At 48.6% G+C, this 70,777-nt stretch overlaps 1 protein-coding gene and 1 non-coding gene across 5 annotated transcripts; one reads left to right on the top strand and one right to left on the bottom strand.

Moving 5' to 3' along the window:
* Nucleotides 1–5,209: 5,209 nt before the first annotated feature.
* Nucleotides 5,210–5,272, bottom strand: LOC127697932 (U7 small nuclear RNA). The gene has a single exon (XR_007980601.1). It is a non-coding gene; the product is annotated as a U7 small nuclear RNA (small nuclear RNA).
* Nucleotides 5,273–15,356: 10,084 nt separating this feature from the next.
* Nucleotides 15,357–52,626, top strand: Tmcc2 (transmembrane and coiled-coil domain family 2). Of its 4 annotated transcripts, none has more exons than XM_052201195.1 (5): nucleotides 15,357–15,588; nucleotides 25,209–25,733; nucleotides 47,842–48,782; nucleotides 50,157–50,292; nucleotides 51,161–52,626. In XM_052201195.1, the coding sequence occupies exons 1-5, from the start codon at nucleotides 15,382–15,384 to the stop codon at nucleotides 51,470–51,472; spliced, it is 2,121 nt and encodes a 706-aa protein (XP_052057155.1). In that variant the 5' UTR covers nucleotides 15,357–15,381; the 3' UTR covers nucleotides 51,473–52,626. The 4 variants fall into 4 exon arrangements, with proteins under 4 accessions (XP_052057155.1, XP_052057156.1, XP_052057158.1 ...); XM_052201196.1 differs by lacking the exon at nucleotides 15,357–15,588 and adding an exon at nucleotides 16,207–16,642; XM_052201198.1 differs by lacking the exons at nucleotides 15,357–15,588; nucleotides 25,209–25,733 and adding an exon at nucleotides 38,629–38,835.
* The last annotated feature ends 18,151 nt before the right edge of the window (nucleotides 52,627–70,777 follow it).

Below are 70,777 nucleotides of genomic sequence, written 5' to 3'. Positions count from 1 at the left end.
TTAGAAGAATGTCTGCCTCACATTCATGAAGCCCTGACTGAGACCCCTGAGAGTGTCAATCAAAGTACATCCTAGCTTCCTTTTACAAAATGGAAGGCAGGGGCTGGAGAGATGGCTCCGTGATTAAAAGCACTGGCTTCCCTTTCAGAGGTCCTGAGTTCAATTCCCAGCAACCACATGGTGGCTTACAGCCATCTGTAAAGGGATCTGATGCCCTCTTCTGATGTGTCTGAAGATAGCTACAGTGCACTCACATACATAAAATAAATAAATAAAACTTAAAAAACAGAAGGGAGGTTGCTTTAATGGTATTCAATTTCACAGGCTTTGGGGAGGATGAAGTGAGCCACAGTATATTTTATTGTTTAAAAATAAAATCCTGTAAAATATTTAGGGAGAAACAATGGAATCCGAGAGACTGACCTGCCTTGGCTGGGGCACTTGCTTATTTCATGGTCTTGAGCAAATCACTTGGCTTCACAGAGCTTTAGGATTTATTGTTTAGAAGGGCCAGGGATATAATGGCGGAATCAAGTCTACCCAGAAAGAAATCAGTCCAAGCACTTCATAGATTAATAAGGAGGGCTCTTTAATAAAGGCACACATCCTGATCCTGGCTGATGCCCGTGGGATTCCGGCCACGAAGAGTCATCTTCCACAGCTTATATACGTTGAGCTGCAATACATGCTTTCATCTGTAGTAGGCTTTTTAGGTTCAGGCCCCAAGTTACATTTTCTGAGCAATTGGGTGGGTTTTTACAGAATCAGAAAGAAACTGTAGTTTCGGTTATCTTTCGATTACACTTGCTGGCCCGAGAAGCACTTTGCTGCAGCTTTCTATTAAACAAACTAGGCTTATTCTCTGGGCAGCTGGCAGCCAAGGTCATCCTCCATCTGTTTATCATTCTGAGGAGAAGGGATCCTCAAGAGCAGGCAGCCCAAGGGACTGGAGAGATGGCTCAGCGGTTAAGAGCACTGACTACTCTTCTAGAGGTCCTGAGTTCAATTCCCACCAACCACATGGTGGCTCACAGCAATTGTAACAGGATCCAAGGCCCTCTTCTGGTGTGTCTGAAGACAGCTACAGTGTATAGATCATACACATAAAATGGGGGGGGGGAATATGTGGGAGTGGGTTGGGTATACAGTATATAGATCATACACATAAAATAAAATCGGGGGGGGGGGGATAGGTGGAAGTGGGAGTGGGTTGGGTGAGGGGTATCTTCATGGAGGCAGGAGTTAAAATGTAAATGAAGAATATATTCAATTAAAAAATAAGTAAAATCTTAAAAAAAAAGTGCAAGCAGCTCTAAACGAGCAAGCTCTAACAAAACATATACTCAGTAAAGCTAAATTCTTTTTTTATTCGATATATTTTTATTTACATTTCAAATGATTTCCCCTTTTCTAACCCCCCACTCCCCGAAAGTCCTGCAAGCCCCCTGCTCTCCCCCTGTCCTCCCACCCACCCCTTCCCACTTCCCCGTTCTGGTTTTGCCAAATACTGCTTCACTGAGTCTTTGCAGAACAAGGGGCCACTCTTCCTTTCTTCTTGTACCTCATTTGATGTGTGGATTATGTTTTGGGTATTCCCGTTTTCTAGGTTAATATCCACTTATTAGTGAGTGCATACCATGATTCACCTTTTGAGTCAGGGTTACCTCACTTAGTATGATGTTCTCTAGCTAAATTCTAATTATCCCAAGAATGCTGCTTCTTCTTAGAGCTTCTGTGAGACTTAATATTTTTTTTTAAATTATTTTTAAAGATTTATTTATTTTATGTATGCAAGTAGACGATGAAGGCATCGGATCCCATTACGGTGGTTGTGAGCCGTGTGGTTGCTGGGAATTGAACTCAGGACCTCTGGAGCAGCAGTCAGTGATCTTAACCTCTGAGCCATCTTTCCAGCCTGAACTTAATATTTTCTAAGTGAATTTATTAGTAAATTGTCCAAGACACCTGCTTGTCATTTTAAATTATTTTCTTCAGTAGTACTAAATCCATAGCATTGCCAAAATTAAATGTCATAATGGGCAAAGCAGTCAGCCCTTTACTGGCATGTGTAATGTCTTCTATCATAACTATGCTCATTCAGGATTATATATTCTTTACAAAGAGGATAGTATTTCTAAGAATATTTTGGTTTTGCTTATGAAATTGTCTACATGAATATTTATTAGCCTGAGGATTAAAGATCTATAACATTGAACTGCTAAATGCAACCCACTTAATTATACATCAAGTATCATCCCAATGCTGAATATTTCATCAGTGGCTTCCCTGGCTGTGAGACTGAAGAGCCTGGGGAAGGAAGGCAATCAATTAAAGAGAATCCGGTACAGCCTTAAACAGAGATCATTTTTATTTTACTGCCAAGTGGAAGAACAAGGTTTTCCAAAAGGCTTTTTTCCTTTTGTTTTGATTAGAATAACTGACCCAAAACTTTTAGAAGAAGACCTGCACAGAGCTGGGCTGTGATTCATTTTCTATCAGCAGTATCAGTGCATTAGTATTGCCTTTCCCAGTCTAACTGGCTATATACCAGTACTGAAGAGTTGGCATGGTAGACAGTAGTCATATACTCTCTAAGTTACTCCTGTATGAAGAAAGATGGATAAATGGAAACCTAACAATGTCCCTTCCTCCTTCTTTCCTTTCTTCCTTCCTTTGCTTCAGATTTTTTTTTGTAAAGCTATCTTTAATTTACCAGAAGTAATTGTTGTCTCAAAGCTTACTGATTAAGTTCACCCTTTCTAGTTCTTTCTGAATTCTGGCTAGCTGGTTCAACTCAACTGTTCTGTCTCAAACTCCTCTCCAAGCTGATTGATTTAAACTGGCTTCTCTTAGCTTCTGAGTGAATTGCTCTGCTTGGCCTCAAACTGACTGGGGCAATCTGTTTTAATCTTCTGGCTCCTTCTCATTCTCTGGCTCTGTCTTCACCTGTGTCTAGCTTGTTCTCTCTGCAACCTGTCTGAACTGTATGAACTCACAAATAAACTCAACTCCACTGTACTCCCTCCTGTGCTAACTGACTGAACTGAACTCAATTGAGTCAATAGAACTGACCCACTAGAACTCAGAGATCTCAATGCCTGTGTTTCCTGAGTGCTGAGGTGTGGGTGTGTACCACCACACCTGGCCCTAAGCTTTTCTTCACCTGAAACTTGCTCTATACCAGGCTGGCCTTGAACTCAAGAGATCTGCTTGCCTCCATCTCCTGGGCTTAGACATATGCTTGTATCCCAGTCGGATCACACAGAACTATAAGGTCTTTGGCTTGATACCTTTTCAGAGCAGCCATATTGCTGGATTAAAATTCTTTTATAATTTTTCCTTTAAAAAAAAGAGAGCCTTACTATGTGACCTAAGCTGGCCTCAAATTCACAATGTCTCAGCTTCCTTGAATGTGTGCCTCACTGTGCCAGATTTATTAGCAATCTTTTCAAGGTCAATAATATCATGCTGAAGGTTTCTAGAAGATTTTGAAACCTGACTTCTGAAACATATTAACATGGGTATCTATCCATAGTTGAGAAATATTGTTGACACAAATGGCATACTCAATATAAATTGATTCAGTGTTTTGTTTTATCTCCCAGCTCCCATTCTTAAGGTAAGGTTGTCTCCTAACCTTAGTCCTGCAAGGAGATGTTTTGATGGAGAAGAGAATTCAGGTTCTGAGTTAAAGGGAGATGAGACACATGGTCATGAGGACATCTTTTTCATTACTTTCATTTGTTTACAGTCCAGTCATTACCCTCTCCTGCTTTACCCTCCCACAATTCCACATCCCATTCCTCCTCCCCCTTGACTCCAAGAAGATGTTTCTCCACTCCCACCTCCAAAAGGCCTCCCCACTCCCTGGGGTCTCAAGTCTCTCAAGGGTTAGTTTTAGGCATGTCTTCTCTCACTGATACTAGACCAGGCAGTCCTCTGCTGTATATTCGTCGGGGGCGTTGTACCAGCTAGTGTATGCTGCCTGGTCTGAGGACATTCTTAACCCTAAACCTCAAGGCAAGAGAGACTTCCAACTGACAAATCACTAAAAGCCAGAACATACCACCTCACGACATGTTGACCGAGCCTGTATTGGGATCCTATCATCCTCAGGACTGATCTAGCAAATTCTCAGAGCGCTACTTACTTATCCCTATAGTAGTCAGATCACGTGAACACACTTTTAAACAAGGTGTATGAAGATGTCTAAGGGTGAAAAAATAAAGGGATAAGTATAATATTACATTTAAGAAATCAGAGAAGAAAACGCTACAAATAGGTTTTCAACAATCATGTTTGAGCATAAACTGATTATTTCTTAGAACGCCCTATTCTTAGCCATAGTTTACCCAACTTTTATCCATATATTTTATGTCGTTAATTCTTAATGGTCTAAACAAACATAGCTAATAATATAGGCTTGTCTGGTCCCAAAGCCCTTCTTCTAGCTCAAGACCATATTTTATTTTAATGCTATTAACATTACTTAAAGGTTGCTGTTTTAGTTCTAATTTTATTATTTTTATAAATAATTGGTTTGGTTTTTGTTTGGCTGTTTGGTTAGATGGTTGGCTACTTTGTTTATGTTTTAGGGATAGGACCTTATTATGTAGCTCTGGCTATTCTGGAACACACTATGTAGACCAAGCTGGCCTCGAACTCACAGAGATATACTTGCTTTTGCCTCCCAAGTACTGGGAATAAAGGCATGCGACACTATTCTCTGCATATGTCTTCCCTGTGCATATGTGCATGATGTGTGTGTGCTCTTGGTGCCCATAGAGGCCAGAAGACGGAAGCTACAGGTGATTGTGAGCCACCATGTGGATGCTAGAAACTGAACTTGGATTCTCTTCAAGAGGAGCAAACACTGAACCATTTTGTGAGCCCATAAAGGTAGATTTCCTGTCAAGGACCAGCCTCGGCTTGGAGAGGAGGTCCTGAGGAAGAGGTATTTGGGAGCAGTGAAAGAAATGAAGTCAAATGATGGGGTGCAAGATGACAGCTTGTAGCCTGTTTGAGATAGCTACCTAGACAGCTCTCTGTAGATAGCTTTTGTCTCTGTAGTCTGCTAGAGATAACTTTCTGCTTGAGACAGTTCTAGATACAGCTCTCTCATGGTAAAAAAAAAAAAAATCCAAAAGCTCTCTGGATAGCTCATAGGTTTTCTGACCAAAGTCAGAAAAGCTGCTAGAAAAAAAAAATTCTTGGATTTTCCAACCAAAATCAGAAATCCTGATAGAAAAATTCTAAAGGAGCTGTGTTAGCTCTCCAAGCAGTTCTCTCTGGGTAGTTCTCTCTTACAGACCAAAACCCAGTCTTTTATTTACGTATCAATTCAGTCGTTTATTCCAGGTTCCCTTTTGATTATCCCACAAGTCAGAATTAGCCCCTTGATTCTTTGAAAAAGTATATTAAAGTATATTTAAAAAAATGGCAAATGAGTTCAGAGATCCGCTCGCCTTCATATGATACAAATGATAAACTTAGCTGGGTGGAATCTTGCCCTGCGAACACCATTCCCCAAATCTCTATATCTCCTTCCTCAGTGTTTTTCTGACAAGCTGTCTCATAGTACAGCTGCCTCTGTTCTTCTAGGTCTGCGAAGCCCCTCATTTAATTTATATTGCTTCCATATATTTTGCATATTGAAAAATTATACATTATATATGAAACAATGAACTCATGTTTTCAGAGTTCTTTCCCATAGCCTTAAGGTTACAGCATAGTTTAACATTTTGCTAGGGATATTAGATATACCCTCGACTCCCAGACTTGCGCTATTTCTAATGATCATGGAGTCATTAACCTTTGCAGGGAGAACATTTCCTGAAGGAGAAACACAAAGTAAATTATAAACATTACTATACAAACAAGCCATACACTCACAGCAACCATCAATACTTGTGGAGGCCCACACCCTGCTGCTTTGCTCCAGGGGCAGGAACTGTGTCCCGCTGCCCAGACTGGGCAAGTCACCCACTCCCGCACCACTTAATATTTTCTCCTTAACAGCGGCAAACCATTCTGTCACACTATTGCCATAGCTACTTATCTCTCCATTCCTTTTAGGTTGTTTCAGATTTTTTATTATAATAAATAATGCCTCTATATATAGTTTTGTTGTTGTTTCCATAGTTGATTTTCTTCTTTTGAATTATTTCCCTCCAGATAAATTCCCTGGAGGTATCACTAGGTTAAAGGTTGCAAGGATCAACAAGACTCTAGCTATAATTATCATCCCTTCCTCCAAACAGACCATTCTGGGTCACTGTATCTTGATAGAGAGTACTATCTTTCCTTACCAGCCCCTCATGGGAGCTGTAAGGCAAGCCAAGTTGGAGTCCCCCTGCTGCCTGGGCATGCCCTTGGGCTTTTATAAAGTTCCCTGAAGATTGTTTATGGCACAAATATGCATACTCCAGAATAAGATCTCATATGGGATGGTATCCCAACTCCCAAGATTAACTCCTTGATTAAGTTGATTAAGTCATAAGATCAACAGAAGTCCCTTATCCCTCACCCCCAAGAAACTGACATCATCTTCTCCAATCAGATAGCATCTCTCTTCTATGTGATGTCTTTTAGAAACAGACTAGACTTTAGTGGGTTTGTTTGTTTCATTCCAAACTGGGTACAGAGTGGTTGGGATAAACTATATCAATTAAAGGAAGAGCCTGGGTGTGCTAGAAATGCCTTCAGGATCTACAGGGAGATATAAAATGGGGAAAGGCTTTTTTTTCTTTCAAATGGGTGGAAGATGATTTGAGATTGCATATTAATATCATACAAGGCAAGAGTCTCATTTTATGGCAAGGTTTAGCTCTGAATCATACAGCACATAGTAGGACTCATGATACGCACGCATCATACATTCTACAGTGACTGTACAGTAGGCATTGTGGGAAAGTCTGGACATGGATAGTAAGCAGAACCAGTTTGCCATCTCTCCAGCTGAGCTGGTGGCCTTTGACAAGATTCAGTCCTCCTTAGGCTCAGCCTCAGATTCTGTGATGTGAAAGCTACACTGTAACCCACAAACTTTGCTTTACAGACAAAATGACGGTGTGTGCCAGGCATCCAGTAGGTGCGCATTTAACACACAGATGAGTCGCTGAGTGACCAACCAAGTCTTCCCCTAAGTGAGTGCTTCTCAAATGGCAACGTGAATATCTCTTGGGCTATTTCTCCGAAAAGCAGATTTTCAGATTCCATCTCTAGAAATACCAGGATGAAGCCTGAGGATTTACAAATATAACCAAATTCAATGTGTTTATGCTATTAGCTCGTAAACCATACTTTGAGAAACACTCTCTTATACAGAGAATTAAAATGAAGAAAAAACATTTTCTATCATCACTAGGCTAACAAAACCTTGATTGTATCCAAAAGATCAAATAGTGAGTGGTTTTATTTTTAAGACACTACAGGTAGTTCTTACCTAAAAGAATTAGGATTGTCCCATGCAACATCTTATCTTTTTAGCTCTTGTGATGGACAAATGTGTCCTTGATCCATTACAGTAATCTGTCTCTCTTCTAGACTTTGGTGCAAATCTCCCATTCAGCATGTGGACAGACATTGGATCTTTAATCTTGTGTTATTGCATGTCTGATTTATGCCTCATTTCCCACTGGTCTTTAAGTATCTTTTACTGTTTTATTCTCCACGGGCATCACGGAAATCCTTTGTAGTGATATGCTTTTCAAATACACATTTTAATATGTATAAATAAACATGTTGAACTACTGACCAGTATTCATAAGCAAATCCTTTGCTATGAAGGTGGCTCAGATGCAGTCGTGACCAGTTGAAGTCTAGGCTTTGGAAAGGGTGAGTAATGCTATATAGCCTCATGAGCAGCTTCTTCCTGTAAAACAGGAAGAATTCTTACCTCACAGGGATGTTAGGAGGATTAAATAAGAAAATGTTTAGAGGGTTTCTAGCAAAATGCCTAACACTGTGGTTAGGTTTAAGTGACAGACACTGGCTCTTCCTAGTACCCCTGAAAGGACCACAGAGAATATTCAGAGCAGTTTTCAACATCCATCTCCTGATGCAAAGTCAATAACTAGTGTGATGGTTGTGTATGCTTGGCCCAGGGAGTGGCACTATTAGGAGGTGTGGCCTTGTTGAAATAGGTGTGTCACTGTGGGTGTGGACTTTAATACCCTCATCCTAGCGGCCTAGAAGCCAGTCTTCTCCTGTTTGCCTTTGGAACAAAATGGAAAACTCTCAGCTCCTCCTGCACCATGCCTGCCTGGACACTACCATGCTCCCACCTTGATGATAATGGACTGAACCTCTGAACCTATAAGCCAGCCCCAATTAAATGCTGTCTTCTATAAGAGTTGCCTTCAGGCTAGAGAGATGGCTATCAGGTTAAGAACACTGAATACTCTTCCACAGGACCTGGGTTCAGTTCCCAACAATCATGTGCCAGCTCAAATCTGTAACAGATATACATGCAGGCAAAACACCAATGCACATAAAATCTAAAAAGCAATAATAAATTACTTTTTAAAAAAAGGTTACCTTGGTCATGGTATCTCTTCACTGCAGTAAAACCCTAAGACAACTGGTTATTTCTGAGCAAAATCAGTGTTTTCTCTTTTTATTTGTGTGTGTTTCACAAGCATGCACATATACTTGGGTACCCATACACATGTATGTGTTGTGTGTACTCAAGCATGTGTGGCACGTGTGTAAAGGTCAGAGGCTAACTTGTGGGAGTTTGGTGTCTCCTAGCACCATGTGAATGCTGGGAATTGAATGCGGGTCATCAGGCTCGGCAGCGGTCTTGCTCATTCAGCTGCTCCACTCAGGGTTTATTGACACTAGTCATGTGACCAGCACGGACACTTCACAGGCCCCGTTCACTTGACTCTTCACCTTGTTTTTGAGACAGGGTCTCTCACTGAGTCCGGAGCTCCCCGACTTGGCTAGGCTATCCGGCCAGCAAGCTGTAGGGACCCTCCTGGCTCTGCCTTCTCAGCATGAGCTATCATAGCTGGCTTTTTATGTGGGCGCCCTCATGTTTGTACGCCAAGCATATAAACTCCTCAGCCCCCTTTTCTTTTGTTTTGAGGTCTAGAATTTTAAGCTTTAGGACACTGGTTGTCCAAATGTACGTGGGTTCTTTTTAGAGATGAGAAAGCCGTTTGCCATTTACCATTTACAGCTTCTACAGAGCAGCACTACCAAGGCTTATGCTTCACGGATCTTCTCTGGTTATGTGATTATCATGACTTTTCTCCCATTGCTGAGGAACATTCAGTTTCCAAAATAAAGAATATGAATCCCACCTGAAAGAAGACATGTGAACTTCCGGCTTTGTGCTGTGGCTAAGAAATGCTGCAGCCCTAGGAGTGAAGCAGGCATTGAGATCTCGGGACTACTGGAGAGCACTGGACCTGCTTAATCCTCTGGAATACAATCAATTAACTATAAGAGGGTCTGTGCCATGGAGGAAATTGTACAATGTGTGTGTGTGTGTGTGTGTGTGTGTGTGTGTTCTGTAGGCATCTCAGTTAAAAGCAAAAAAAAAAAAAAACTGAGACAGTTCTTGGTTCTAAGAATAAAGGCTAGTAGTAAAACATGAGAGCTTTATTTAATGCATTATAAAGGAATTGTTCTAAACGGCTATACAGACTTACCTATAAAAGGCTCTGGATACATTTTACAGAAACCAGGAAAAAAATTCCAAAATTTAGATTAGCTCGGAGCTTTCTGCAGTTGTGGAATGATATAGAACCTTCCCAGTGCTCCCTGGTTCCTACAAGAGCCAATAAGAATCTGAGGTTTGGGTGGTGGGGTTGTGACATCATCAATTCTCCAGCCAATCTCTTTGATGATGATTTGCATAATTTACTCCCAATCCATAAGAACTTGATTTCTTTTCATGATAGCACTGTGTAGAAGTGTTATTCTCTAACAGAAAAGGAAGACAAAAACTGCATTAACAAAGAAGTATTTGTAATGATATTGAAATAAAAATACAGTGATCAAAATTATAGCTAGTCCTGAGAGCTTCTAAATGTTCCCTTCTAAATGATAGGCTAAATCTTAGACTGGCTCTTCAACAACTTGATAACTCATTATTCATTTGATGTTTAAATGTTGTTTTAAAATGTGTTTCTAGAGAGATGGAGGCAAGATACTCAGAAGGTCAATGGATCCTTGGCTACAATATTGAATCAAAGGCTAGCCTCAACTACACGAGACTAAGTCTCAAAAAAATAGGGTTTAAAAAGATTCCTAACTTCTAGCAGAGTAAAAGATCATACTCGTCAATTTTTTGAGCTGATCTACAAATCTTTCACTGTTAAGGAAAAGAGAAACTGCTGGGGCAGTGGTGGTGCATGTCTTTAGTCCCAGCACTCAGGAGGCAGAGGCAGGTGGATCTCTGAGTTCAAAGCCAGCTTGGTCTATAGAGCAAGTTCCAGGACAGCCAGTGCTACACAGAGAAACCCTGTCATGAAAAACCTTAAAGAAAAAAAAAACCCAAAGAAAAGTAAAAGGAAAACCTTTTATTTCTCAGACCTAACTGCTTTTATAGAAAGAAAAGAAGCTTACCAGCTCTGGACTTACCTGTCCATCCTGGCACTTCCGCCTCTGTAGGGAAAAGCATCAGTTCACCAAACTGACCTGGGTGTTAACAAGGACACAGGATTCTGTAACATTCTTATCTTTATTTTCATACATATTCACAAGGTTAGCAAATGTAAAACTAGTGAGGACTGACTTTGTTTTTTATTCTAACTGAAATTTCTATTCGAAAAGCATGTTTAGTCGGTGAGTCTGCCTTTCTCCTACAAGGTACAGGAGTGGACACATCGTTTTCTCGCTTCATTCAGATGTACTGACACCAGCCGCGTGTTCAGCACAGGCATTTCACAGACATGTTCACTTGACTCCTCTCAGTAGCAGTGTGAAGAGCCACGCATATTGCTGGCTCCGTTCACTTACAGCTGAGAACATAGGGTCATTGATTTGGTTGTCCCAAACAGAATGAGAATTCTCACATAAAATTTTGGACATGCCCCTCCGGGAATAGTAACTCCACAGGAAGACCAACAGAGTCGACTAACCTGGACCCTTAGGGCCCTCAGAAACTGAACCACCAACCAAAGAACATACATAGGCTGGACCTAGGCCTCCCTGCACATATGTAGCAGATGTGCAGCTTGGTCTTCATGTGGGTCCCTAACAACTGGAGCGGGAGCTATCCCAAAAGCTGTTGCCTATATGTGGGATATGTTTTTCTAGTTGGGCTGCCTTGTCTGATCTCAGTGGGAGAGAATGTGCCTAGCCTCACAGAGACTTGATGGACCAGGGTCAGGGAATACCCAGGGGGGCCCACATACTCAGACGAAAAGGAGAGGGGTGGGGGCAAGAATTGTGGGAGGGGGTAACCAGGAGGGGACAGTGAATGGGATGTAAAGTGAATAATAATAATAATAATAATAATAATAATAATAATAATAATTTGACACAACTAGCAGGCTTCCCACTGTACAATATTTAGTTATATTAAATAGACGTGTCAAAACAGAATGAGACATTCTACTCCTATATGCCAAACATAGCCTCTTGCTTTGTAAGCCTGCAAAAGTTTGTCCTACCTTAAATATAAACATATAATTTGTGCTTGTGTTTTCTCAAAGCAACAGAGAACAATGGGATGATCACCAACCCAATTCTTTAAAGCAGAATTTCAATCAGCCAAAATACTTTCAAGTTGTATGTATCTCAGGTACTTATTTGTATTCTATGGCTAATAGCTTCAAGCCATTTAGGTCTCTTCAATGACACATCACTCCTAAACTTCTTTTGAAGTAGACTTTTTTTTTTGGTAGTATGTCCCTTTGTGAAATTCAGAAATGGCTGAGACCTATTTGAATTCTATGGACGACATCTGTGATAGAGGTCATAGCCTGTAATCTTGTGCCAGGTGGTGTCTATATATTTTATATATATTATCCAACTCTCTAAGAGGTAGATAGTCATTACCCCAATTTCCAAATAACTAGGAAACTTGGACCTGCTTTAGGGATGGAGGGATAGAACATATGCTTAGTAAGTGTAAGTCTCTGGGTTCAAGTTCCAGTAGTTTACCCTGAAAAGGAGGAAAACAAAGAGGATTTTTATGAAACAAGCCAAAGACTTCCTGTTGATGTGTTTCACACCTTGGACATTTGTTATGGCTATTCCTGGTTGTCAACTTAGCTATATCTGGAATGAACTACAATCCAGAATTGGAGGGCTCACCTGTGATCCAGAGGCTGGAAGACACAGGCTTCTGACCCAGATCTTAACATAAGATGACACACACCTTTGATTCAGATCTTGAGGCATAGTGGCTATGAAAATCTTGGGCCCATTCAACGGAGTACAAGCATTTAATCCCAGGAGACTGAGGAAAGCAGGTCTCTGAGTTCAAGGCCAGCCTGGGACAGAGCAAGTTCCAGATCCAGGCGTGGTGGTATGCCATGCCTCCTGCTGGAGACCTGCATAAGAATGTTGGGAGACAGAAGACTCACTCTTCTTCGTCTGCTTGCACTTATTTGCCAGCACATCTGTTGGAACCTACTTCTTCAGGATTCCAATTTATGCAGAAGACCAGCTGAAGCAACTAGCCTAATGGGACTGAGCAACTACTAGATTCTTGGACTTCCTATTCATAGCTGCCCATTGTTGGGTTAGTCGGATTGTAGACTGTGAGTCATTATAATCCATTCCCTTAAGAACATTCCATAAGTTCTGTGACTCTAAATAACCCTGACTAACACAGACATAATATATATATAATACTATAGAAAATTCAAATGTAAGCCAGATGCTTCCTATTTCAACCCTCAGAGGGATCCAGGGAGATTACAATTTAGAGGCTAGCCTGAGGTATACAGTGAAGCACTTCCTCAAAATCAAACTTGGACCATCATCGATTTATTAGAGACATGAAGCATCACATCTGCTTCCTGATGGGCATGATATAAGTTTCGGTTATGTATTTATTTACTGTATTTTCATATGTACAAGTGCTTTGCCCACATGTATGACTGTGTACCACCTGTGTGCCCGATGCTGAATACCCAGGCAGGCCAGGAAAAGTGGCCAGAGAAAGTGTTAGGCTCCCTGGGACATAAGTTGTTAGCTGCTATTTGGGCACAGAGAATCGAACCCAGGTTCTCTGGAAGAGAGCCCAGTGCTCTTAACTGCTGAGCCATATCTCCAGCCCCATCCTTGAAGGATTGTTGAAGAATCCCTTCTGCTTCTCTTCAGCTTGGAGTCAGGGAGGACCCACTGTGTGTTCCAAACTCCTTGCCACCCAAGGCTTGCCCAGGATTTAGGGGCCTCTGCACACCTCCCAGCTCAGGCAGAGAGCAGTGTATTCCTTTCCTTTGCAGTATGTATCAAGGAATCTGCCCCCCACCGGCTGTCTAGTCCCTACCCACGTCTGCTCTGGCGCTCTGCCTTTCTTCATCATTGAAAATCCGAAAGGCTTATAGCTATGCATTCCAAAATTGTGCCTGATACTGTGTAGTGGATATGGGGGAGGGGGTGTTTTGCATTCCCAGTCCATTCTAAATTCCCATCTTCTAAAAACAGAGCAGCTTAGTTTAGAAAGTGGCTCCCTGAATATAGTAAATTCTTAACAACTTGGTCTCTTTCAGGATACAGTCAAAATAAGGGATTGGAATGGGGTGGGGGGAGGTTTAACATGGTTAGGAAACTCACAGACTAGTGGAACTGCTAGAAGGTTTTGGTGAGTGTGAAAGAGATTGGCAAACTGTAAAATCCTTCGGAGAAAGCTCTGTGACTCACGGGAGGGGGGGCGGGGGTAGGGGGGGGAGGGAGCTCAGCCCTTTGCAGCAGCCCAGGCCGGTGTTTCTTAGATATTACCATGCATGAGAATTACCCGAAGGGCTTGTGAAACACGGATCTTTGTGTCCATAACTTTTGATTTAGTAGTATCCAGGAATTTGTATTTCTGTCTGGTTCCCTGGTGGGGGTGGGGGTGGGGGGGTTGGTGACGATAGTGATGATGCAGGTCCCAATCTATGCCTTGAGAACTACTGGGTGCCAAATGAGGGCAACCATCAATGCCAAAGAAGGCATACAGTTTGCAGAAAGAATAGGAATTAATATAGAACACTACTACTCTCCATTTTTTTTTGTAACCCCAACATCTGCTCTTATCTTCCAAACTGCTCTGCAATCGTATGGGGCAAACATAACATTCCTTTTCTATTCTGCAGTAGGTATCATTAATACGTACCATTAATACCCATTCCTGTTGAAAAGCTGCTTCCGGTGAGCAGGGGACTCTCACATGTATTTGGGCACCTAATTTCTAAACGTAGAGTCTTATGGCTCTTATGAGATGCGTTTTTAAAACAGAGAAAGGAGATGTGGCAGAACAGTCCCTCTCTTTTGCTTTTGTAGCTATGAAGGTAGGCGTGGGTTTGCGACTCAAACCACCTATCCTAGAAGGGGCCAGCCTGTCTCTAACTGAAGGGGTGCATATAAATAACATAAGGTGCAAAGTTAGGGGAGTGAGGATGAACACCTCACTCCGACAAAGCAAATGGGCGGGGTGATCGTGAAGGCCTAGCCTGGGAGAGATCGCTCCAAAGCCGGCGCAGAGCTGAGCTCCAACGCAGCCTCAGCCCTCCAGACCCTCCCGGGGGACGCGCGGTGCAACCAAGCCTACAGCGGTGTCCGCGCGCCGTCGCGCAGCCCTCCGGCCTTCCCATTGGCGGGCGGCGCCATCTGCGCTCGCCTCGCCCCGGCGCCGGCGGGCAGAGGCCCGGGCGGGGTAGGCCGCGCTCGCGGCGGGCTGTGGCCGCAGCCTTGCGCTGCTGCTGACCGGGAGCGGGGCGCGGGGCGGGAGGAGGCAGACCCATGCGGGGCGGCGGCGGGCGGCGGGGCCCGGTGCCCAGGGCGGCCCTATGGGACCCGCCCGGCGGGCTCCCGCGTGCCCTGCCTGGCCCAGCAGTCCGCCCTGCGGGCGGGGATGCGCGGTGTGGTCCAGCTCCCCGCCGCCCTGCGGGGCCCTGAGGCAGAAAGTTTGGGGGTCGGGAGCGACCCAGCTCCCGCGCCAGTGACTGCCTAAGGACCGCTGCAGCCCGGCTTCGCCCGCGACCTGCCTCCGCTCCCCAGGTCGGAATGAACTATCCCAAGGCTCCCCCTCTTCGCCCCTCCCTCACCCTCCTTTAAAAAAGATAATTTCTTAAATTCAAGAACTCGTGATCTGCCTACTCCCCTCGTCCATAATTTAAACCCCAGGTCTTTTGAGTGCAAGAGGGGGGTGCGGTCTCTTCCCCAAGATAGCACGCTAGAAGGACAGATTCCCCTTGCCGACCCACTTACACCATGAAGAGGTGCAAATCGGACGAGCTGCAGCAACAGCAGGGCGAGGAGGATGGGGCTGGGATGGAAGACGCAGCTTGCCTTCTGCCAGGCGCGGACCTCAGGCATGGGGAGGCCTCGAGTGCTAACTCCGCTGGCGGGCCAACTTCAGATGCTGGCGCTGCGGTGGCACCCAACCCGGGTCCCCGAAGCAAGCCTCCTGATTTAAAGGTGAGCGCAGACGGTCTCCAGCCCGCCCCGTAGCTTCCCCCACCCCTCGCAGAAGTGTCTTAACCGAATAAAAGTGATGGGGAAGCGCAGAGGTCAGAGAGGATGAATGATGTTTGGCTAGGTCCGGAGGGGGAAGCTAGGCACCATTTGTTCCTGTCTATCAGCTCCATCTCAGGCCTCTGTGTTCTTCATTATTCAGCGAACGTTCTAATGACTCACTCATCTGAGAGTGTTTGAAAAACGTGTGCGAAACGCTATTTGCAGACAAAGGGTTGGAGAGATCTAAGATGCTAACTTAGAAAGTTCACAGTGCTCTCCCTTCTGTAGGAAGGCTAGAGAAGAAGATTGTAGCTTGGGAAGCTAAATAGGTTGTTGTTACCTTCCTATGCCAATTAGCCTCCTCCGAGTGCGGATTTTTTTTTCTTTTTGAGCACCTTTCTGAACGAAGCTCAGTTTGTCCATCTAGAAAAGGGGGGTGTAGATGTCTTACCGTTAGGTGGAGCCAGAGGTTAAGCTAGAGCTTGGAGATCCCTCTCTGCCTCCAGAACCAACCCCCAGGGTGGAGAACTGACAGGTGGCAGGGCAGAGCCTGGGCTGATTGGGGCCTCGGTTCAAGTTGCACACATGCTGAGCCGGCAGCTAGAACCAGAATTGGAAAGGGCCGTTCACATGGAGCTGTTTATTTTCCAGCCTGAGATCTTCCAGACAATTGGCGAGCTGTATTGAATACATCTCTGTATCAATTACAGCCGCAGCCAGGATAAATAATGCGCCTTTGCTGGAGTTACCATCGGGACGGCCAGCTCAGGCCCCTTAGGTCAGCTCACAACCGGGCTGAGAGACATGTCAACCCCAGGAAGGAACTTAAATGCCTTGGAGATTGATGCCTTGGAAATTTTCTCCGGAAAGGGTGCAGGGTCTGGGATAGGGGAGCAGAAAGGACTCCCGTTAGGTTAAAGCCTGTGTACCAATGGCTGTGGGCCCTGAGGAGCTCGCTAGAATAAACTAATGACATTCCTCCTTTGGCCTGGGCAGCTCAAAGTCAGGAAGCCAGGTGAGTGCATGTGCGCTTTTGTGTGTGTCTGTGTGTGTGTCTGTGTGTGTGTCTGTGTGTGTGTGTATGTGTGTTCCTTTGGGGAAGGGAGCCCACTCACTCCTTGTGTGGACTTTTACATTTCTGTGGAACTTTTGCAAACCTGACCTCTTTCCACCCACCTTCCACCTAATGATGGACTGTTGCACACCTAGGCTTTCTTTACAAAGCTCGTGATTTCCTCAGGCTCCAGAAGTGTCGCTCCCTTCCCCCAAGTGACATGTTTTCTGTTTTAAATGAGATGGCAGACACAAAGAAGTCCCTTAAATGCTGCCGAGAAGAACAGGGGGTGATCCTTTGGCCTCCCTCTGCTGGCTGTAGTAAGGGGGCTGTAGTTTCTCTGTGTCTATAAAGCTGCCCGAGGCTCCTTGTCTGTGTCATCTTTTTTGATGACATTCATTTTGATCAGGGGCAGAAAGAGCAACAGCTCTGCACTTGACTACAATATGTTAATCACAGAACCGTCCTGAAGAAGAATTGAGAACTGGGGACCCTCGCACTCGCACGCGCGCACACACACACACACACACACACTTCTATACAGCCCAGGTAGTGTGGACCCAAGCTCATACAAGCACAGGGAGACACACAGAGCGCTTGCCTGTTTATCTCTGTCTGCCTCATCACAACATGTTTACCGCAGTACAGAGACCTCTCTACCAGACATGACTCAGGGCCACCAAAATGTGGCATGTCACTTAACTTTTCTGAAGAAAGGAAACAAGGGATATCGGAGTGTGGCCAAACTTGTTTTCCAGTGCTGGACAAGTTTTCCATGGCTGACAGTTTAGTGGAAAAATTTCATCATTGTCTCTGGAACTGGGTGGGAGATGACTTGTTCTAAATTTGATAACAGTACCAAGAGGGGTGCGTTTTCTTTGTAATCTGTGATACTCTTTCCCCATGCTTGTGTTTAGCTGATGCTGTTCAGGAGCTCTGGCTTGCTTTTGCTTTCATTTTGAACTTGGAGATAGGAACTTTCAGTCCCTTAGTCCCGCTTCTATTTTCTTGTGACAGCTCGAGGCATGGTGACTGATTGTGTGTCATGGAGACAATCATCTTGATTGTTGGGCAAGCAGCAAAGGGCGTGTAAAGCTCTGTCTAAAGCAGCTCCATAGCAGGAGAGAAAGAGGAGAATTTGGTCTTTGCTAGAGATCTGAATAATACTTTGCTAGTGATGATGCCCAGCAGTGTCCAGGGACTTCCGCTATCTCTGGTCCTTCAAGGATGATCATACTGCGTGATGTGCATTTCTCGGTTTATTTTGTGTGGGGGTTGGGGTAGGGGTGGACATCCTGAGATCATAACTAGAGTCTCGAGCATGCTAGACAAGCCCTCTATCACTGTAAATTTCTTCTGTGGTAGCTTGGAATCTGTGATTATGCGGTGGGGGTGGGGTGTCTGGAAAACAGTTACATAGTAACATTCTTAAACAGTAACTGTAACAGAAAAGCAACCTGCAAATGGGCCTGGCCCCACAGGAGGCTTGTGTAAACACTTCTGAGACTTTGCCAGAGCTTCATATAAGCATGTATCCTCCAGGGGAGAGATCTCAGTAGACAGTATGTAAGGGGATCCTGATCGTTTAACGTGGATTCCTTTAACCACCCAAGCTCACGTCTCCATTCACTTGATCTCATGATCCCATTCTTTGCTGCTATCCAGAGCCCCTGCTTGTTGAGGAGAGATTGCTGGCTGCCCGAAAGTGTAACAGAATTCTCTGTGGAAGAGACTAGCTGTAGTGAGAAGGGGTGTGGGGAGGAGCTTAGGAGGATTCTGCACACAGAGATTAGTTGAGGCCTGGAAGAATGGCTGAGCTTCATGAACAGCTCTGTCCTGATCCTGGAGAAGCCTGAGGCTGGGGGAAGGCATGGCCCTCCTTCCATCATTCCAATTCCACTGCTCCATTCAGGAAGAGACTTTCCTGAGAGGAAAAGCCTGGGGATGCTGGCCAGGGAAAGTTCCCAGAGGCTCTGTCCCCTGATAAAAGCTGGGTTCCACCCTGGGGTTTCTGAACAGCATCATGATCGTTCCTTAAAGAAAATAGGGGAGTTTTGCCTTCTATTGTTCCTATCTGGTTGGAAGCGCTCTTGACTGGAGGCTCAGATCCTGTTCCTGTGTTCACTGCATATTCGGTTCTCTCTTCCTACGGAGTGAGGGGCAGGGTGGACAACAGACACCAAGGGAACATAGAGCGGAACCCTAGGTGGTTTTTCCTGTATGGGTGCTTGAGGGTGTTTCAGCCTCCTGAGAATGGCTCCTGTTCCTTCCCTGTTCTTCAGTGTATTGGTGAGAGCGTAGGTTTGTGTTAGCCTGTTGACTATCAGATAACTGGATGCTTTAAGAAGGAAAGATTTTATTATAAACACTGAAATAGGACATGCATATAAAGGTGTCCATAGAGAGACATGCGCAGTTTAATAAAAGCAGAAATAGACAGGTCATCTATTTACAAAATAACATTGACATTCCTGACCCTCTGCATTTCTGTTCTGTTCATTATTTTGTTTTGCTTTGTTTTGTTTTTTAAGGACCAGGAGTTGGTTAAAATTTGTGGCATCAGTCTTTAAGTAAAGAAGAAGAGTAGCTACTTTGGGGGTGGGGTGCAGGTGGAATAAAGCCTGTGTACATCCTGGGACTTTGGATGATTTAGTGACTGTGCAGTATGGCTATTCTTGGGTACAGTATCCCTGCAATCTATGGGGCCTGGGTCCCTGAAGTAGATTTCACCAGGGGAAGCAGGATTGAGGGAGACCTAACCCAAGAAATGGAAACTTAGTTCTTCAGCAGGGCAATGCCTTCATTTTCAGGTGCAAGAAACCCAGGACACCCAGGCCTCAGTGTACACGTGCAGTGAAATACGAGACAAGGGTCAGTCAGGGAGGATGCTTGAAGGAGAGCTGGCTTGAGATCAGAATAGTAAAGAAAGGGCAGAGCATTAATTAACAAACAAGGAGAATGTCTAGCTAGGATATGAAAGATGGCAAGAACCCAGACCTCAGTATAGTGTTTACCCTGTTGCCTGTCAGTGCCGGGGACCAGAGAGCTTTGGGGATGCTCAAGTTGCTAGTTTTGACCCATCTTTACTTTATGAGGACACTGGATCCTGAGGCGGGGACTGCCCTCCACCCCCAGCCTGCAGCAATATTCCCGAGCAGCCCTGTGTGTGGGCTCAGGAGGAACTAGGGCCTGCAGGGAAGCATGTGGCAAATGAAGCTCTCTGTTCTGTCACATATTGGGTTCTAGATTCACTCCCAGCTGTCCTAGTTACAACACAGTGTTTACAGAACGTGCTTCTTTTTTTGTGAGTATCCAATTGTGGCCTAGCTGCCAATCACATTAAGAACGTCTTCCTTTACAAGGAGTTGAAATATTCAATGGGTTGTGAATATGGAAGTGAGGTTAAAGGCTGCTGTAGATAAGGAGAGGTTTGAAGGTGCTGGGTGTGGTGGGTGGGTATGTGGTGGGTGGGTGTGTGGTGGGTGGTCTTGCTTACAACCCCAAATCACCTGTGTTAATCTTTTCCATGAGACTTGGCATCTCCCTTGGAAATCCCCATCCAATAGGATAACGGTTCTTTGGACCGGGGCCCTGGCTAAACAAGAGTACATAAAGAAGGCTCTACTCTTGCCTGCTAACATAGGAGTCTGTCACTTATGTTAAGAAGTTAAAACAAAGCTGGAAGAGAACAAGCAGGTTGTGGATTTGACTCCTCAAACCAAACTAGCAAAGGTTTTCTGCTTCCAGCCACCATTGCAGGAATTCGCTGGCTACAAGGGCCCCAGCAAACCCTCCCAGAGCCATCTGCGAGGACAGCAAGGCCATTCTCCTTCCAAGCCAACACATTCTTGGCAATTACTAAGATGATAGATGGAGACAGGGGTTCGAGCCGTAGCAGGAGGGATCTGCGTTAGAAAATAAGGGGGAAACCCCCCCCCCAAACCTGCTCAACTGAGCATTTTAAAATGTTGGAAAAGACAAAGCCCGTGGAGAAGGTGATTGTCTAAGGAGTACATCACTTTTTAGGATTGCTTTGTAGACTGGGGACAATTACGTCAATTGTGATAGCCAGGTTTTCAGTGAGGTCTCTGCTGGGTAGTAGGTGAGACAGCGTTGGCTTGGCAGCCACTCATCTTGTCAAGGATTTCTGTCAAGGGTTCGAGAGTGCTCTAGAGGCCAAGGCGCAAGACAGCTGGTGATTGACCGCAGTGAATGGTGCAGATAATGAGTCCTCATGGGTTTGGAGTAGAGGGACCCCATATATGCTGGCATGACCAGAGAGGGGGTAGAGGGGATGGCTACAACCCGGAGAAGCAGAGAAAGGGCACATTGCAATGGCAACTCTAATAAAAGTCTCCTGTGCTGGGATCCATGACTTAGTTCTGTGCAGAGACCCCAGTGGGTGACTTTCCCCAGCTGACCCTCGTTAGCTCCAGCGAGACTGTTCTAAGCACAAAAAGCACAAGATTTCAAATGGGGGCCGCACTGGGACTCAGCCGCTCTTGGTTTAAGTAAGACCTGCTTTTGTCTTGTTGTTTTGGATGTGAACTCATCCTGGGGAAGAAGAATGGATCCAGAAACCTCCCATCGCTGTGTTTCCAATAGAAACCCCAAGCAGGCTGAGAACCGGCTGCTGCTGCCTCTCCACCACTCTGCAGTCAGCAGCATGAAGCCTGGGGAGACAGACCCTGCCCTGCACCCCGTCTGCAGCCTGTCTTGGTTGGTTGGAGGGGGGCAGTGGAGATTTCACAATCCCCTCAGGATCCTGACAGTCTCTGTGGGTTTTCCCAGTGACTTGTTCTCTAAAGCTGGCCCTGTTTCCATAGAGACCCTATAAATAGAGGAAACGTTGGCGACCTAGGCTTATAAAGGCTCAGTCAGGGTGACCCAGGCACCCCTGAGTCCTCACAGCCATGTCTGTGGTAGGGCAGAGGGAATGCCAGACCATGTGGAGAAAGGTTAAACAGAAGATACCCAGAGATCATTAGCTCTGGGTTCATTTGTGCCTCCCCGTGACCCCGTCAGCGATTCCAGGATTTTGATGAGGACGTAGAGACCTGCAGGTATTGGAAACTGCTTTAGGTCATGTTGTTGTAGCCAAATGGTGCCAAGGACACCACACCCTGAAGCCTTTTCCTTTTGGCTTCTTTAAGCTGTCTTTGCAGAATCTGGAGCAAACTTCCCTTTGTTGGACCCACACCCAGGGAGGAGAACAGCTGAAACCTGCTGTTCAGAAACCACAGGGTTCTCAGGAAAGAGCACCATTCTTCCTGAGAACACAGGGCTACCCAGAGAGCTCGATCCTCCCTGCACTTGAAGACAGTTCTAGGGGAGGAGCAGTAGGACTCCCCCACTGCCCTCCCCAGGTGAGCTGGAAGCTGCCCTTTTCAGCTACCCGCTGGCCAGCCTGGGGACACACTGTACTCTCCATGGGTACAGAGAGCTTGGTCCCCATCCCTGACTCTTGAGCCTCGCAGGTCTCTTCTTGACACATGGTCTCGTCTGGCCATGGCAGTGGCTTTTGGCAGCTGGAGGAAAGCAACAGTCAATGTGGAGAGCTAGTGACATTTAGAAGCTGGAACCTGTTAGTCAGAGCAGGTGGCGCTTTCTGCTGCGTTGGTGGCTAAGTTCCCTCGAGCTAGTCGCCATGGTTTTCCTCACTTCTGAAACTTGGGGCTGGGTATGTATATGAACTGAGGGTTTTTTTTTTCTTTCTCTTTTTCCCTCTCATCACGCTATGTCAAAACCCTAACCATCCCGCTGACACCCACAGGTAGAAGCAGCTGGCCTGTGTGTCACCCTGCTATTCTTGCTTCTTACTCCCCCCGCCCCACATTGTTCTTTGACTTACTTTTTGTTCTTTTCCTTTCTATCTTCTGTGGACTTTTAAGAGTCTTGGGTACTGCTGGTACAAAGATCCTTCCCATGCGGAGCACCTGGAGAAGGGAGAAATGAAGGTTTGACATGAAGACCTGTGGCTAGAGGCTAGCCCAGGTCCTGTAAGGAGGCCTGAGTAGACTCCTACAGTTCAGGGGCTCTCCCTCCTGGCTCTGAGATTTTTTTGCTATATTTTGGTCCTGCCTTGGGTGTTGTCCCAGGAGACACAACAACTACTGTAGTCCGGTGCTAGGTGTGGGCCAGGAAAGGTAAATTCGACTAGAGGTTGAAGCCCTCTATCTTTGTGGTTTGGATTAGCCGCCTAAGAGCTGTGTGCCTCAGTTGGGTTAGACTGACAGCAAAAGTTAAAAACACTTTGTATAGCTTTAAAAGCAAATTAGACAAGAGTTGTAGGGGTGGAGAGGACATGGCTGGTGGGTAAGTGAGATTCTTCAACCCCCTGCCCCATAATGCACCAGATCCCAGGGCTGTGTACCCAGGAACTCAACTAAAGTCTTTTAGGGGAAACACTGTCACCCTGAGTGTGTGGGAAAGAGGGGCTTCTGTGTTGGAGAAGCAGATTAGGGGTGGCGTGTGGAGGAAGGGCCTGGAATAGAGTATAAGAAAGCTCAGAGGAAAAAAAATAAAAATAAAATAAAATAAAATAAAATAAAATAAAGAAAGAAAGAAAGCTCAGAGGATATAGTGTAGTTAGTAGGAACAGTTGGGAAAAAACCAGGGCCAAGAGGCCCCATCTGGGGTGCCTTGTTGGAAGTCTTGTGTCAGCTTGGGCCTGGCCATGTGAAGGAGAGAGATGGTAACTCAGCTGTACTCAGGAGGCCCAAGATCTATCTGGCTCACTCTGCACTTAATGACATATGTGTGCTACCGTCCACTCTGCCTTAGACATCTTGGTTCTGCCCAGTATGAAGTCAAGTGGGCTTGGGGTGCTGCCTCTCCGAAGGAACGGCAACCCTGGGAGCACCTGGCGTAGAAGACGTGTTTCTAGAGCCGCCCCAAACCTCCGTTCTTTAGAAGGAATACTTTCTCTAGTGGGTGCTGGTGTGTGGTTGTTGCTTTTGTGGGAATCCGGGAAAACAATGAGATTATGCAGGAGAGAACAGAACTCCAAACTCAGCTCGTGGTGGGGTGTGAGCATGGGCAGATGTGACCTGTGAGGTTCCAGGCACGGGGGGTGGGGGTGGGGTAGACTGTGGGGCTTGACTGAGGGTCCTTCCGTGCTGTGCCGGTGAGGGTCCTGTAGTCACACGGAAGCATAGGTGCACCTAGGCACAGAGAGCACAGAGCGGACAGCTGCTCCAAAGCTGGAGACTAAGAAAGGCTCTCCTCCTTCATGCTCAAGTTGTTGCTCTGTTTTGTTTCTAAAAGAAAAAGAAAGGAAGAAAAACTAGCGTGTCTTAATTTTTTTGGATTATTAAAACAATTATTTTAATGATGGAGGTTGCTCTGTGAGGTTATAGGGTGTCAGCACAGAGACAAGCCTTCTGTGGCTCCTGAGCCCCAGGTAACTTGGCTCTGTTTTCCTCTTAGAGGAGGCAGTGTAATGTTTCCCTTGCTTTTCTGAGTCCCACCCTTCCTCCCACGGCTCTGGAACTCTTCGGAAGACAGACGTGGCCGGCACAGATAAGCCATCGCCTCACAGGGGAAGCTGCCTGCCGTTACTCGGCCGTTGCCCTGGCAGCCCATCCACCAGCCATTTATCCATCCTGGGCAGTGTTGGGGGTTGGGGGAAGCAGCTGGAGTCCCTTGGGGCAGTGCCACCACACTGGGGCAGCAGTAGGTTCTGGGGTTTCAGGTTGGTTCTAGTCTTGGGGGGAAATGACAGCCTCTTGTCTGGACAGCAGTGGATATTCTAGGCTCAGACAGATAATGTTTATTTCATTGTCTGCCATGTCAGAACTTAGCTAGCTGTAAGTAACAGAAAGTCATAGTAGAGACATGTGGACAGAGGTAACGTTTGTGGACGCTTGTTTTGTAGACTCTTCTGGCATGGGTTGGCCCTGTCATCAGCTAGGTCATCTCATGGTTGATGAGATGCAGTATGGCTACCGATTCTCCAGACACTACTTTCACATTCCCAGATGGGGGAATTAGAGAGGACCAGTTCCTTTATGGAGAAAGTGAGGCAGGAAGTTCTTTTTATTTGTTTGTTTTGGTTTGGTTTGGTTTTCAAGATAGGGTTTCTCTATATATTCCTAGCTGTCCTGGAACTCTGTAGACCAGGCTGGCCTCAAACTCAGAAATCAGCCTGCCTCTGCCTCCCAAGTGCTAGGATTTAAGGCATGTGCCACCACTGCCCGTCGAAGCAGGAAGTTCTAGCAAAATGCATTAACACCTTGCAGTTTGATTGGTGAGAAAGGTGGAAAGATGCTGGGTGCAGAATTAACAGAACCTGCTTCGGAGATATAACCTGATTATATGGACCTGCTTTTTCCAAGGACTGAACTTCCTTTAGGAACCAAAGGGTAGATGGCCTTGTAGGCATAGCAAGCCATCCATAGGGATCCCCCCGTTCAGATGTCTGTACTAGCTGCTCTGGTCTTTTATGATTAGACCCTCCTTCAACCCCAACTGACAAAGTATCCAGCAGCTTTCCATTAACCAGGGCTTTTCATCTCTCCCCCTTAAGAAAATCCAGCAGCTCTCAGAGGGCTCCATGTTTGGCCACGGCCTGAAGCACCTATTTCACAGTCGCCGCAGGTCACGGGAGAGGGAGCACCAGGCATCTCAGGAGGCCCAGCAACAGCAGCAACAGCAGGGCCTATCCGATCAGGACTCCCCAGATGAGAAGGAACGCTCCCCGGAGATGCACCGCGTCTCCTATGCTGTGTCCCTGCACGACTTGCCTGCCCGACCTACTGCTTTCAACCGTGTGTTACAGCAAATCCGTTCCAGGCCCTCCATCAAGCGGGGTGCCAGCCTGCACAGCAGTGGCGGGAGCAGTGGCCGCCGCGCCAAGAGCAGCTCCCTGGAGCCACAGCGCGGCAGTCCTCACCTGCTTCGGAAGGCCCCGCAGGACAGCAGCCTGGCCGCCATCCTGCACCAGCACCAGGGCCGACCCCGTTCCTCCTCTACCACCGACACGGCCTTGCTCCTGGCTGATGGCAGCAGTGCATACCTCCTGGCTGAGGAGGCAGAGAGCATCGGGGACAAGGTAAGTCGGGGGTTGGGATGGGGGGAGAGCCACGATGAAACCTCTGAGGCCCAGCTGGTGCCTTGACAGGCACTGCTGATACTTCCTACCCTATTATCTGTCCTGGCCGAGGAGTTAGGCTATGACCAAGCCAGACACCTCAAGGTGCTAATTTTTGTTTGTCTAAGGGATTGCTTTTTCAAAAATGGTCCTTTGCCTAGGCTGGTAGTAATTTTGGTTTGTTTTCCTTAAACATGTTTTGAGGAGACTGAGGACTGGTTATTATTCTTACTAGCAGCATTAACTGGCCTCTGCATCTCTTTGCTCTTCTGTGTTGCCAATTGAAATGGGGGCAGTGTTAGTTATGAGTTAGCAAAGGTAACTTCCTGGACTGGAACCTGGCACACTATCTTTACTGTGATTATTACCAACTGAAAAAGAAGGGGGGGGGGAAGCCATGAAGTGTTGTTTGGCATTCATGAATGTGTCCAACTCATTTGTTTACTTGTGTAGCAAATGTTAAGTGAGTGTTTATTGGATGTTGCAGGAGCGAGCCAACCAATGTGGCTGATCTCATGCCACCCAGTGTCTAGAAACACTAGCAGAGGACTGGAAAGGCTTTGATGGGTGCCTCGAAACTTGGAAGCACAGTAGGCAGTGAGGGTGGAGGGGAATTGGCCAGAGACTTTCTGGAAGACTCTATGGAACTAAATCTTGAAGGAGACAGGGAAGGTTGGTATGCGGCTAAGCGAGGGAGCTGGTGGCACGTGCTTCTTGCTTGTGGAGACTCGGGGAGGCAGAGGCCAGAGCGCAGAGGGTCATGCCGCATCCAGTCTGGAGTCGAGTGAAGCGATGGGAGCCTGTTAGGCAGGGGAAAGGGCACAGAGAGTGACTAGGACACAGGCAGTAGATTAGGAAGGGGGATGGGGAGGAGCCAAGGGAACCATCTTTGGAGTTATTACAGCAACTGCAGCCATGAGAATGGAAAGGGGAGAAATTCACAGCATACTGGGGAGTCCGAACCCGTAGAGAAAGAAGCGATGGGAAACAAAGGAAATAAAGGGGAGAGGAAGCGGGGTCTGGGAGAGGGGCTGTCCTGCTGCAGTGGGCCTGGAGCGGGCTGGCAGGTAAAAGCAGCACTGGAGTTGACGACCCTGGTGTGGGTGAGGTGGATCCTCAAGGGGCCGTTTCGAGTGAAGAGAAGGCTAAGGCCAGATCCCACTGATGTAGGAGGGACAGGCAGCCACTCTGGCCTGCTGCTTGTGCCACACCGGTTTCTCCCCGCCTTCCCTCCTTTCTTGGGCCCCGAGGCTGCGTCTCTCTCTGCAGGTTTGCTCCCACACCCCCTCCCCCCCCAAGGCTCCAGGGCTGTAATTCATTTCCCCTCTCATGGACTCCATTAGGAGAGAAAGAGCTGAAGGATTGCTGGGAGAAATGCTAAAGGCGAAGGTGGCAGAGCTAGCACAAAATCTTGGCTTGCAAAGGAGGTGAAGAAAGCTGATGTGGAGAAGAGGAGATGGGGGATGTTCAGGGGTTAGAGAGCAAGTGCACTGAGAGATCACAAGGAGGAGCTGGGGGCAGGGATGCCATTGGGGTTTAAGAACTGGAAACTTGGCTAGGTGTGAATGTACGTGCCTATAATCCCAGTACTGGTGAGGCTTAAGGCAGGAGGATCGTGAGTTCAAGACCAACCTGAGTTACATAGTGAGGCTATCAATAAAACAAGGACTAGGGATATAGTTCAGTGATAGAGTATGTTAGCACGTACCAGGCCCTAGGTTTGATCCTTAGAAGAAGAATAAAGGAGTTGGTATCTTGGGAAATGGGAGATACGGCCCAGACAAGGAAGGAATGGAAAGATTTAATTTGCTGCGTCAGGAGCTCAGAGGTTAGGTGGGCCCCTTGGCAGAGGGGAAGCTGTGAGCCGGGCTTTGCTTGGTGGGTGATGGCGGAGGTCAGAGAGACATAGAGGCAGGCTGATGCGGTGGAGGGCGGAGGAAGGAAAATTGCTACAGCAAGGAACTCAAAGCCACGGGCTGGTGTGTCCATGAGAGCTGGAGGAAGTGGTTCTACTTCTAGAGCACATGAGCTGTGGGGAACGGGGCTGCCTGTTGGGAAGAGGAGCTGCAGGGAGAGCCTGCTGATGGGTGGTTACCTACCAGGAAGGACCACAGAGGATGGGCACAGTGGAAAGAGCGAAGTAGGTAAAGTGCTGGCTCACTGTGGAGTCCCGTTGGGGAGGGACAGGTTGGTGGGCTCTCTAGCAGCATGGTTCCAAGGACACTCTGCTGTAGTGCTGTTTCTACTATAGATGGTCACCAGCACAGACTCAAGTCCCCATACAAAGTCCGACTGTGACTCCTTGTGCATCTCAGCTCTTAGAATTACTTGGGAGTCGGTGCACTCAGGCATCACTGCCCACCTGCCCTGGCTCAGGTTTGGCTTGATGCTCTTCCAATATAGACAATTGTTTTTGTGGATTCATTAAAGTAATTTCTTAAGCCAGATGAGCCATATCCTGAGAGCTCAAATTTTGCTGATATATATGTATCCAAAGAGGGGGTATGCCTTGTTAAACCACAGAGCTCAGAACCTGTGGCACAGTTGTATAAACCTGGGGAATCCTAATCCCAAGTCCAGTGCTCTTCCCACCATGCCAGGCTTGCCCTGCCTCTGTGCCTGGCACTGGTCATCAGTGCAGGAGCTCAGCCATCAACTTGACAGACCTGAGGCTTTGCTTTGGCAGAATTATCACACCCGGGATGACTTTGCAACCGTTTGTGACCATAAGCTGTTGAGTCATTTCATATGTTTTACGTGTAACACTGATTCTACATTTCTTCAAGCAAAAGGACTTCCCACAGATGGTCCTGGGCCACCCAGTCTCTAGCAGAGCCTCAGCCAGCAGCCATAAGTCAGCAGATGCCCTCTCCTTTCCTTGAGTGCTTTCATTTGCGCCTCCCTGCACTCCCCTTTATTTGATGATATTTACTGAGCATCTTCTCTAAGTGCCAGGTACTATTCTAGCCATTATGGAAACTTCAGTGAATGAAAGAAAAAGTTCCTGCAGCGAGGAAACTCCTCCTGGTGGGAGGAGATAACCACTGGGGACTGCTGCATGTGTTTGGTAGTAAGAGCACTGAGCAGAACAAAAGCGGAGCATGAAGGCAGAGAATGTGGGTGGGCATTCTATTTTGACGGGCTGGTCAGAAAAGCCTCTCTGACAATGTGCAGATATAGAGTGGAGGCAGCAAAACAAAGAACACGGCATCAAAATAGAAACGGACTGGGCCTGGGGGCTGGGGAGGGGCGGGGAACACTACAAATGACCAATATGCCAGGAAAAGAACTTGTGACTATTCTTTTTCCCTCAAGTGATAGAGGAAGTGCTAGAAATTTTGATACAAGGTGCTGGCCTGTGAAAACTGACCCTGATAGTGTGACAGGGTTGAGCCAGGGGTCTGGTAGGAAGCTGGCGTGTATTCCAGAGGGGCTGATGTTTGACGTGGAACAGTTGTAGAAAGGATGTTGGCTGAACTCTCGATTTGTTTCAGATGTCAAGGCCAAGGGTATCTGATGGATTAGATATGGGTCATGATAGAACAGGAGAAGTCATAAATGGCTCATGGTTTGGGGCCTGGCTGCAGTTCTGTGAGCTGAACATCAAGGAAGGTGGCAAATTGAACAGCAATTCCTTTGCTGAGATGCAGGCAGAGCTAGGTTTTGGCTGTGTTAAGTTTGAGGCAGCTATTAAACACCCCTGTAGAAATGCCAAATAAGCAGGAGGATGAACAAGTCTGGAGTCCTGGGGAGAGATCCAACCTGGAGGCATAAATTTGGGAGGTGTCAGCATATAGATAGCATTTAAAACGATGGGACTGCATTTGCAAGCCTGGCTTCTGCTGGGAGACGTGTGCAGTGAGGGGGAGGTCTGGATGCACTTGACTGCAAGGCTGTGGCCTCTTGAACCCAGGAGCTGGTGGGGCCCACCAGCTAGAACCAGGTTGTCCAGCCCTTAATGAGAAAGCTCTGTCTGTACAGCAGCAGCCGGGCCCACCTCTCATGGGTGAGTCACTGAGAGTGTTTCCAATTTTATTTAGAAAAATCCTGTCACATGAGGGGCTTGGATTTGCAGGGCGGGGGAGGTAATCCTTGGAACCTCCAGTTAATTAGGGTGCTCCTATGGTTCTTTAGCTGCCTGGGAAGACAGGGAATAGGTGGATAGTAGGCACCTTCAGAAACTGGTGATGACGGGGCTTTGGAAGGCAGGGACCGGGGGTTCTTTAGGCAGGGGGCCAGCTGGACAGCTTTCTGGGGGCTTTCCTGTCCCACTGTTTATCTTGACACTGTGTCTGGATGATGTGTGGGAAGAGAATTCCCTCTCACTGCATATGGCAGGCCAGACCAAAAGCCTTGGGTAATGTCACTGGGGGATGACTGGGAAAATGGTTGCTTGTTATTAATTGACATATAGGTGCTGGGAATTGAACCAGGGTCCTCTAGAAGGGCAGCCTGGAGCTCTAACTGCTATGCTATGTCTCCAGGCCACTCTTCCCTATTCTTTTTCTTTAAGATTTAACTTTTGCTGTCTATCTATCATCTATCTATCTATCTATCTGTCTATCTATCTATCTATCTGTCGGTCTGTCTGTCTGTCTGTCTGTCTGTCTATCTATCTATCTATCTATAGGCAGGGCCTCACTGTGTAGCCTTGTCTGGAACTTGCTATATGAACCTGGCTAGCTCTTATAAATCCACCTGCCTCTGCCTCCCAAGTCCTAGAAATAAAGGTGTATGCCTCCAAGCCTGGCTTCTTATCTCTGTTCTGATTTGGAACTGTGAGCTCTGCTGCTGTGTGCCTGGTCCACCTTCATAACAAACCATGAGGCTGGCAAAGCAGATATCATTGCTTCCATTTCATAAGTGAAAACTAAGTCTTTCAAGAAGGGAGGAGCTGCTTGATCAGAGTATCCAGCTAGGTCCTAAGAAAGAGGCACTGGTTTCTTTCTGTATAGGCTTGCTGGACCTGGGGCTCTCCCTCTAGAGATGGGTGTGACCCTGGGGGTCTTGAGGAGAGAGAATTTCCTTCCTGTCCTTGGAAGAAGGATCTTCTAGCCATCTTAAAGCTTTAAGCACCATCATCTGATTCTGCAGACCCAGAGGCCATTGGCTGACATGAGAAGCGTGTGGTCTGGGTATGAATAGGAAGTATTCTTCTCGCTAGTAAACACAGCCCACATGCTCTCTTGCAGGCTCCCTGCAGATACTAGCGTCTATTTTTAATTCATAAGCCTCCCCCAGTCCCCACACCCCTTACCATTGTTTGCAACTCACCAGCTGGCTTTTAGACCAGAGCACCCTGGTAGGGCTTGAGTTACCAAAACACCCCGAAGGCATCTAAGGTTCTGAACTCACATGCAAGGGCTCACACAGAACCCAGTCTGAGAAAGTCAGGGATCTGGAGCCTTTTCTTGAAGGAGCAGGGTGTGGCAGAGACAAACGGGGCCTCACAGGACAGTAAATTAGTCCTGATGGGGGAGCTGGGCTATCATTTGTTCCTCCAGATTCAGCTAAGCTCTGCCTTTAGTTATTTCCTCATTATAAACAACAGCATTCTCTCTCACTCCGCCCCTGTGCTTCCCATTCTGCGTGTGACACTGAGAAAGGTCCGCACACTCAGGCTTACAGATGTCAAGTGGGGGAAAATCATTTGTCAGTGGACTGGGTCATCACAGATGAGCAGACAAAGAGGGTAACATTGTGTGTGGCCCTAAGTTTGGGGAAGCAGCCCTGGGGCACGGAGGAGGAGGCACTAGCTAGGTTAGGCCCTTTGACTCCTCTGAAAGTAAAGGAGACATATTCCGTACCACCCCACCCCCCATCCTTTCATTTCCTTTTTCTCTTTTCAAAAGCAACTCCTGGAGAAGGTGGAGTCAGAGGCGTCTGTCTTCTGTTCTGTTTCCTTTCTTTGTGTGTGGTTGGACATCCCTCAGAACCTCTCCTCTCCTCAGCTGTCTCTACAAACCCCCACCCAGCTTTGCCCATCCTGGATCAGTGCAAGGTTTATCATGCTGGAGACTGGAGAGAGAAGGACATGGGGGCCAGCTGTGTGGCCAGCTTCTGACCTTGGCTTGGTCCTGTCTTCCCTCCTGTCCTCTGTGGTTGAGGAGCCACGAAGGCCAGAGTCTATACAGCTTTGAGAGAATCCTGCACCCAGAGAACTCTGCCCCGCTGCTCCAGGGGTAGGCTAGGGTGAAGGAGGAGGGTCTCCATAGTTACACAGGGGTGAGGGGGTGAGGTGCAAGGTTGTCCTACATGGACCGTCTGCTATAACTTGCAGGCGTTATCTCCAGTGACAGACGTGGGGGGAAAGCAGTGAGGCACAGCTCATCTCCCAGCCCAGGGCAGATAGAGGACATCCTGTGTACTTCCCAAGGATTTATCCATCAACAAAATTTCCCTGCCCCACGTAAATAAGTTCCCTGTTTACTTTCAGGATGGTGAGGGAAGGGGCCCACCCTTAGCCCCACCTCTTGCCAAGAAGGCTGAATTTTTGGCAGACACCCCGGGGGCCCTGGTTTATTTACGTCTAGCAGTCTGCTGGCTCAGTGGTTGGCGAGGCTGATTGCTGAGAGAGGTTTCCAAGCATATCTGTCCTAGGCCTGGCTGTACAGGGACTATAGTAACTTTGTTTCTGGATCAGACCAGTTGTTCAGCTAATATACACAAATATAGCCACTTCCCATATAACACTGCTACCTTCCAAGTGGCGTGGCCACTCACTTGGTTACCTAAGTTTCTGAGGAGGACAGTGACCATCTGTCTGCTCCTCTCCCCATCCCCTCTCTTTACCCCCTCCCTTGTTCTTTGTATGGAAGGTTCCCTTACACAGAGGCATCTGCTCTCCTCCTTGGAGGACCTTCTGAGACTGTGCAGTGCTTCCAGGCACCCACCAAGCCAAGGCTAGGTGGCTTTGATTTGCCTTAAACTATTGCGCTCCCCAACTCAGTAAACCTTGAGCCCCCTGACGCCCTGTATATCCTGTTGTGCCTAGAGAGCCAAGATCTGCTTTAATGTGATTTTATTCATCCTGTTCAGACGAAGCCCATCACCTTGTTGCAGTTGTTCAGATGTGAAAGGGGCTGAAGAATAAAGATTGCCCTTGATGCCAGAGGTCATAAGGAACAGCAGACCCATTTCTTTCAGTACTTGACGCAGTACATGGCCAGCCTCTAAGGCAGCCTTCTTTTGCCTTTTCCCTACCCTGCTGATCTCTCTGGGTGGAAGTACTCTGCCCTCCCGATTAGCTCTGGATTCTGGAGTGTACAATTGCCCGAGATACTGTGTACAAGTTGGACAACGCCACTGTTACCTAACCCCTGTTGCTAAGCTCAGGCCAGGGCCTGTGGGAGATGAGCTCTTTGTCTATAGCCCACGGGGCTGAGATCATGCCAGTCTAGACACAGGTAGGACACTATAGCCAAGGCTTCATCTATACCTCAGCCTTGGCTCCCTCAGCCATGCTGTGCTCCAGAAGGTATGCTCTGGGTTTGGGTGTGAGCTCCCAGCCAGGGCTAGTAACAGTCAGCAGTAAGCAGAGCTCTGTCTTCGGGCTCCAGACTGTGTGGAGCCAGCACTGGGATGTGGGCATGGGGCATGGGAGTTGGCACACATCCCCCAGCTACCGAGAACACTCTTCCCTGCATCTGCCACATCCCTGAGATGAGAAACGTGACCCTGGTCCCTCGGTGCCAGGCGAGGCAATGGAAATACAGCACCGTTAACCTGATCCCGCATCTGTGTCTTGTTCTCGATGCAGTTTGTACTTTCTGGCTTCATCCCTGCAGGGCAGAGGACTCTGGAATAAAACAGGTGCAGAACACACACCACCGCAGCCCTCGGAGGGCTCTCAGAGAACTGGGGGCTCTCCTGAGCTGCAGTGGAGAGGTTAGGGTAAAGTCTTCTCCCACCCCTCCTTTTACTCCAGGGACAGGTGCCAGGATGTCACAAACAGGTCACCAGGCATACCTTAGTGGCCCTTGCTCCTCAAATATTCTAGCGATTCTCTCTGCCCCACCCCAGCTGCCAGTCTAGTTTCCAGTCTGTTCCTTTCTCTTCCTTATGGGCTCTCTTGATACCCTACCCCCACCCAGAACTGGCTTGCTATCCATAGCTAGTGAATAATTCAGCATGTTGAGCAAAAGTTAAATCAGATCCATTGTGATATTGTGATCAAGAGGCCCCCCCTCGAGGGCAGCTGGAAAGACGAACCTTGTCCTGGATAGACAAGTGCCCTGTAATATTAACTTCATTATATAAGGTTTCTTCGCCTCCTGAGAAGGCAACTTCAAATGCTACCTGGGCTCTGTTCCTGTCTACTTACCTTTTGGGGGACTCACTGGCCTGGTTGGCATGCCTCTGGGACATGCTGGTACCAACAGTCAAACAGCATGTCACAGTTTGCAGTGTGCTTTTGCACATATTTCTTGTTTAATCATATCAGCTCCTGGTAAGCTCGAAGCCCTTGAGTCAGCGGGAGCCTACAGGAATTGTGTTTCAATCCCCTGCTTTAGGGAAAAAAAAAACTGTTCTCAATTATTAGTGGCAAACGGGTACTTCGTGTCCTAAAAAATTGTGCAGAAAGGAGATACCGTTTCCTCTGGGTCACTTTCTTCAGGGCCTGCTCCCAGTAACTCATCATCTGGGAGCAGAGTACCATAAAGAAGTGAATTTGGTTTACCCAACCATGTGCCAGGTATATGGTTGTTTCCACTGACCAGGTTCCCATGCCCAGGAATGACAATCCTTACCCAACAGCCAAGACTATCCGAGACATTAGGTAAACAAAGGCCCGGCAGCTGAGGAGAAGCCTCCTCCTTTCTGAAAGCAGCTGAAAGGCCTCATGGTGTATGCACACCAGTGCTGGGCTGTGGCTTTCCCCTTGACAGACCTTCTGTTTGCTGCTCCAGCTCCTGGGGCTACGTCTCTCCACATACTCCCAGGGTATGTGCCTGCCTTGATTCCTCTACTGCTGCAGCTCGCAGTGAATGACATAAACCATTCTCTTGTCTTCACAGAGGCGCTATTTCCAGGGGAGGCATGGGGAGCATAGGGAAGCTGCCAGCCTCCCAAGAAACCCCGGTGGGGCTTTGCTCGCCAAGAAATGTGTGCAGCCCAGGATTCTTTTGTCTTCTGAGGAACTGCATTTAGCTGCTTCTCAGCTGTTCTTGGGCTTCTCACTCTGTAGAATGTGTGGGTGCTGTTGAGTGCATTTTAAACTTCATTTGTGTTCCGTGGTACTAGGGAATCGAACCCTGGGCTTCCTGCATGCCAAGCAAGTACTCTAACACTGAGCTATGCCCAATCCCACTTATTATATTTTTAAGAGAGAAAATAATTAAATAGCATGATTTGTTTTTTTAAGGAGGGAGAGAATAACAAAAAAAGGCAGAGGAAAACAAAAATACTAACGAAATAAGGGCCTGATATCAAAATTAAGTAAGGAGGAAGAAGCCAGTGAGAGAGAGAGAGAGAGAGAGAGAGAGAGAGAGAGAGAGAGAGAGCTGAGACCTGCGGGGCATGCAGAGGAGTGTGGGTCCAGGACCTGGCCTCCTTCCAGACTCCCGCTCCAGGACAATGGGAGCCCATCTATGGCCCCCATCTGTCTACACCTCCAGCTGCAGCTCATCTGCCGAGGCCTGTGGACCGGTGGTGACGGCTGCTTCTGCCATGCTGCTGCCTCTTCCAGAGCATGGAGGAAGTGACCAAGAGGGACGGCCGGCACTTACTAGGAAGCGTGCGTGCCGTTTACCCAGCAGCACATTTTCTTTGCAAAGATAGTTGCTTGGTGGCCCGTGGGCTTCCAGAGCCATCAGTTGAATACTTGTGGCAGCTCGCCCCATGGCTTCCTGCCACTCTCAGCTTCACTTCAGATCACAGCTACTTTGCTGTTCCAGGCTAAGCCGTCAAGGTACTGTTTGGGGAACTGTGATGTGTCCATGGGTGTACACATTCACATGTGGTGAGGGGGCCTCGGTTCTAATAACCTATTACAGTAAGGTGTGTCAGGCTCTGTGTAGCATTGGCAGCTAGCAAGGCTGAGGCTCAGCTGTAGAGCCTTTAAAATTCAGCGTACACACTCCATCCCGTGCCCATGCCCGTCCTGGTTCATTGGCCTCATCCTACAGGCTGCAAAGCTTGTATAGCTTGTGGCTAGCAGGGTAAGGATCTCTATCAGCCATTCTGACTCCCAAGCACTCTGCCAGGCTCCTGGAAAGTTCTGCACATATCTTCCTGACAGCCATATTTACCTTTAACTCCTGTATGTGTACACGTGCGTGCGCGCACACACACACACACACACAGCACCTGTGGATGCTTTCAGCCTATGTTCTGGAGCAACTATGGAACCAAGCTTGAAACACAAGGTCCTGCAAATGATCCCCGCAGCTCGCCATGACAGATTGAGGGTCTCTGCTCACGGACAAAGACAAGGCCCACCTCACAGAGAAGGGCCTCTGCCCGCCAGCTTGCCGTGCAGACACTGACCGAATCCCTATTTGTTCCTTTCCTCTTAGAGACTACTGGGTCATCCCCTGAGCTCTTCCCTCCCTCTTCCTGTTTGCCACTGTGATCAGCTACTCTAGGAGTCAAGCTGAAGTGTCCTTTGTGGGGGGGAGGGCAGTTTCCTCCATAGCCATCTTAATGCCATGCAGCCTAACAAAACCCCTTTTCTGCTTTTCTGAGCTTTCTGGATCAGAAAGTGTGGGAAGGAAGCCCTGCCAGTTAGAGATAGCTCCACAGTGAAAAAGAAGTTGGGGGTGGTGGGAGAGAACCCCAGGTCTTAGCCCTTCCTGACTTCTGGTCTCCTGTGGTCACTCCAACCGCCTCCTCTTCCTCGGGTTATGGGCCAGTGAGATGGCTCAGTGGGTAGAGTGAAGGCACCTGATGCCGAGCTTGGTGACCTGAATTATAGAAGGAGAGCAGCAACAGCAGCCAGATACCCTCTGTCCTCCATATGTTTACTGTGGCATGTGTGCCCACACGCATACATACACTGCACACATAGCTAGATAGATCCACATACATACACTGCACACATAGATAGATCCACATACATACACTGCACACATAGATAGATCCACATACATACACTGCACACATAGATAGATCCACATACATACACTGCACACATAGATAGATAGATCCACATACATACACTGCACACATAGATAGATCCACATACATACACTGCACACATAGATAGATCCACATACATACACTGCACACATAGATAGATAGATCCACATACATACACTGCACACATAGATAGATAGATCCACATACATACACTGCACACATAGATAGATAGATAGATAGATAGATAGATCCACATACATACTCTACACTAGATCCATATCCATCTATCCATACATAGATAGATGGATAGATAGATAGGTGGACAGATGGACAGACGGATGGAAAGATGGATGGATAGATGATAAATACATAATGAAGTAAATGTAATTTTTAAAAAGAAGAAGGAAAGGATGTTTAGAAAGAGATGGATGAGGGAGTGCCTTGGAGGACACGGGGTCCAATCACGGGAAGCCCAAGACCCTAAGGGAAGAAGGTGTACTGTGCTGGTGTGCACTCTGAGCCTGGTACAACCCCCTTCCTCTGGCTCTCTTGATCCTGTGTGGTCCAGGATAAGCTCTTACGCCTGTGGGTAAGCTGCCCTGTGGGTCTAGGTGCTCTGGTCCTTTTGCATACCCATATGCTGTCCTGGTCAGCTTTCATACCTTATCCTCCCCTGTGGACAGATGAGGTATCCCTCCTGACGATGAAGCCTGAAAGTGTGAACTCAGCTCTTTACAGGAGGAGCGCAGTGAGAAGTAGGAAGTGCTTACAGACTTTATATTGTGCGCTACAGTTGTGAACTTAAAGTTATTTGGCCAATAAATACACACCTATATGTATGTAACAATGAAATTTGCAAAAGGGATTATATAGAAAGGTTGGCGAGAGAAAAGGGAAGGGGGAAATTGTATAATTATATTATAATCTCAAAAAATAAAATAATTTAAAAAAAATTTAGCTCTGGAGCTGAAAAATATTTTGCTCTTCCAAAAGACCCAAACTTGGTTCCCAGCACCCACATTGGGTGGCTTGTCACCACCTGTGACTCCATCTTCGGGGACCCCAATGCCTCTGGCTTCCTCAGGCACCTGTACTCACACACACACACACACACACACACACACACACGCATGCATCATTTAGATTTTTTTTTTACTTCAAAAATCTTAACTTGGTAAGGCTCAAAAGGTAGGGGCGGGAAGGGTTAGGATTTCAAGTCATACTTGCCCCCACCTGGGATGCATCTGCTGCAGAGATCTTCCATCCCAGTTCGCTGAGATAGTCAGTCAGCCATCATCCTACACTGTCATTGTCAAGGGAGATCTGCCTCGTGATGGCCACAGGAAGGGGCCCAGATAAACAGAAGGTCTACTCCTTTCCTTCCTTTGGTTTAGTAGGGACAGCAAAACTTTTTTTATTAATAACCATTATACAAAGGGAACAGTACTTGTCAAAACATAAAGGGGAGTTATTTATGAAAGTAGGAACTGCTTAGCATTTTCCCAGGCTCCATAGGTCAGAGATGGCTCCAGACGCGGAGACCGGTGTGATGTGCCTTGCCAGCCCCCTCACAAAACCTAAGTCATCAGCTGACGCGTGTTTGTATAGTTTCCAAGACCCTGGGTGGGGGATTCCTGGTCTCGGTGATTTTGACTGCAAACCTTGGCACTGGCTCCTAGAGATAGCACTGGGCCCTTCTTATCTCCTGGAACCTTCTTGAACTTGGGACTGCTGCATCAGTGTGATCCACACAGGCCCTCAGTATTTAAGCCCTGCGTGCTTCTTGAGACTCAAATGCGAGCAGAGTCTCTGATGGGTATTCCTGCTCGGGAAGCTCAGAGACACAGGTGGACCTAGGACTCTGCAGGCTCCTTCTTCACCGGTGACTCACGGTCCTCGACTGTGGCCCTCTGGCCCCCTCTGCTGACCAATAGGATTTCCTACCAGGACTGCACAGATGAAGTCCAGGGAGAAAGAGACTGCTGTGAGTTGGCCATCTTTGTTGTCTCTGGGGTGGTGTCTGCCTGGGCAGGGCTGGAGGACAGAAAGCAGAGGACGGGAAGCAGAAGCCAGGAGGTGGCCACAGTCGTATCCAGAGCAGAATGGGTCCTGGGACTAAGTCTCAGAACAGAGGAATTTCTTTATTGGGGCTGGCTGACTCCTCCAGGCCATTACTGGGGGTAGAAGTGACCATGCCTTAAGTCACCGAGCAGGGAAAGAGGAGGCTCTGGGTGGGACCCCTTCTGGGAGACTCACTTGCATAATTCGCTAAAGTGAGGAGTTGGTTAGTCGAGCTGCTGTGACAGGGTTTCTGATCACTGAGGACATTTTTGCCATGAGAGGAACTGGTCAGTGCCTGTCTGGTGGGTGAACTTGTCCTATATTTCCATGTGGCTCCCACCCCCTGCACACAGTCCAGCCAGCCACACTACTGCAACCTCCTGCTCCCTGGCCTGGGGAGAAATCCCTTCTCACCACTCCATCCTCTGGCTCGATAGACCTCCACATACCCTGCCAGATGGGAAAGAGCAGCCATGTGCCCTGGGGGAGGAGGGAATCTAGAGCAATCCGCCCCTAATCCCTGGCTGGGCCTCACTCAGACTGGAGATGGCTGCTCCAGAGGTTGGGAGTTTTGGCACGCCTGCTCGAAGACCCCGGCTCCCAATAGCCAGTCCAATGCTGCCCAGGGACTGTGACTCTGGGAGCCTGGCGCTGTCCTTAGACAGCTGGGGCCTTAAAGCTCCTGTCACCTCGTCGCCAGCACGGCTTTGGGAGACAGTATCCACACAGGTGAGGCTCCGGGTGGGGAGAGGGAAGACTGATTCGGTGCGGTAGATGGAGTAGGGTGATAGAATGAAGGAGAGCCGTTTCTTGAGCTTCTCAAGCAGCAAGTTCTGTCTGTGGGCTCGTCAGAACCAGCCTCTCTCCTGCCCCCATCAGAGAGAACTCGGATACAGGGGAGCTGGCATGAAATTAAATGCAAAGGGTGCTTCTAGTCATGGTTGCTTCTGTGTTCAGAAGGAGTGTCGGCGAGAAGGAAATGGAGAGGTTCTGGGAGCACTGACCCCCATGGACCAGAGAGAGTGTTCAGGTCCCTAGCATCTGACTTCTGGAGAATTAAAGAGACTCTGAAGTGAGAGAGCAGCTCCAGAGTCTCCCCAGGAGCCTACGGATGCCTCTACAGCGATGGACGGAGAACAGTGGGCATTTATGAGGACAAGGGAGCTTTGTTCTCAGGAGGGCCCGGGCTGAAGGGAGGACTTAGCTGTGACCGCAGCTGCCTCGTAGCCCTAACAGGGTCAGACTGGAGGTGTAGGGGAGATAAGAGCCTCTGCCAGCACCCGAGAGTGGGCCTTAGGGGCAGAGCACACCGAATGGCTGCAGGAGGCGTGGTGATGAAAGGCAGATAGCTCCACGTGGTCTTGGGATGGATGGGTGCTACATGACATAGCAACATGCCCCCTAGTCTATGTGTTGTCTGAGCCCAGTAATCCCCCCTCCCAGAAGCAAGAGAGGGCTTACAAAGCCACTGGGGGCTTACTCTGTCTCCTCTTGCAGTTAGGGCCGTTGCTATGGGGATCTTTCTACCTAGTTCTCCTCATATACATATGCATATGCCCTTTGGGTGGCCTATTGAGTATCTGACATCTGACCCCCTACCCTCTGGAGGAAGGGCCCTTAGGCTTCCTGGGTATTTCCCCCATATTACCCCCTTTGCCTGCCTAGAAGTGCTTGGATCAGTATGATGACCCATCCAAAGCTGGAGCTAACATTTCCATGGGCCTGTATGTTCCCACCAGGAAGAGAGAGCCGCCAGTCTGATAAGGTAACTCTTGCTGCACTGGAGCAGGAGCAGCCCCTGGCTTCAGGCCCTAGGGCTGGAGGAGACTTCCCTTCTACCCCCAACTGTTTTCCCATTGGCCAAACTGCCTCTTTGAGGCGGGAGGATTTTAGCTAGCCACGGGTTTTCCTCTCCATCTTGATCTGGATTTACTCCAAGAGGGACTTAATTTTTAAAAGCAAAGTGAAGTAAATCAGTGTCCCCTATCCCAAAAGAGCTGATAGAATCGAGTCACTCGGTAGTGACAGCAGTGAGCTGGTCAGAGGTCTCTCTGCTGAGTTACTGCTGAGTCACTAGTCCTGACAAACTCCCCCCACCTTCAACCTGCACACTCACTTACTGAGCTCTGATGCAGTGGAAGCCAGGCCCCGCCCTCAGGAGCAGCATCCTGCATGGTCCCACCTGTGTGGCCAAACACGGACAGATCAGAGTAAACACTTCGCCTAAAGAGAAACCCAGGAGACCAAAGGACCTGTTTCTTTCCTCCTCCTCTTCCTCCTCCTCTTCCTCCTCCTCCTCCTCCTCCTCCTCTTTCTCCTTTTCTCCTCCTCCTTTTCCTCTTCTTCCTCCTCTTCCTCTTCTTCCTCCTCCTCTTCCTCCTCCTCTTCTTTCTCTTCCTCCTCTTAAGAGTAACCTTACTGTTGTCTTTCTAACTAGACATGCCAGGCCACTGGGGGTACCCTGGGCTTCCTGCCCCAAGGTGGTAGAATGTCATGGGTCTGCTTGGGATCATAAGCACAGAAGCATGAACTCCTCACAAGCAGTGGTTATTTCTATGGTCCATGTACATATGTTGCTAAAGAAAGAAAATGAGAATTCACATAGCTACTACCTTTCTCTCCCTTGCTAAAGCATGATTTAGGCTAGCTGATCGTGTCTACCATCTTCCAGGGTGCTGGGCTATCATGCAGTGGGGAGGGTAAATGTCCCACAGCCAGGTTAATGCAGGGACACTGAACTCAGGCCCAGGAGGAGGCGTGAACCCCAGAGGGTGATGGGAGCCAAGGCTGGGGAAGTCCTGAGCCAGCGGCCTCTGTAATTTGGCAGTGTACCTAATCCAGTTTCAGTTTGTGTTGCTGAAGTGGGGTAGGAAGACAGGTCTGTGGCACTACCAAAGCTGTGTAGACAGGGTGTCCAGCTATTCATGAACTGTTGGGAGTGTTCACTGAAGCTAAGACAGAAACAGGAAAAACTGGCCCCAGAGACTCAGAAATCATTCCAGCTCTGCCTTAGCCAGAACATTCATCAGTGTGTCTTAAAGTTCAGTATAGCTGCAGCCCTGGCTAGTAAGCTCTCCAAGTAGGACCGTGCCATGGACTCCCCATTGCCTAGCACCTGCCTTGCCAGAGCTGGCCTTAGACTCTGCTCAACCTACTCATGGGTATTCATCCCAAGCCAAGTAGCCACAGAGTGGGCCAGGCTTTCTCAGTCAGGCTACTAGGGTAAGAGGACCATGCCGTGGGGGGCTTCAGCTCCAGATGTGGTACTGGCATCTATCAGAATGAGCTGAGTAAGGCTCTGCACCATTTGGAGAGGGGAACTGTCTTTGCAGCTTGTCTGCTCCAAGCTGGGAGCCTGGAGTTTCCACCTGCTGATGACAGGCACTGAGTCACTGTGCTATTCCTCTCAGAGCAAGAGAGAGGTGCTCTGGCAGGATTCTTCTCTGCTGGTCATGAGGCAGCGAGACGGTCACGACCCCTCCTGCGGCGACTCTGCGAAGGGTGGATCCTGCCCGTCCATGCTTGTACTGCACAGCTTCATCTCCTCCTTGTCCCAGATCACCTTCATACTCCTCAGGGAGACCCCATACCCATTAGGACCCATTCCCCATTCCTTCGCTCCCCCAGCCCCTGGCAACTGCTAAACTGTCACCTCTGTCTCTATAGAGTTAGCACCCTGGCAATCTCACAGCATGGAACCATTCAGCATGTAGCCTCTGCTTAGCAAACTGTCTGTGTTCTGGCATTATCAGAATGCCATTTCTTGTTGTGGCCAAACAGTAGTCCATAGTTATATGGACTGTGTCGCTTCGCTGGCCTATTCATTGGTTTAAATGCCATCTCTGAGTTGTGCCTACCAGTTGGCTATTGTAAAGTGTGCCACTGTGAACTTGTACCAGTGTCCATTTGAATACTACTTTCAATTCCTTTTGGCATTGCCATAGTTAGCTTCAGCTGTCGACTTGACACAGTACAGTGTTCTCTGGAAAGAGAGAACCTCAACGGAGGAGTTACCTGGGTCAGATAGATTAGCTTGCGGCCATGATTTTGAGGATTGTTAGTTTGTTTGTGGTATGTGGTCTTTTCTTTCTTTCTTTTTTTTTTTTTTTTGAGACAGGGTTTCTCTGTCCAGCCCTGACTGTCTTGGAACTTGCTCTATAGACAAGGAAGGCTTTAATCTCGGAGATTTGCCTGCCTCTGCCTTCCAAGTATTGGGACTAAAGGCATGCAGCACCACTGCCTGGCTGAGGTATTTTCTTAATTGCTTGGGTTTTTTTTTTTTAATGGTTTTTATGAGACAGGGTTTCTCTGTGTAGCCTTGGCTGTCCTGGAGCTCACTCTGTAGACCAGGCTGGCCTCGAACTCAGAAATCCACCTGCCTCTGCCTCCCAAGTGCTGGGATTACAGGCGTGCGCCACCACTGCCCGGCTATTTTTCTTAATTGCTAATTGATGTAGGAGCACCCAGCCCACTGTGGGCAGTGCCATTCCTAGGCAGATGGGCCTGGACTGTGTAAGAAAGCCAAAGGCTCCTGTATTTTGAAAGCAGTATTCCCCCACTGGTTTCTGCTTCAAGCCTTGACCTCCTTCTATACTGGACTGAAACCTGTAAGGTGAAATAAACCCTTTTTTCCCCAAGTTGCTTTTGGTCGTAGTGTTTATCACAGCAGCAGAAAGCAAACCAGAACAGGGGCACACCTCAGAGTTGATAGGCAATTAGGAGATAACTGTCTGTACCATCTCACCTTCTTACCAGCAAAATATGAGTATTCCAACTCTGTGAACTCTCTCTCCTTTCTTAAAACACACTGAGCCCATTTAGTGCTGTGTGGTAGGACCATCTACTGGAGCATGGGGACGTACACTCCCTCATCCAGCAGCTCCATTGGCAATAGCTTCTCAGTTAGGGGCAGGATTTCATGAACCCCTCCCTCGTGCATGCTGGGACTTTGGCTGGCGTCTTCATGACTTGGGCATGCGGTCACAGCCACTGAGCTCATGCGTGCTGTGGTTGTGCCCAGCAAATAATGTTTCTCTGTAGATGTCTACTACCTGTGGCTCTTACTTCCTACCCCCTCTTCCAGAATTCTCTCTGAACCTTTGAGGTTAGGGGAGAGCTATAGATGTCCCACTGAAGAGCTGTTTAGAGCTGAGCATTCCATAGCTTCTTATTGACCAGTTGTGGTCTCTGTATTAACCTCTGTCTGCTGCTCAAAGAGGCTCCTCTGATAAGGGATCCGAGATATACTAGCCCTTATTCAGGGGTGATGACCCACATTCTGGGTCTGCAGTTTCCACTGAAGCTGCTGGGAGATCTGTATTTATTTTTAACTAATTGCCTAATGTCCTTTACTCAGTATCTTATTTTATCCTCTGAGAACCCCTCGCAATAAGTAGAATCCCCACCACCCCCTTCTTCCAGGTGAGAAAAGCAAGTCTCAGGCCATAGTACTTACAAAGGAACATATCTGACCAAGGTTCCAAACTGGTTTCAGACTGCAAACATGGGCCTGTTCCATTGCCCAACACAGACTTGTATCCTATCCTGTTGCTATTTTCTTAATAGATTTATTTTCTGTGGTGAGTGTTTACCTACATGTGTGTATGGATACATGTATACCTGGTGCACCCAGAGGTCAGAAGAGGACATCAGATCCCCTAGAAGTGGAGTTACAGTAAACTATCATGTAGGTGCTGGGAACCAAACTTTGGTCTCTTGCAAGAGCAGTAAGTACTCTTAACCACTAGGCACCAGGTTAACCCCATCCCCCATTTTTAGGTGCTAGAATTTGAACCCAAGGTCTTGGGCAAGTATTGAGCCGTATCCCAGCCCCCTGTATTCTTCTATGGCAAATCCTATCCATGTGCTTTTTCTTTCTTTTCTTTTCTTTCTTTCTTTCTTTTTCTTTCTTTCTTTCTTTCCTTCCTTCCTTCCTTCCTTTTTTCTTTGTTTCTTTGTTTCTTTGTTTGTTTCTTTCTTTCTTTCTTTCTTTCTTTCTTTCTTTCTTTTTTTTTTTTTTGAGACAGGGTTTCTCTGTGTAGCCCTGGCTGTTCTGGAACTCACTCTGTAGACCAGGCTGGCCTCGAACTCAGAAATCTACCTGCCTCTGCCTCCCAAGTACTGGGATTAAAGTTGTGCACCACCACTGCCTGGCCTCCATGTGCTTTTTCATCACTTGAAAAACTCTCTTCTTTTCCTTCCTTCCTTTCTTTGTTAAAATATGATTCTTTGTGGCTGGAGAGTTGGCTCAGTGGTCAAGAGTACTGAGCTACTCTTTCAGAGGCCCTGAGTTCAAGTCCTAGCAACCACATGGTGGCTCACAGCCATCTGCAATGGGATGCAACGCCTTGATATATACAAGTACATATATGTATACTCTTCTTTGTGCCTCTGTGTCTGTCTAGCAGATCTGGCTCTCTCTATTCCTTGTCCCGCCTCCCTTTCAGTGTTCAAGGGGTCTTGGCAGTGGCTGACCTCTGTACTGCCTGCACTATGGAGGTCAGACTTCATAGTAAGTTCCAACCACCCTGGGTTACAAAGTGAAACTGTCTCAAAATACCACTAAAACAAAGGGACACGGAAAAAGCAAGCCTGAAGAGCTCCTACCTGCCTTAGACATCTCCTTGAGGAAAATGGTGTAGATACCGAGGCTGGGCCATACCAGCAGAGGGAAGACATTGGGGACTCAAGGGAACAGGAGCTCCAGCTGAAGTAAGAGGGGCCATCAAAGGAAAGAGAACCTGGAGCATCCATGCCTTACTGTCAGCCTGGGGGGGAGGGCGGGGTGGGGTCAGAGGAGCTGGGGCAGACAGCCACAAGTCTTCTGCTACCTCAGGTCTCAGCCATATCTTGTGTCACCAGGAGATGATGGTGCATGTCTGTAATCCCAGCACCACAGAGGCAGAGGCAGGTAGATCTCTGAGTTAGAGGGTTACACAGAAAACAAAACAAACAAAAAAGAGTGTCTAGCCTCATTCCTGCGCACTGTACAGCATCCACTCTGAGTTTTCTGTGTAAGCCGTGTAAGCCAGATAAATGTCATGGGGTAGAAAAACAACTGTACAACTGCAAAGCCCTGCAGCTCCCTCCCGCACCCGTCCCCACCACACTCCACAGCGCTTCTCATCTGGTCTGTCCACCATCCCCATTCACAAAGATTAAATGGCAGCATCCAGACTGCCAGCACATTGCCATCCACACTTCTTGCCTGCCTGGTCTTTGCCCTGGAGGAGGTTAAGGGTGTTGGACTTCTGCCGTAAGGCCAAGTTCTTGGAGAGTCAAGGTCACGTGTTACATAAGAGCTGACTTTGTATGGTTCTGTCCATGGCGAGTAACATGCTTTGATCATCTCTTCGGTTCAGCCCAGCTTGATGTAGGTATCGCTCCCCAGGAGAGAAACCTGCACACATCCAGTGTGTCACTTACCATGGACGTAGGAGACACCATTCACGGAACTCCCCCATGAAAGCTGGTGTGAGCCCGTCCATCATACAGGCAAAGACAGAGGAATCGCAGCAAGGGGTGATGGGTGCCGGGAGGGCTGTCCAACACGATGAGACAGACCTTGGCATGGATTGCTCTGGGGAGATAGGAGTTGGGTTTCAAAGGCAGGAGTCTGAGAAGAAGAATCCTCAGGCAGAAACACCTGCTGCGAGGGTGAGGGGACAGCTAAAGCCAAGCAGGAGCAAAGTCCTTACTTCCAAAGATTGTCCTCTTAGCATCCATGACTTGAGAAAGCCTAAGAGGTTCCCCGCTCCCTGCCTCCGGAGTATGCCGGCGCTGTTGTCGCGGGTAGTGTTTTCCAATAACTTTTGCCTGTAGTTAGAATTAGCTTTGGCTGTTTCCGGTTCCTGTGTGTGTGTGTGAGTGTGTATGTGTGTGTGTGTGTGTGTGTGTGTGTGTGAGAGAGAGAGAGAGAGAGAGAGAGAGAGAGAGAGAGAGAGAGAGAGAGAGACTAGGCTGCTCTCTCTTGTTTAATCCCTTTCACAACATGGAATTTACCTTACCTTACCCCTCCTGCTCGGTGATCTGACCCAGCCTCACTTCTGACGTGTAGTGATAAGGTATCAGGACTGAGCTTCAGACACTGGGGTTAGTGGGTCCCCTGCCTTCCCACACATCTATCCTGAATTCATATCTTCTTTGCCCTCTCCCTCCCCCTCATTCTTTTTCTGGCCTCTCCTCTTGTTCCTCTCAATTTTATGTACTCAGGAAGCCTGCCTGTCTGGTGGGGAGGGGAGAGGGTCTTGCCTTCCTTCTTGCACATTCTCCCCTTCTCGACTCTTCCAGACTCCCAGCCTCTCTTGGCCGTGGGTCTACACTTGAAGGAGCTGCCCAGCATGGTGGGTGGGTGTACTCTCCTCTCCCAGTACTTTCTTCTCTAAGACACTGGAAGAGGCTGAGTATTCCCACCATCATGAATCAAAGGAGATTTTGGATGCCTTCGGAGACCAGGAAGGTAACAGAAGGCTGTAGGAGGATTGTCAACAGGACCAGGGACCTGTGCGGATTGTTAGTAAAATCTCGGTACAAGGGCTGGAAGGCATGTAGACTTGCATGGTTCTGAAGGAGAAGACACTTAAGGCAGGAGCCTAATTAGGAGAATCCAAAGAGACAGCTCATCCCATCTCTGGTCACAGGATAAGAGGTTCTGTCTTTTTGTAGCTGTGTGTCCTCAAGTCACTAGCTAGAACACTATGATCTGCTTAGACTTCATTTCAGAGAAAAAAACCTGGTAAAGGGCATGCTGGCATGCTGCTATGGGTGCCTGCAGTAGAGCTTTAGGCTCTCCCACTGAAGTTATACGTCACCCTGCATGCAGTGCCTAGGTGGAGAAGGCACACACCCAGAGGTGTCCTGGACTGTGGGGACAACCCAGGCTAGACCCTTCCCATGTCTCATGATTTATTTGTACTTGCCTCCTTCCCAGGGTGACAAGGGAGATCTTGCGGCCCTGAGCCTCCCCTCTGGCCCTGGCCATGGTGACACTGATGGACCCATCAGCCTGGATGTGCCAGATGGAGCGCCGGACCCCCAGCGGACCAAGGCTGCCATTGACCACCTGCACCAAAAGATCCTGAAGATCACTGAACAGATCAAGATCGAGCAGGAGGCGCGGGATGACAACGTGGCCGAGTACCTGAAGCTGGCCAACAATGCGGACAAGCAGCAGGTGTCGCGCATCAAGCAGGTGTTTGAAAAGAAGAACCAGAAGTCAGCCCAGACCATCGCCCAGCTGCACAAGAAGCTGGAGCACTACCGTCGGCGTCTGAAGGAGATCGAGCAGAATGGGCCCTCGCGGCAGCCCAAGGATGTGCTACGCGATATGCAGCAAGGCCTGAAGGATGTGGGCGCTAACATGCGTGCCGGCATCAGTGGCTTCGGGGGTGGCGTGGTGGAGGGCGTCAAGGGCAGTCTCTCGGGCCTCTCGCAAGCCACCCACACTGCAGTGGTGTCCAAGCCCCGGGAGTTCGCCAGCCTCATTCGCAACAAGTTCGGCAGTGCCGACAACATCGCCCACCTGAAGGACCCTATGGAAGATGGGCCCCCTGAAGAGGCAGCCCGGGCACTGAGTGGCAGTGCCACACTGGTGTCCAGCCCCAAGTACGGCAGTGACGATGAGTGCTCGAGTGCTAGTGCCAGCTCAGCTGGGGCAGGCAGCAACTCTGGGGCGGGGCCAGGAGGCGCACTGGGGAGCCCTAGATCCAACACTCTTTATGGTGCCCCTGGAAATCTGGACACTCTGCTGGAAGAGCTGCGGGAGATAAAGGACGGCCAGTCACACCTGGAGGACTCCATGGAGGACTTGAAGACCCAGTTGCAGAGGGACTACACCTACATGACCCAGTGCCTGCAAGAAGAGCGCTACAGGTGGGTACCTCCCGGCTTACAGCTGTGGGGGAGGGGCCGGGGGACGTAAGGAAGATGCTCTGAGCTGTGGAGGCCACTGGAGAAGCGTCCAGGAGGGTCCGGCAATGCCACAAGGAACCTCTAAGGAACTTTCTCCAGATTGGAAGAGGGGGCACCAGACCTCTGCAAAGGAAGGTTCTGTTGGTCTCAAGATGCTTTGGGGTATCCTGTGAGTAATTCACAAAGGGGAAACTAAGGCCAGCACCATAGATATGCTCCTCTGGAGAGACTGTTGTTCAGAAAGAAATTTAGAGGCAGCTTCTTGGGTTCAAATTCCAGCTCTTGCTTTAGTACCTCAAACACTCTGGACCTGGTTTCCCTGCTATGACAGACTTCATGGAGTGGTGTGTGAGCTGGCTAAGTGTGATGGCGTATGCCTTTAATCCAGCACCCAGGAGGCAGAGGCAGGCAGATCTCCATCAACAGAGACCAGCTCTGTCTATACAGCAAGTTCTAAGCCAGCCAGAGCTACATTGTAACCCTGTTTTTTAAAAAAGAAAAGACTAAAGAAGTCAACCTATAAATGCAAAATGGAGATGGATGTGTATCATGGTCAGTTGGAATGCCTTAGACCCCTTAGGTCACAAATGGACTGGAGTCTGATCCTCCCCCACTTCCTCCCTCTCTGGAATTTGGGGGACCTTGCTTTTAGGACATCTTTCTAGATGATGGTTTGTAAAGTTGGGGGGAACCCCACCTAAAAATCAGCCACCGTCACTTTAGAGTCATCTTTTGATACTTGGTGCTTTTCAGTGTAGGGTCACATGCTCTATACCTCAGGGTCTCTGCTACCCAGAGAGCATCTTAGCCAGGGTTTAGGAATCGGGGCCAGGCAGTGGTGGAGCATGCTTTTAGTCCCAGCACTTGGGAGGCAGAGGCAGGCAGATTTCTGAGTTCGAGGCCAGCCTGGTCTACAGAGTGAGTTCCAGAACAGCCAGGAACCCTGTCTCAAAAAACCAAAAAATAAAATAAAATAAAATAAAATAAAATAAAATAATAAAATAAAATAGAATCAGGGTTGAAGTCACTTAATCCTGAACTACCTGACAGGAGCCATGAGGCCCCGGACAGGTACCTTAGTCTCTGTCTCACTCTCCCACCTGTCGATACAGACAACCTCCTCGTGTCTCATGAGGCTGTGCGAGAATCCTCTGAGGCGATGCCAGTCAATGCTTAGCACAGGACTGGCACAGAGAAATGCTGTGCTGACCCAGGGGTTAAGATGAGAACAGGACTGGACACACGGGTGGGCTGCATGTCGCTACTGAGTGGCGCCTTGGTCCTGGGGAGAGAGCAGTTTAAAAGCGGTGCTATCCCCGCCCCCTTTTCTACCAGGTATGAGAGGCTGGAGGAGCAGCTGAACGACCTGACTGAGCTTCACCAGAATGAGATGACCAACCTAAAGCAGGAGCTCGCCAGCATGGAGGAGAAGGTGGCCTACCAGTCCTACGAGAGGGCCCGGGATATCCAGGTACGGCCGGGGCCACCCTGGGAAGGTCCTGGTATGCTGACGGAGCCAGTAGAAACTGCCCCATTCATAGGCACAGGGTACAGGTGAAAGTGCTGGGGTGGACATATCACATGGGGCCAGTAGGTACAGGAAGCCAAAAAGGGGAGTGCTCGAAGGCAAGCTTTTGTCCAGGTGTGTGTACTGTATAAGGGCAAACCAGTGGGTAAAGGCCGCCTTCATTTGCCACATCTTTAGTGACAGGTTTGCACATGAATAATTGTTATTTCCAGGCATTTCCTTGCCTCAATATGGAGCTGGGATCAATAGGCAAGACTTCCATTTCCCTAGATCCTCCTCAAACAATCGTTCATTAAAGAGTTCTGTTCCCAGTGGCAGCTGCTCAACCTGTGCCCTTCCTGGAGAGGGCATGTTACCACCTTCTTGGTACAGTAGTGCACTAGTCTAGTCTTTGCTGTAGCAAGATGCACGAGGTTGGATAATTTGTAAAGAGAAAAGGTCTGCCCAGCTCTCACGGGAGTATGAAGTCATCCTCTCCTTAGAGCTGCTAAGGACCTCACAGCTATAGCCTCTCAGGGCAGGAACTGTCACATGGTGAGGCAGAGAGATTTGGGGGGTCTCACGGAATCGAATTCAAAGTCCAGCAATAGCACCAGTGACTTATTTCTTTATAGTAGTGATACATACACACACACACACACACTCACACACACACTTCAAGAGTTGGCTACCCCAACATCGCCATGCAGAAACCCTGCTTCCCCCCCAGAGGTCACACTTAAGCCCTATTGGAATCAGCACAGGTGGACTGGACTCAGTCTAGGATCTCCCCCACCCTGAGCTCCTAAATACCACCCTCTGACCCCTGCAGGAGGCCGTGGAGTCCTGCCTGACCCGAGTCACCAAGCTGGAGCTGCAGCAGCAGCAGCAGCAGGTGGTGCAGTTAGAAGGCGTGGAGAATGCCAACGCGCGTGCTCTGCTGGGCAAGTTCATCAACGTGATCCTGGCGCTCATGGCCGTGCTGCTGGTCTTCGTGTCCACCATTGCCAACTTCATCACGCCCCTCATGAAGACACGCCTCCGCATCACCAGCACTGCCCTCCTGCTCCTCGTCCTCTTCCTACTCTGGAAGCACTGGGACTCGCTCACCTACCTCCTGGAGCATGTGCTGCTGCCCAGCTGAGCGGTCGTCCCACCCTGTGCTCTCCAGATTCCACTGACCGAAGGCATCTCCCGGAGGGAGGGCCCGGGGCTCCTGAGTCCCTTGGGGTCTGTCGTGTGGCCCTAACTGTCCCTTCTTTTCACTGCTTCTGTCTGACACCATCTCCCTTTCAGCCTGAAGGTTTCAGAGAGGGTGCTCTGGGCTGGAGAAAGCAGGAACACTCACAGCCAAATGGAGCAGTGGGGAGACACCAGGGCTGCGTTATTTGAATTATTTGCAGTCACATGGGACTTTTCTGGGCTGACTGGAGGATGTTCAAGTCATGAAAGCCACTAAGATAGAAAGCCAGTCTCAATTTCCCGAGGGAAGAGCCCATCCTGCAGACAGCCACAGTTTCCTCCCGTGGAGATGTTCTGTTTAAAAGCCAGTGGGAGGCCATGCTGAGCCCAGAGAGTGCAGAAAGGGGGAGGGTCCCCAGCCTTGGGGCCAGAGAGCAGGCTTGACACAGCCACTGGGAGCCCAGTTACCCTCCCCCCTTCTCTTCCCACTTGAGCTGGTTTGAGACTGCTTCCTAGAGGCTGCGTGGGTGTGGCTTTGGGCTTGTGTTTTCTCTGCTCATCTTTCTGCCTGTCACTGGGCGTGTTGTTTTTCTGAAAAAAAGAAAAACAGGCCCCAAGGGCCCAGAGCCTCCGACCCAAATCCTTAGACCTCTGGGCTCACGTTGAGTTCTATTTATTTATTTATTTATTTATTATTTATTTATTTTCCCCACCCTTCCCTCACTTCTGCCCAGCTGGGTTTCAGGGAGAGGACCCTGCCCGTCCTCCTCCTGAAGCCAGGGCTTTTTCTTGGTTCATCATATTCCAGACCGTGTATGCCCTGGTGTTCCTGGCTGGAAGAAGGGGCGTGTGGCCATGCAGGTGGGGGGAGGGGCGTGGCCTCTTTTATATATATATATCTATTTATTTTATATGTGTGTCTTTGTGAGGAAGAGGATGTTTGTCATTTCCTTAAGGCTCTGGAGTGTTGTGTTAGATTCTGCACAGCCCAGCCACCCCGAGGGCCCTTCCAAGCACAGTGGGGATTTCTCAGAATAGGAGAGAGCAGGAGAAGCAATGCCTGCTAGCTGTGGTGGACCTTCCTAAGAAATAAATATCCTCTATGTTTTCAAACCATCCTGTCTGGTGTCGGCTGATTACACTGTCTCTGAAAAAAAAAATCACAGGATTTCTCCCCACACTCAAGCATCTGGGTATCATCTGTTGGCCGGATGTTGTCTTCCATATTGAATGAGGAATATCCGCCCTCCTCCCCTCCGGCCTTGCTCCGAGCAACTTAAATGATATGACTATCATTCTATCCAGCCCAGCTTTGCTGGAGTACTTCCCAGCAGGGACGTGGAGAAGCTCCCATAGATGCTATGACCAGTTGTAGCCACAAGGGGTCAGCAGAGTCCGTACTCCAAAACCTCTCTCAAGATGCAGTCCTAAGAAGGCTAGCGGTGTTAGCTTGGCTTTGTCTCACAGTTAGTTCAGCTGAAGCAGGGAGTACCTGCTTTCCAAGTGTGGTGTGGTGTAGCACTTAGCGCCTGCCCTGTGGTTGTGGCACCTACACCTAACAGCCCCAAAGCACTTTCCGGCAGGAACTTTGTAGATACTTGCAATAGGCCCTTTGCAAGAGGAGCTATGATAAAGAGGAACAAAATTAAACTCCAAATCAACGTTTGGTCTCGGCCCATAACTAGTGTACCGCAACTAACTCCGAGCCCTTCTCTGGGCCTCAGTTTCCACATCAGTAAAACAAGATGGACGTGGTCACTGTGCGTGTCAGTTCTGTGGTCCTGTGAATCAGACAAGCAAACACTGCAGCTGCGGCTGTGTCCTCAGACTCCGGGGAACCCAAAGACTGGAGCGGGCACAGTGTGGGCACAGTGCAGGCACAGTGCCACCACCGCAGGAGAGCGGCATTGACGAAATGAGTTTGCCCTCTGCTACGCAGGAGTTTTGCCAGACGGCCTTCCAGCTATTCCGTTCTAGGACCTTGCACCCCCCTCCCCGTTCTCTTCCAACCACGTGTGTACATGGACCTCTCTTGGGGGCCACAGGTGGCCCAGAGCCCACATTCCTGGGCCACAGGTAGGGGGTGGCTGCTCCTGGCTAGACATTTCCCACATTCCTCCCAAGGTCAGATGCCTTCCCAGAATTGGCTCCGAGTGCCACTGCCAGCTGCAGCCCACACGGAAAGGGAGCGGGGAGGAAGGAGAGAGAGAGGTCATTTTTGGTCAGTTCTGAAGCTGCAAAGCAAACAGCCTAAAGGAGGTGGCAGGCCCCCAGTTGCATCTTTGTAGAAGACAGCGTTGGCTTACTTACCTCATCCAGCAGGCAATGGAACACCTAACAAAACTCTGCCATCCTGGGGCTCAGGGAAGCTTCCATGTTTGTGTGTTCGTGTTCCCTCTCTGTTTTGTTTTTAAAGGAGAGTGAATTACACACACCCCTCCCCCCCCACACACGCCTCTTTTTCTTCCCTGAGGTCCAGAGAGTGAGACATTGAGTCAGGGTTACCACTGGGTAGTCTGCCTCCTTCAGACTGCAAGACCTAGAGGCAGGCCCTTCCCAGAGCATCTGTCCCACAAGTGCAGGTCTCACCCCCAGGGTACTAGAGAGCTTAGTCCGAGTGCTAGACTCCCACTACCTGGGTCTCTTAGGGTGGGGCAGATAAGAAGACTGGGTGCCTTCTCTCTCCTTGGCAGGGAGCTGGTCCAGAGCACATGTGCTTTGTGCCCTGCAGAGCCAACCCACTTGATAACCTCATGGGTCACAAAGCCTCAGCAAGTCCTGCAAACTCCAAAGGCAGCCCAGTGCCTAGGGTTTGGTGCAGCTGATTTGTCTGTACTGCAGAGGGAGGGGCGGGAGGAGACACTGGCACCACAGTGAGAGAAAGGGGAGCTACAGCCAGGTCTTTCAGGCAGGCTAACCTCTCCTGCAGGGCAGGCCCCGGAGTCCATCCCAGATCTGGGCTCAAAGTCAACACAGCCACCTGCCTCAGACCTGTCGCACCCAGCTGCTCTGTCACATCTGCCAGTAAGAACGGTGTCTCCAGTACACAGGTGTGGCAACAGGAGACATACATACGTACGTACGTATGTATGTACGTGACATTGCTTGCCTAAACTTGATGGTACGCTCACTGGAACTTCGAGAAATAATCCAAAGAATGACCACTCTATCTCAACACTGTCACTGGGTGGCCAGGTCCAGACAGCCTGGAGGAATTGAGGAGGACTCTGTAGAGACACACAGGGTGACACTGGTAACATCCTGACCTGAAGATCCAGGATCTTTTTCCTTCAGACTCAGCCTACTTTTTTGTCTAAGTCTCTCCCTTCAGTCTCATCAGCAAAAGCTCATCTTCCTAGAAGATGAGTTGAGACCCTCCTGTCCTGTGCCACCATCAAAGCCTTATGAATATATTCATGTGGGGCCTTCCCTCCTCTAGCAGGTGTGGTGTCTAGGAAAGGGAGTGGGTGCCAAAGTCAAGATGTGTGGATGTGAGTTAAGTCTGTCAACCCCTACACTTGAGGGGAAATGATGTCTATACTGCTCATCTAGTAGGATTTGGCAAGGCACAGATATGTCAGGAGTGGGTGCTATCCCACAGTACCCCCAAATAACCCCCTCAGGAGCTATTTCCAGGAGACTTCCCAGCTATCTAGGACCCCAATGAGGACTCTGATCTGCCACCAGGGCTGGGCAAGGAAGTAGCCAGGGCAAATTGGCTTGAGAGCTTATAGACAACTCTCAGATGACCACGGGAAAGAGGCCGTGGGCCCCACCAAGGCCTGCTGGGATGGTGTCAAGGGAGGAGAGGAGGTGGGGCTTGCCACGGCATATCCAGACGTGTTGGTAAGTCCTGAGTCACCCGAGCAGCCAGAAGGGCAGTCTGGGTGGGGACCGCAGCACTGCCTCTTATACACAGAGCCTCCAGGAGAGTGCTCCCACGCTGCAACCCAGCCCTGGCATAGTTCCCGGAGTGATCGTCTGGATGAAGCATCCTGGACCCATCACTGCCGAAAAGGTCCTCTCTGCCATATCCCTGCCTACAGGATCGAGTTGATTCTGGCTCCAAAGTACCCCAAGGCTCTTCCCCAATCTGCCTTTGGGGATCCCGGCTCTGCACCCTCTGCACCCTGTCAGGCTCCTCATCTGAAGCTTCTTGGCTGCCTCTTTCCTTAGCCTTATGGGAATTCCAGCCCACTGAATAGAAGCCGACGCTCTGTCAATGCCATGGCGAGACCCTGTCTCGGCTACAGGAAGGCCACTTTCTTACATCAACCCTCCTGCCGAGAAGCCACTAGGTGTATCAGGAAAGGTCTTGAGCTATCCTCGCAGGTGGTCCTCTGACTATTTATCAGAAAGGTGGAGGCAGGAAAAGAAAGTTTAACTTCCCTTGAGATTGATCGATAATTGAATTTATCCCAGAAACAAGTCCCCATTACAGACCTGCTGCAACCAGCCGACTTTGACACATCTTTCCCTCACCCTCTCAGTCCCCAGAGACACGGCTGAAAGAGGAAGGTGCTAACCGGGTCCAGATCTTTTTCCACTTCTCCCTCTGTGGCCTTTAGGGTTCCCCTCAACTAAGGCAAATGACCTTAAACCTAATCTTAGGTTCATTTCAATCTCAGAAACATGGTGTACCAGGGTGTACATGAACACACAGGCATAATCACGCACAAAAGAATGTGTACACATGCACATACAGACATAAGAAGACATACACACAAACATACACATGGGCACAAATGTACATCTATGAAAACACAAGCACCCAAACTTACACAAATACATACAGGCATACCGTGGTGCACACACATACATTCACATGTGTACACATACCTATGCAGACACAGAAATATGCACTCACATAATACATATGTACACAAATGTATAAACACATATGGACACAACTATGTGCATAAACACATGTATGCACAGGTACACATAGGCATGCAGTCACACATACATAGGCATGTAGGTGCATTCACACACATAAGAACACCAGCACAAACATCCAAGCACATACCATGTACTGGTTAGTTTTGCCAACTTGACACAAGCTGGATTTACCAGACAAGAGGAGACTTTCATTGAGGAGGCAGTTGCCTCCATCGGATTGGCCCGTGAGCACGTCTGTGGGCGTTTTCTTGATTCGTGGACAGTGGTGTTGCTCCTGGGCTGGTGGTCCTGGGTTATATAAGAAAGCAAGCTAGGGAGCTGGAGAGTCAGTTCAGTGGTAATGAAGGCTGCTTACTCTTCAGAGAACCCATGTTCGAGTCCCAGGACCCACGGGGCAGCTCACAGCTATCTGTAATTCCAGTTCCAGGGTATCTGATGCTCCTTCTAGCCTTCACACAGACACATGCACATAAACACGCACACCATCACATGCATGTATACAAGGTTGCTCTCATACAAACACATATCCCAGTGTCCACACACACTTTATTACATCGATTCTCTGGGCTTCTAAGTTCCCATCTTAATTGGAAACTTGAGAGGGAGAGACAGATACAGCTGATGAGTTACCATGTCCTGGAGGCTCAGACAAGATAGGATAAGGTGCTACGTGAAGCCCACTCAAGGAAGAATCCCATTGCACAGAGAGGAGGGAGGCCCACGGTCAGGATGCTGCTTATTTGGGATGCTGGAGGTGGGGTTGTCTGGGACAGAGAGGAGGCAGGTCCTCACTGCTGGAAAGCCCAGGCTCGGAGGCATTCCAGGGACTGGATTGGAGTCAGGGGCTTATTTTTCTTCACGTCCTTTCACACGTTCATCAGATTTCTTGATGACAGCATTCTGACTGGGATGGAGGATCAATCTCAAAGTAATTTTAATTTGCATTTCACTGATAATAAGAGATGTTGAACACATTTAAAAACACTTATTGGCTTTTTGTGTTTCTTCTCTTGAAAACTGTCTGCTCATTTAATTAGCCTATTTGTTGATTGGCAGTTTAATTTTCTTGGTATTTAATTTCGGCAGTTCTTTGTACATTCTAATGTCAGTCCCTGTCTGAAGTATGGCTGATAAAGATGATTTCCCATTCTGTGGGCTGTCTGTCTGCTCTGCTGATAGTTTCTTGATAATAATGATTTAGAAACACTTTTTGAAAAGAATTATTTTTATTTTATCAGTATGAGTATTTTCCCGGCCCATGTATGTACATGCACCACCTGTGTGCAATTCTTAAGGAGGCCAGAAGGGGGCGCCAGATCCCCCCAGAACTGGAATTACAGGTGGATGTAATTGGTGGGTGCTGGGAACTGAACCTGGGTTTTGTATAAGAGCATCAAATGCTCTTAACATGTGAGCCATCTTCAGCTCTTAAACAAGCAAGCAAGCCAACAAAAATCTTTAAAGAGGCAGAAAGTGAAGACAGACGTCTATGGATTTCACGGGCTATTTCTTCCTAAGGCTAGCTCCTTAAGCCACTAAACTTGTGTCCCATGCCAGAGGTCAAAGCTAAGTGTCCAAGGAGACCGTTGGTCCATCTGTTGTTCATCGAAGAGGTGCAAACATCTGAGTAAGAGATGGCAGATACAGAAACCCAAATGTACCCTGAAGACAGAGGCCGAAAGAGACCAATGGGCTTGTACCTTACCAACCACTGAGGGGCGGGGCAGAGTGCCAGTGGGCGGGGCAGAGCACCGATGGGCGGGGCAGAGTGTGGATGGGCAGCTGAAGTCACGTCTCTCCTCCGTGAATACTTCCACATGCACCCATGCCAAGCCTTCCACCTGGGAAGTCCTCTTCGTCACCCCACTTGTCCCCTTAGACTAGGTACTAAAATACACCTGGCTGTACCCAATGACCCCGCCTATGGCTGAAGAACACGGAGATTCTCTAGTGCTTCTGGCCCATGTCTACACTGTATAGATAAGGAAACTGACTCAGAAAGGGAACTGTCACCAAGCTTGCCACAAGAAGATCTGCTTGCCTGGACCCTCTCATCTGGCAGTATTCCCACCACGGCACATAGAGAGTCACCTGACTGGAAACCTTGTCTGCATATTCTGGGAGAAAGACATGGATACCAGGCAGGAGGGCATATGAGCAGACAGTGTCTGAGGAAGCTTGGCCTCCAACCCAGCTTCATTACCTCCGTCTCTTGGTCCTTCTCAAGTCTGGGCTATCAAAATTGAAAGTAGTCAAAACGAAATAAATTACATGTGCACTAGTAGCCTGTCAGGTACTCAGCAGCTGCTGTGGCTGGTAGCATCCTATCCTAAAGGAAGAATCCATTCAGATAGACCCTTTGCACAGATTCTCTCACTTAAAAACAGTTCTCAAGGGCTGGAAGGGGGGCTCAGTGGCTAAGAGCACTGGTTGCTCTTCCCGAGGTCATAGGCTTGGCTTCCAGAACACACACAGTGGCTCAGAACTATACTGATTCCGTTTCCAGAGCAGTCACCACCCTCTTAGGCTAAGTCATACATTTGGTGCTCAGACATACATGAAGGCAAAGCATCTATATTCAAATTATATAACTATAACTATAATTTATTTACTTGTTTTATATTTGTGTAGATTTTAATTTATTATTATGTATTTATCTCTAAAATATGTTTAAAGAACATTTAAAATAAGTTATGTTTATTATTTTTATTAAATATTAAACATATTATTTTATATGTATATAAATATGCATAAATTTATGTGTATGTATAAATCTGCAAATACATATATACATTATACACACACACACATATATATATATGTATATATATATATATATATACTTTTTTTTTCTTGAGTTTCCAAAAACTTTGCTGTAGAAAGTTAGCAAGGGAACTCAAGTCACCGCTGTCACTGGCACAGGTCCCTGGTTTCCAGTCTTTCCTTAAAAGAATTACAAGTTTGTCATGCATGGCGTCAAAAGTCTGTAATCACACCTCACAGAAGGCTGAGTCAGGAGGGTTGTTAGAAGTTCGAGGCAGCCAGAGCTGCATAGTAGGACCCTGTCTCAAGAAAGAGAAGAGAGAAAGAGGGAGAGAGAGAAAAGAAAGCTTGAGTCAGGCAGAGCGTTGGTAAAAATGTGTTTTGCTTTGCTTTTAAGACAGGGTCTCGCTCTGTAGCCTTGGCTGGCCTTGAACTCACAGAGATCCACCTGCGTCTGTCTGCTTCTTTAGCGTTGGGACTAAAAGCGTGTGTCTTGAAGAGGGGCGAATTCAACAACTCCACCTCTGTTTTTCCATTAAGAAGGGCTCGGTAGGCTCTGCCTCCAAGCTTTGCTATGAGTGACAGGGAAGAACACTCTGCCCTGCCTTAGTATAGACTTCAGCTGGACAGGAGAGGCCAGCTATGTCAGACCAGCAGGAGAAACACACAGATTTTATTTTACATGTGCACAGAAAACCTCCAAGAAAATTAAGAACCCAAATGACCCGCTCCAAATCTTCACATGGTAGTAAAATGCATTGATAATTAAAATGTACCCAGAGGCAGGAGCTGGAGGTTGTCTTTTTAATATATATTCTAAGAGTCTTAAAGAACCCAAGCTGAAGTAAAAGTCACCATAGAAACCAGATTGGCTTCAGTTTGGGATCCTCCTGCCTCTTTCTCCAAAGTGTTAGAAATACAGACATGTATAACCATAATTGGATGAAGGAAGTTGTCCTAACAAGGTTGGTTTGTAGAGATATTCTCCAGCCTCAAGCCTGTTTCTTGTAACAGGAATGTTTCTTCTCTTCCATATAAGGAGAAAAGGTGACTTCAGAGGTCCTTCCGTATCTGCAGGCTTTTAAGTACCTTTTGCTCCATTAAAACCCTTCGCCAAAGTGGCATATTTAGGGCTGCCTGGTTCTGCTGCCCCACAATTAAATTAGATAATATGCCTTGCTTTAGGAGAAACTGAGGCTCAAAGAGACCTAGACACATCTCCAGCTCTTGCTGGCAGGAGCTGAAGCCTCTGGAGTCCCAATTCTCATCTGCCTTGGCTCCCAAGCCAAGCTGCTGCCCGCCCAGGGCAAGTGTCCCCACCCTCTGCAAGCCTATATTCATCCCAATCAGAAAGAGGCAAGAGAGGCCACTCTAGAAGAACTGTAAGGTGGTCCCAAACTGTCCCCAAAGAGGAGGACTGCCAGGGTTTGGCAACACAACCCTACTGTGTTGTCCCTTTCCTGCAAACTAGGTTCTCCTGTTACATAAGTCATATAAGGACTCAGTTTCCCAGATGTGTAATAATCTTGTGCTTCTGTGATTCTCTACTCCAGAAGACATCCGGGGCACAGCATCAGGCTGACTGGGGCAGGATGGAGGATAGGTTGGGCCTCAACCCAAAGTTACTCCTACTGTCCCCAGGCTTTCCTGGGAGTCTGAGAGAGGGTGTGGTGTGGACGGGCCTGCTGGGTGAGAACAGATTTGGAAGGAGGCTCAGAAAGGGTGTGAGGGAGGGTGGGACTCTAGGGCTCAGCTGTGATCACACAGGAAGCATGCAAGCAGCTTCCGCAGAGTACCAGTCAGGACCCAGCAGTCTCTCCGAAGGCCGCTGCATGGCCACCTTAGCCATGCAAGTAGGCAACTAAGCTTTGACTGGAGCCTTCCACCCTGATCAGGTAGCTCACCAGCTCTGTGTCCTGGGTGGTGGACAAGGAACATAAAGAAGCCAGTCCCCCGGTGCCCACAGAACTGGGAGGATCCGGTGGCCAAACTGTCTTCACAAACCCAGCTGGCTACAGCTTGTCTCCCCAGCCTCCCTCCCCCAAGGAAGAAGGGGCAGACAGTGGCCTGCTGACTCATCCAGGAACCCATCCTCCCATCCCACCCCCAGGCCTGGCCCAGCCCAGTCCAACTTCTATACTACAGGCTAATGACCAGCCTTTCATGGCGTGGGAGGGAAGGGTCTCGGCTTCCTTTCCCAAGCCCTGCTCCGGTCTGCCTGCTCCTTGGTACGTCACAACCCTATCTTTATGGAGTGGGGTTGGAGGAGCGAGCAGCACCCTTCCTGAAGGCAGATGGCCACAGGAGAGCAGAGCTCCTTCTCTCCTGTTGATAAGCGACACCTGCTCTCTCCCAGCCCCAGGGAAATGGCACTATGCTTTCTTTTCTTTTTTTTTTCTTTTTTCTTTTTTCTTTTGTTTTTGTTTTTGTTTATTTGTTTTTGTTTTTGTTTTTGTTTTTCGAGACAGGGTTTCTCTGTATAGCCCTGGCTGTCCTGGAACTCACTCTGTAGACCAGGCTGGCCTCAAACTCAGAAATCCGCCTGCCTCTGCCTCCCAAGTGCTGGGATTACAGGCGTGTGCCACCACCGCCCGGCTGGCATTCTGCTTTCTGTCCTGCCCTCCTTGGCGAGTTTGAATCCTTCCTTCTTCACTCCTACAAAGATTATGTGAGGCAGTGGCTGGTCCCATTCCACTCCGTACAGGTCAGGACTTAGTTCTTCTGCTCAGTTCTCAATACCTTCCTGTAGAATCCCGGAGGCAGCAGGTCAAGGATTTAATGTCCACGCCCAGTGCCCACCAACCCTAGGTTCTCTTCACCCAGCAAGGCTTTGGGCAGGCTGGGTGAGGGGTTCAGTGGCAGAGTGTGCTATGGGCAGGGCACTGGGCTTACCCCCAGGAGCTCACATATTAAAAAAACAAAACAAAACAAAACAAAACAAAACCCAATAGCCCTTTAACAACCTGGACGGCGACTTCTGGAACAGTTGCCATCTCTGTTCTTACGCATGGTGTCTAGAAGGTTACCCATTGCTCCTGAGAAAGCCAGGCCAACTGGAAGACACGACACTCAGACTTCACCCTGAAGGTCTGGTCATCTTATCACCTGAACATGAGCTAAGGTGAAGTCCCTCTTGAAGAGACATGCTCAGGTCACTAGCCTGCAGGGGAAGGCCTCCCTTAGCGGGAGCCTTGAGGGTCTGTGGAACCTGCATCCACTCTCTTCTCTGAAACTCTTCCATCATCCTGTGTGATGCCAGCACCCGATCTTGGACAATAGTCCAAGAGTCACAGGCTGTTAGGAAAACAAGCTAGACCACCTTCCTGCTCAAATGGGTCTTCATACCAGTTGTAAGGTCTTCCTCTTTCATGTCCTCGCCTGGGACAGAACCTGGAGCAAAGATTGTCATCAAATAAGCACTAAGCCAAGGCCCGGAAAAGAGCAGTGACTTACTTCACCAGGGTCACAGGAGCCAGGCTGGGCAGTTACATCAACTTTATTACCCCTTTCAGGCCCCCAAAAGGCCTAAGTATGGAGCCTGAACCCCAGAATGTCAAGGAAAGGAAGCTGGCTTCTGGCCATGGCCTGTCCAAAGGATCCGGACTCCATACTTGGCAAGAGTTCACACACACACACACACACACACACACACACACACACAACCGAGGTCAGCATGTTGCCTGGGGTGGAGGGCAGCAGTGTGTGGAGTCCATCTGTGGGTGTGAGCATTACACATGGGCTCAGACCTGTCCATTTTAAGGTTTCCAAGGAATTCCTGCTCCCTAAAACCCTCTCGACTTGTTTTGGGTCCCTGACTCCCTTCCTAGGTGAGAGCTCAGATGTCATTCCTGCAGTGTCCCTCCACGAAGCTCCGTGTTTAGGCCCTACTGGGTGCTGTCTGCTTCTCAGTGGACTCATGTGACTGTAGAGTCTCAGGCTGGAGCTGTGAACTCAACCTAACCACTTACCCAGCCTTCCTTAGTAAGCCACACGCCAGAAACCACGAGCTGTGCTCTGCCTCCAGTTGTGTTCTGTGGCTTCACGACGTCCATCTCAAACCTCTGTGGCCAGAGGGAGTCCATCATTCCTGTTACCGTCTAAGAGTCTTGATAGGGTCCATTTTCTCTGCCAGTTAAAGATTTAATTGACAGTGACATTTTGGTATCTTTCATCTGAGTATCTGTATCGAATGTTTCCTCCTTGATGGTTTGAGGTGGTCCTGATGTCTGATGACATTTGAAGCCCCTGTACCATGATATTGTAGCAGTATTGAGAGGAAACTTCCTAGGAAAATGAGGTAGTCATCACACACGTAACTAAATAAATAAAATGAAAAGTCAAAAAAGAAAAAAGAATAGGCAGGAAAAATCTTGAAGGTCAGGGAAATCTCAGACACAGCAGACAGAGCCAACCAGTAAAGAAAGGCTTTTATTAGGGATGAGGACACACACACACACACACACACACAGAGGGAGGCACACAGAGACCCTCTCCTTAGCTAAGGAGGGACTGGGAAGTGAAACTGGGTCTCTCCTTGACGGCTGGGAGTTTTTAAGGGTCCTTGAGAGGTCTTCCACTCCTAAGGAGATCAGTTTGAACAGACAGGGAAGCTCACAGGTCCAGGATTATGGAAAAAACACATCCTGGTCTCTGCCCACCTGGTCTTTAGGCCTTTGTCTCTGGTCAGGAGGAAGAAGCCAAAGTTTGTCATTTTTATCTTTATTTTGGGCCCACCATTCGGTCCGTCGTCCGTCCGTCCGTCCGTCCGTCCGTCTGTCTGTCTATCAGGGAATTCATTTAACTCCTAGTACACCCACACCCACCACCACCACTATTCCCAGTGCTGGTTCCTAGGGATCACCTGAGGAGCCTGGTGTGGTAGGGAACACCTGTAAACCCTGTTCAGGAGGGTCCAGAGTTCCAGGCTAGCCTGGCCAGCACCCAACAGCTTCTCCCAGCTTGTGGTAGGTAAGGGAGGGGATAAAACATAGAAACTAGTCTGGGCATGGTAGCACGTGTCTTTAATGCCAACATTTGGGAGTTTGAGGCTAGACTGATCTACAGAGTAAGTTCCAGGATAAGAAAGCTATTATTTTAAGTCATTCTCCAAGTCAGCTAATTTGTTTTGTTTTATTTTTTTGAGACATTGTTTCTCTGTATAGCCTTGGTTGTCCTAGAACTCAATCCGTAGACCAGGTTAGCCTTGAATTCACAGAGATCTGCTTGCCTTTGCCTCCCAAGCACTGGGATTGAAGGTGAGCTCTACCACCCCATCCTAAGCTAATTTCACTCTACTCCACAGAGCAAGTGAGCAGAGTGGGGTCTGGACACAGGCAGCAGCTGGAGAGGTGCGTTGGGGTCAGGTGGTGACCTTTGGCCCCTGTGCAGGCAGGCCTAGGCTGTTGGCACAGCACTCTGGTGGCAGAGGTGAGGGGCCGGTGGCAAACTCAAACCCAGCCCAGGCTAGGGCTGTTATCCAGTTGTTAGAGTGTTTACCCATACAGACAAAGGTCTGGATTTGGTCCTTAGCACTGTATAAACCTGGCATGATTGGTGAATGTCCACCTGTGAGGAGGAGCTGGAGAGGATCACGAATTCAAGGTCAGGCTCAGTTGCAGAAGAAGGTCAGGGCCAAAGCCAGCATAAGCTATAAGCCTATCAACAAAAAGAAAGAAAGAAAAAGAGACGTATAAGTTACAAACACACAAGGGCTTGCTCTCCTTCCTGGACTTCCAGGCTTTGAAGGACACTCAGCATATTCTGTTTAGTTCAGGACTTTCAGCACCACACCCGGTGTGCACGAAAGGAAGAAGAAAACAGAGCAGGCTTGACGACCTTCCTGGCAACCTGATTTCTAGGGCACACCTGTCTCTCTTACCAGACCGAGTGCCCCGGAGCTCGCTGTCACGACACAGGAGACCCACATCAGCCCCTCCTCTGGTGCTTCTCCTGAGGCCACTTTTCCTTCCCTTTGGGGGTCATTTCCACTGCCAAATACATATCTTAATATTTTTCTCCCAAGGCCTGAACTCCTGCTGCCCTGGCTATACTTTCGGAGGCTCACCCAACCCTCCAGATTCACCCCACAGCTCCACACCCTCAACCCTCCCCTCCTACTTGGCCCAAAGTGAAGGGGGAGGGGTAGCCAGATGATCTCAGCACCTCCTGGTCTGACATCCTCCCTGGGGACTTCAGGCGTCCCCTGCCTCCACCCAGGGTCACTTCCTCATTTTGGCGAGCTGATAATCTTGTTCACTTTCCACGGCTTCCCGTGCTTTAAGGGAATCTTCCAGAGCTCAGCCGCAGAAGATGAGTCTCTTGGCTGTAAAGATCACCCTAAATATCTAAAGGCTACCCACCAGCTCCTGGGCACACTCAGTTTTGTTTTTGTTTGGTTTGGCTTGTTGTTGTTTTGTTTTGTTTTGTTTTGTGTTTCAAGATAGGGTTTCTCTGTGTAGCCCTGCCTGTCCTGGAACTTGCTCTGTAGACCAGGCTGGCCTCTGACTCACAGAGATCCACCAGGCTCTGCCTCGTGAGTGCTGGCATCAAAAGTGTATGCCACCATCTTTCAGTTTGCCACACTTACCTTTTTAAAGCTGTCCAGAATGGGAGATTCTCTCCTCCTGTGCGTCAGTAGCCTAATGCATAGTCCGAGATCTTCCTATTGTCTAATCTCAATCTTCCTGCTGTTAGGATTTCCAGGTTGGGAAAACAAAAATACAGGATAATTACTCAATTTTGAGTTTGAGGGAGACACTGGGTATAATTCTAGTTAAACATCTCCCCTTCTATTGTTTCAGAACAAAAGTCATTTGCACTTAAAAGTGTAGCTTGGTAGACGTGATTTTAGGGTCAGTAGCACAGATTTAGGGTCTGGGGAAGCGGATCAGAGAGTAGGAGTACCTGCTTTTCAGGCAGGAGGGTTTGAGTTCAAATGCCAAGCACGCATGTAAAAAGCTGGGTGTGCCTTTGTGACCCTGTAACCCCAGGACTGTGGGAGGCAGATGGATAATCATTGGGGCTTGCTGGCAGGAAGCCTAGCTTCAGGTTCAGTGAGAAGAACCCTGTCATACGGGAATAGGGAAGAGAGGGGTAATCAAAACACCAATGTGTTCCTCGGGTCTCCACACGCTTAAACATGGACATCAACCCCCTACATGAATACCCATGCGTGCATTTTCTCTCTCTCTCTCTCTCTCTCTCTCTCTCTCTCACACACACACACACACACACACACACACACACATATCCCAAGACCTTAGTGAGAGGAGCAACATTATTTGTATTCTCTCCCTGTCTATCTCTGTCTCTGTCTCTGTCTGTCTGTCTCTCTCTCTCTGTCTCTGTCTCTCTCTCTGTCTCTGTCTCTGTTTCTCTCTCTCTCTCTCTCTCTCTCTCTCTCTCTCTCTCTCTCTCTCTCTCTCGTGTGTGTGTGTGTGTGTGTGTGTGTGTGTGTGTGTATGCACCAAGTGAATGTGCCTGGTGCCCTTGGAGGCCTGGAGTTATAGACAGTTGTGAGCCACCTTGTAGGTGCTGGGAACTGAACCTGGGTCTGATGTAAGAACGGCTGTAGCATCTCTCTAGTCCCATCTCTGCATTATGACGTGAATAGTCTCTTTCTTTTTGTAAGCTGGTTCTCACTCTGTAGGCCCAGTTAGCCTCAAGCTTGCAATCCCCCTGCCTGTTCCTCTCAAATGCTAGGAATACAAGCATGCACTGCCATGTCAGGCTCCATTTTTAATTTTTTTTTCTTCTGGTTTTTTGAAACAGGGTTTCTTGGAGTGGCCTTGGCTGTTCTAGAACTTGCTCCGCAGACCAGGCTGTACTTGAACGTACAGAGATCCACCTGCTTCTGCCTCCTGAGTTCTGGTATTAAAGGTTTGTGTCACCACCACCCAGTGAAAATTTTATATCCTAGGGAAAGAAGCTTGGACTGTGAACACTCTGAAATGATTCCTGAAGCCACACTTGGAAAGCCATAGTAACATAAAACCAGTGCCTTACTTGCTGGTCAATTTTTTTTTCCTTAAGTTAATCTGAAATGGGGATCGCATGATTCCTCACACACACATTTTTTTTTTCGAGACAGGGTTTCTCTGTGTAGCCCTGGCTGTCCTGGAACTTACTCTGTAGACCAGGCTGGCCTTGAACTCAGAAATCCGCCTGCCTCTGCCTACCAAGTGCTGGGACTAAAGGCATGCGCCACCACTGCCCAATTTCCACACACAATTTAACATGAGTAAAAAGGGGTCACATTTCTGAGGTAGCTGGTGAGAAGGTGGGGAGGCTGAGGCTGGATCTTGCTTAGAGTCACAGGGAGGGAGAAACTGATCTAGGGAGACAGACAATCTCAAGAGGCCTGGTCATGGGACACAGATAGTAAGGTGGCCCAGTTTGACTCAGCTGAGGTGGAGGACAGGGGTCTGCGGTGAAGATGTATCGACTGCCAAGCATCTTTATGAGCCATGACTTTTAATTCTTGCCGCAACACGTGGATGTGAGGGGACTGTAAAGTGTCACAGGATGCTTCAAGGAAAGTACAGAGGCTCTAAAGATAGTCAGGTCCTCTGGGCGGCAAGAACAAAAGAGGACAAACACACTAGCCAAGCTATCCGCTCGCTGCCCACCTCAAATGTCTGGCAAGGAAGGACTTAGGCTGCTCTGCCCACCCATATCTGACATGGGCATGTCATCCGACTGCGATGGCGGAGCAAGGTGACACTGATTGTGAGGAAGGGTACAGGGCTGTGAAGCGCCACCTGTCACCTGCTGGCCTACGGGACCTGGCATTCAGCTCCTTCTTCCACAGATCTATCCAGCGCTTCATCTACACAGTGGCCCCCTTTCAAACAACAGATCTGAACATCTTGCCACACGCTGTCCCCGGTCCCCACCCTTAGCAGCCCCAACTCTGTATTGTTAACCATCAGCCTGTAGGTGTTGGTTTATAGCTTCAATTCTATTCTACATAAATTCATGGAGGAAAGGGGCCACTCCTGTTTTCTATGGCACCAAGAACAATAGTTGGGTCTCAGTAAATGTTGATGGATTTATTAGGTAATGAGTTGCCTGTTGTTTCACTCTCAGATTCCCTTTTATATTTATAAGGGGCTGGGCTGGCTGGTGGAGGAGGAGGCCTTCGCCACTGGCTCACTGAGTACCTGTTTTCACTCCTTTGGCTGCCGCCGGGATGTCTTGCTTACAGAGCACTCTCGTGCAACAACACGATGGGTGTGAAGGAGACTCAGAAAGTGACTCTGAGTCACTGTGACATGCTTTGTAGAAGAAAGGATGTGCCAACAAAGAAGTTGCTGTGGTGGCATTTAGCAGCATGGAGTGACCCTAATGGCTGTGCTGGTGCTTTGAGTGACACCCCCCCCCGCCCCCCCCCGGAATAGGGGCTAGCACCATCACCCAGGGCAGCTCTTGTCACCCAGCTTCCTGCTGTCCCAGTGACACTGTCCCGTTACATTTGAGTTGTCTTTGAATGGATGTCCCTGGCAGTGGACGTGGTTAACAGTAGCTTCACGTATCGTGTTGGTTTTGGCTGCTGTTACGTTGTCCACACTAAATCAGTGGATTGGCCTCTTGGCGTATCTGCTCATGACCTGGAGTGTTTTGAGTAGGCCCAAGTCTATCTCCTAGGCCTATTGGCAAGCCCAGTTGTTGATTAGCAAACTCTCAAGGTGAGTGGAGACCCTGCCTTGAATCATCCATCGCTTTGCCAAATCCACAGAAGGACTGGTCACCAGGGTGGGAAGCAGGGCATGCTGGGAGCCCCTTTGCAAGGAGGGGCTCCTGGCAGAGGGTGGACTGCTTCGGAGCGTGAGGCTGCACCAAGCAGAGAAAGAGGTGAACAGCTGCAGCTAGAAGTCCCAAGGCAAGTTCAGACTCCAGCCCCAGAGCGTTGAGGGGCGACAGCTCCCTTGGCCTGGCCTGATTGGTCAACTCTGCTGTGGGAGCTTAGCACCCACAATCCAAAGTCCAGGCAGTGCAGCCGAGAGAGAGACGGAGGAGTAGGGAGGAGGAGGGGGAGGAGGGGGAGGAGGGGGAGGAGGAGGAGGAGGGGGAGGAGGGGGATTCGGCTGGTTGTATCTCATCCTCTACAGACACACTGTTGAGCACTTCCATCAGGAAATGGGGGCTTAGCATGTGGAGCTGGGAAAACCCTGTGTTTACAAGGGAAGCTGAGTCACACCGGCCTATCTTTTCAAACGTTCAGCTATTTCTAGACTCTCATATCGTCAAAGCCGATTCCTTCCTCTTCCCAGGAACTCCCTGGCAGGGAGAGAGCAGAAGGCTGAGATTGCCTTTTTTGAAGACTAAAACCTAAAGAGTTAGTGTCCATTTATGGACTAGAAGCCCCCTCCCCCATTCCTCCAGCTTGTCCTAAATGCCCCCAGACAGGATGGAGGGGGGATTTGGGGGGAGTGAGATTAGCCGAGGAAGGGAGCAGGATGCTGGAGAAAGAAGACTGAGGAGGAGATATATCAGATCAAAGGGAGCTAGAGAAAGCTTGTGTCTCCAAGACAACTGTGGCTCCAGCTCCTCCAGAGGCCCTCAGCTGAGTACTTGTCTGTGGGGCCAGTCATGGCCCTTGTAAGCATGCAGACTCTCCGTCTTTTTCTGGGCAGCAGTCTGTGAGCAGCCTCCCAAGACGACTAAAAGAGAATTCTGAATCCAAAGATGACCCAAAATTATTCAGTGCCAGCCCCTGTAGCACCTGCCCCTGGCACTGTAAGGACCAAGGCTACAGGCAGAGTCTGAAGACATTTCTTAAGTTCTTAGGGAATCTAAAAGCCTTTGAAAATATGGGATTTTGGGCACGAGTTAGTAGAACCCTCATTGTGTAGATAAAGAAGCCAAGTCTCAGGAAAGTTAAGCTACACACAGGACCATACACTCCCCAACTTTCTCCTCTCGTCCTTCAGAGAGAGCCTTTCCTGGTTTATCAGGATAATGCTGGCCCTGCCCTTGTCTCCAGCTCAACACTGCAGGCCTCCCCAGGACAGAACAGTACAGGCTAGCTTAGGAGGCAGCCTATCAGCTCTGGAAAGATCTGCCTTCCAGTTTAATAGAATCCCAAAATCTTAAAGTGGGAAGTAGCCTCAGACAACCACAGTCTACTTTCTTGCTTCCTGGACTGAGAGGTCTACAGGCCTCCACCCCAGCCCAGGTTTACCCCACTCCTCCTCCATCAGCCTGAAACACTGTTGGTTACCCCTTCAGACTACACCCCCAGATCTGGTTGCTCCCGTTTTTGTGCTGCTGCAACTCTGGTCCTAGACCCGGCATTTTCTTTCAAAAGTGGTCTTCTGCTAGGTCCCCATCAAGCCTGCCACAGCTTTCCTCATTAATCAGCTAGAATCGTTCAGCTTATTTGTATCGGGATGTGTGTATGTGTGTGTGTGTGTGTATGTGTGTATGTGTGTATGTGTATGCATGTGTGTATATGTATGCATGTGTGTATATGTTTGTGTATGTGTGTATGTATGTGTATGTGTGTATGTGTGTGTTTGTGTGTGGCAGTCAGAGTTTGGATTCCCACTCCTGAAGTCTGCATATGTTCTTCTGGGGGAGTGGGGTCTGCTGCTCCCCACATTTC

Source organism: Apodemus sylvaticus, chromosome 12, assembly GCF_947179515.1.
Source record: "Apodemus sylvaticus chromosome 12, mApoSyl1.1, whole genome shotgun sequence".
In the NCBI taxonomy this organism is placed as follows: domain Eukaryota; kingdom Metazoa; phylum Chordata; class Mammalia; order Rodentia; family Muridae; genus Apodemus; species Apodemus sylvaticus.
This window is presented reverse-complemented; position numbering and strand designations above follow the sequence as displayed.

Bases quoted from the DNA above. Each gene is read 5' to 3' on its own strand.
- Tmcc2 (XM_052201195.1), top strand. From the start codon at position 15,382: ATGAAGAGGTGCAAATCGGACGAGCTGCAGCAACAGCAGGGCGAGGAG. The intron at 48,783-50,156 runs GTGGGTACCTCC...CTTTTCTACCAG, and splicing joins CTGCAAGAAGAGCGCTACAG to GTATGAGAGGCTGGAGGAGC. The intron at 50,293-51,160 runs GTACGGCCGGGG...TGACCCCTGCAG, and splicing joins AGAGGGCCCGGGATATCCAG to GAGGCCGTGGAGTCCTGCCT.